The sequence below is a fragment of the Cryptomeria japonica genome, chromosome 3 (genome assembly GCF_030272615.1).
Source record: "Cryptomeria japonica chromosome 3, Sugi_1.0, whole genome shotgun sequence".
In the NCBI taxonomy this organism is placed as follows: Eukaryota; Viridiplantae; Streptophyta; class Pinopsida; order Cupressales; family Cupressaceae; genus Cryptomeria; species Cryptomeria japonica.
Window position 1 is genome coordinate 120,851,110 of NC_081407.1, and position 72,089 is coordinate 120,923,198.

The following is a 72,089-nucleotide window of genomic DNA, read 5'->3' on the forward strand; positions in this document are numbered from 1 at the left end:
TCATCATGCCAACGATCTCCCCTTTGGCATTGATGGCAACACTAAGAAAAAATTTACAACTAAGTGTGCTTACAAAAATGTACAGACTCCCCCTTAACAAGACATACAAAATTTTCACACCACATACATATTTCTACTCCCCCTTTGACAACAATGCCAAATTGAAAAGTAAAATACATATATATTACATCAAAATTTGTATCAAAAACTACATATACATAAATATAAGAGTTTTTCAAGATGTGTACAATGCAATTCTTAAGAAAATATCACTGAAATGAATCTTCATCTGTGCAAGATCATTATCCCATGTTTCTAACAATGTTTGAGTGATCTCAACATTTGTCATAATTTGTGTAGCAAATTCTTCCATTGCATCCACTGTGCTCATCTCTAGGGTAGCCAAAACTGTTTCTGAATCCTTGTATGCCCTCTCTAGGATTTCAACTTTTGGAATCAACTGGTTTTTCAGTTCTTTCAAGGATCTGATTTGCTTAACCTGTTCAAAATCATAAACATCTAACAAATGTTGCAAAGCATCAACTGATTTGCCAAAATCTAAAGATGAATCATGTATTGGTATATAAGAATTATTTATCCTCTCTAGTTCATTTTATGTATCTTCTTGTCTTTTCTTCAAATCAGAATAGAAAAATGAAACTTTAGATGTATTAGCCAAAATTTTACCTCCAGTTTCAATAGCAGTTCTCAATAGATATTTATTTACAGATAAAGCAATCATACTTTTATCAATATCTGACATTAGTTTCTCTCCCCTTTTCTTCCTATAACCTTTTTTAGCTAAGGCATGTGCTGCCTGTTCAAGTGATTTCAGTTGGTCAGTAGTATCAACAACCAACTATCCAAGCTTGGAAATAGGGGTAGACAATTTACCAGTGTCAATCTCTGGTAGGAGACCTAATAGTATGTCAACAACAGTCTATATAGTCTCTACTTCCTTTTTTTGCTCTTTCAACCTTTTCTTTTGAGCCCTAGATTACATAACGGTAGCAATCTCCATTAGTTCAAATGCACTCAAACTATCTACATCGATAGGACCTTTTATTCTAATTGAGTCATCATCATCATCATCAGCTATTGTTTTCTCCTTCTTCTTTACTTTTTCCTCTTCATCCTTTTTCACTTCAGTCTTCTTATCTTCATCTTTTTTCTTTGGTTTCTCTTTCTCTGTCTCTGTTTGTTTCTCCTGTGTGCTTGTAGTGACCAATGGTAGTTGACTGTCAATATTATGATCTTTTTCCAGTGGTGGTTGAATATCCACACTTGGTTCAGCAACGGGTGCTTTCTCTATTAATTGTTTCTCAATAATATCCGGTTGTTGTTCAGTTTCCTTAACTGGTTCAATGACATTAGCAGTTGTGTCAATAGTATCTTGAATTTATTCAATATCATCCACAAAGAATATGACTGGTGTGGAATTTGTGTCATCCTTATTCTTGACAGGATAGACTACATCCGGTGTAATAAACTCTTCAACATCTAGCTCCAATGGAGCTCCAGTCTCAGTTTGATTAGGTTTATTTTCATAGCCTTTCAATAGTACATTCATCCTTTGAATATCTTGAGTTATACGATAAGTATCATCTTCAACATGTTGAATCTTTCCATCCAATAACCTCAGTCTCCTTGTTTTAGAATGAAACTGTCTTTTGTACATAGAAAACAATGCTAATAATTCATCCCGAGACAACTTAGGAAAATGTTGAACAAAAACTCTATCAATAATTTCTTGGTCTTGATCTAAAATCAATTTCCATTTATTTTCAAGAATTGAATATAAAGAATCAGAAACATCCTTTTGAATATCTTGTGGTAACTGATTATATTGACACAGGTGATTCATGATTACCTCTTGAACAATTTCTTGTTTCTGACCTTCATCAAATGAATCAAAATATTATTTTACATTATCAAAATGTTTCCTCCCTAATATTTTTAAAGTCCTCTCAAAATCACTCATTGCTTTGAATGTTGAAACATTAATACGAGTACTTTGTTTAGAAATGTCTCCTACTGGTTTGGATTTCTTACCAGTCAATTTCATCTTCTTTGATTCTTCTTTAGTATCAATTTCCTCAGATTTTGCTTGAAGAATGAGATGTTTTCCTGTCTTCTTTGTTGCAGTCTGCTTCTTTGCATATACCTTGGGTATCGGTTCCTTTTTTATTTGAATACTTCTAGTTACCCTTTTACCGGTGGTCACAGAATCTGGTTGACCAATTTTCTTCTTTTTCTCCTTGGCACTATTGGGTTGAGCAGGTGCAATCCTTTCCCGATAAGTTCCCTGTCTTTTCTTCTTTGAATCCTTAGGATATGCCAAAAGGTTATTGGCATAACCAATTAGTAAGTCATAATTGACTTCATATCTCATTTCCTCCATTTCTTCTTCTCTTGGTTCAACGGTCTCCATAAGGCAAAAGTCAGTGGTTATAGTGAAATAGATGTATTTTTCAAAGTGTTTCACCACTTCATCAGATAACCTTAATCTCATGTTCATCTTCTTTTGAAACTCATTAAAATAACTGTTCATGGCAACAGGAAATGTGTTCTTCACAGCCTTAATGATATTCTTGATTTGGGTTGTCATTGGTATGTCCAATGACCATTGTATGTCACCAATTCCTAGAATAAAATTCTGAAAGTAGAAAAATAGACCAATCAACAATTGACCATATTTAAACTTTTGATTGTTGTCCTTCTTAATTGATTCTAAATTCAGCATCGGTTGGCTTCTCATTACCTTGCACAAATCATAATCTGCATCCTCTATCATCATCCTATAGGTGGCATGCACAACAGTCGATGGTACACTGTTCATTCTACTTGAATGGAATATTTGGTAGCCAATAACCATTGTTGCAAACCTGACTCCTAGATCTACAATGTTATCAAGACCGATATAGAATGACTGTCAGCAGTGGTCTTTGTCAATACAATAATAGTCTCCTTTGAGATTGTCCTCAATTTTGGTACTTCACTGGTTTGGCAGATTCCAGTTACTACATGAATAACCTCCTTTGTGATGGTGTGAGATCTATCAAGATACATGTTCCCACCATGTATAGGACTAAGGATAATCCTGACATGTTCTTCCTCAAAATCTTCAAGAAAATAGGTTGCATTATGAAAACCCTTTTCATAAACCCTAATATATTCGGGTTTGATTTTCCCGCTCTTATCACATAGAGATTTAAGTTGAGAATAGATTGACAATAATCCTAGATCCTCAATTTTACAATCTATGTAACTTGTCAAATCACCTTTGATAAAAACACCTTGGGGAACTTGAGACAATGCATTATAAGATTCTATCTTATCTATTCCCATTGACTCCATAGCTTCAACAGTAATAAAAATATTCTCTGCTGGTGTAGACAATGATGCCATTCTAGATAATCTTGATTCAAGAGAGAGATTAATAAAAATACCTTATTCCCTTTGCACTGGTAGGGTTTCCGGTTGCTCTCTCGTATGCACACCCAATTCGCCTTTCCTTATCTTCAAATTCGATTCAACGTTTGATCTATAGCACAAATCTGTTCTTAATTAGCTAACAATTCTCTATTTCGCTCTACAAGTGCTCACATTCTTCTTTGAATACAATTAGGGTAAAAATAACAGTAAAACTTCCTTTTATAAACTTACCCACTGCATTTATTACACTACCGATAGGGTAACAAACCCTAATTACCACTTAACAAACTCGCCTGTACCGGTAGGTATATAACCGGTTGGTAATCCTTAGAAAACCAATAGATAACAATATCAAAAAAAATCATATTACAACTCGAAATGCAAAACTCTCTTACCATACACTCTTCAAGGGGTCTGGAAATAGATTTACCGATATGCTCCCCTTAGGCTTGTTAAAAAGCTCAGTTTACCAGTGTAGCATTATCCACACTCGGTGAAGGGTTTGATTCTTCTTTTGGTTTGTCCTCACTTTTCTTCTTCCAAATTCTATTCATTTCCAATCTAGTTTCTTCAACATCAACCTTCTGCTTTCCTTTCTGATCTTTAGAGTGATTTATCGATTGATTCTTCTTAGTTCTACAAAAATTAGCCATGTGTCCCAGTTTATGGAAATTATAGTAGGCCATCCTAGATGCTCTCCAAGGTCCTGCATTAGCTCTTCCAGTTCTTCTTTTGCAGTTCATAGCCACATGTCCATAGTTATTGCAAGTTGTGCAAATCACATTTGTTACCTTCTCCATCTCATAGGGACAGAACCGGTTGACATAGGGTTTTCGCCAATTCATGTTTCTTCGGTTGTCATAAGTCCTTCTCCAGTCACCGATAGGTCTTGGATTCATGTGAGGTACTAGGTTGTTCACTCCATATCTGTATTCAACCAATCTATGTCCATACATGTTGCATGTGTAACAATGACCTTCAAATCTTCTAGACGTGTATCTATTATTATCGTTATAGCTTGTGCTCTCATTAGATATGCTTCTACACACATTAGTAGTATGTCCAGGTTTGTGATAGATAAAGCAAACAGGTTTGAAAGCTTTCTTACTGGTAGGCTTCTTAGCCTCAGGAGCAGTTTTACCTTCATGCATGTTGCTCTTGGTACCAGAGGATTCTCCTTTCTTAAATGTATTGAATCCTAATCCAAATGTGTCACCTTTCATCCTCTGAGATTGGATCTATTCATCCAGCATAGAGGAACTCTTGTTGAATTTGTCAAGTTTCCCATTAGCCTCAGTAAGCTTTTTGGTAAGATCTTCATTGTGATTTGTAAGAGTCTCTCTAAGAGACATTGCCATTTCAAGATCTAACTATAATGATTCTTTTTCTTCCTTCTCCTCATGCCAGTGTTCATGCAAAGCTGCATTCTCCTGCTTGATCTTAGAAATCTCATGATCTTTCTCTTTGATTAGGCCTTCAGCTGCCCTCCGTGCTTCAAGTTATTGACTCATACAGATTGTAAGAGCTTCAAGTTCTCTCCTTAGGTTAAGTTTCTGACCATTCAGTTTCTCCACTTCTTCAGCCTATGCATTAATGTTGGCCTCATCTGAATATTTGTTGTCAGAGATCTCCAATAATTGCTCAATCAGTTCTCTCCTCTTTACTTGTGAATCTTTGAATCTACTTCTCAGGGTTTCAAGCTCTTCCCTAGTTGCATCAAGTACTCTAGCCATCTCTCTATAACTCACATCCCCCATAATGGCTTTAGGGTTTCCTTCCCAGCGATTAAGCCTTAAGGAAGTTAGGCTCTGATACCAATTGATAGACTTATAAAGCACTAGGAGGGGGGTGAATAAGTGATAGTAAAAATAATAACACTATAAACCCAGATCGGTAAAAACAATTAACCAGTTTACTTAAGACTTTGCATGCAATCCAAAGTGTTATAAAAGCATTCACAACAAGTAAAACATTCACCATAACACAAGTGTTTATACATGGAAAACCGAACTGGGAAAAACCACGATGAGATGGGACTCACAAGTTAATTATCTGCAGAAATAGGTAACTGACCAATTAAGGTCTACAAAGTGCTCTGTTAGGAGTGAATCCTGTTAAAGATCCCAAAGCCTTGTTAGGAGCTATACCCGGTTAAAGGTAACCTCAGTGGAGGATTTAGATCCAAGTTAATGAATCACCTTGTTAGAGGATTTCTATGATGAATCTTGTTAGAGCTTACCCGGTTAGGGGATTTAACTGTTGTAGTGATTAGAAAATAGTAGGTGGTATGATCTAGGAATAGTACATTCTGCTTGTATAGATCCTTTTCTGCTCACTCAATACTGCATCACCGACATACTCTGTAACTCCTTCAATAAATCGCATAAACTCTAACTCATAACATTACTTGTATCTTTCATATCAAAATAACTCATCACAGTGTCTTTTTATAGACATTAGATTTCATGTCGGCTCAAGAACCTCAACACAATTTCCTAGGTTCAGTGAATCTGGACACTCTTCCATAACACATAACAAATCACTGCCAAAAATGTCAGTTAGAGATAACTCATCATGACCGGTGATGACTCATCACATAATTTGTCAAAGCAGTTGGAACACCGATACCAGTTGAGTATTAACCACTTCCAACTTACAGACTGGTTATCTCCATTCGCCTCCTTTCTTCTCTCTATTGTATCTCGAAACTAGTGTCAGTGGAATTGACCAAAACCAATTGTCTTACCTATATATACCGGTTGTCTACATATATCGGTTAGACACCTTCATACAGGTTGAACTTCTCTATACATATGATACCAGTTCGCAATACAAAGACTTAGGAGTAGTACCAGTTTGACTTAACTAAGATAACCATGACAATATGAACATATGCGTGTGTGTGTATGTGCCATCAATGACAACACATAAAGTCATCCAATACAAATCATCATGCCAATAGTCCCAGCAAGGCACAATGTGAGTATATGATGTTTATTGCATGGCGGAGGCACAAATAGGTCTCATTCAAGCATTAGGATGAGAAAACTAAGGGGAGGGCCCTAAATGTGGTCAAAATTGCAAAGGGTACAGTTTTAGGATGTTGCATCTATCTAGTGAAGCCCCTATGCTCCGACCAGTCCTAATAAACAACCTCACTATCAATAAGCTGCAACAACCAATCTTTACCATCTGAGCAACTGAGGACCTGACAACATGATAGTACAACATCCACAAATCATAGACATTATGTCCAAAACCACAAGACATAATCTTCAAAAACTGCAGGAATGTAGAGCATTCTTCCATAAGGACTTTAAATACACTTTCCTGCATATTGCAACTTCCATTACCGTTACCTTCCAAAATCACCTCATACTTACTTGACATCACTACTAGACAACATAACAACATTTGAACACTCATTTCTAGATCATATATTACATCTACACAACTTAATAACTCCAACTTCCTCTTCACTTATTCTTCATTAACACACACTATGACATTAATGACAACACAAGACAAGTTTAACATCAATGACAACACAACTCAAGTTTTCAACACAACATCTCACTAGTTCTTTAGTGACTATAATATTTAGGTTATAACCTACAATTCTCTTTGTTGCATGAAGTTTTTTCTTGCACATCATATTGTTGAGGTGACATAGTAAATTGACATCCTTTCTTTGTTGATGCATCCTCTCATCCATGCTTTCCAAAAATAATTGAGTTAACTCTTTAAATTCCAGATGTACTTGAGTCATATATTATTGTTTATTTTATAGGTCTTTTAAGAGAAATAAAATAATGAATAAGGTAGTCCCTCTCAAACCTCACGTGAATAATAAGTTAGTTTTGGATTCCCAATGTTCTTGTAAGAAGTTACACCTACTTCAAATTGTAGACTTCCAAGTTCTTAGGGGAAATATGTAAATGCCTAAAAATAGACAAAGATACATGACAAGTCCAATGATGGCTTAATGGACCAACACACAACACTATGTGTGTGAAACAAAAAAATAAAACTTGTTCTCAACTAATCCTGACCTAATGGTAGTGTCTATATGACCCATAGGACACTCCCCTTGCTTTTTTTGTGCTTTTTAGTCATTTTCTATGCTTTTATGCCCTTTTTAAATATAATTACCTTTTTCCTTTTAATTGATGCATTTGCCCATATTGATATTAGTTTGCACCAATAGTTACATGAATGCACTAGTAAACATACATACATAATGGTGATTGAAATACTACTAAAAGGGGTGCATATGCTTATATTTTGTATTCATTTTCTTTTCTTTTATACCCCTTTTGTGAAAAAAATACCTTTTTTCCTTTTATTTGATGCATTTTCCCATACTTTTATTAGTGTGCATCAATAATTACATGAATGCCCTAGAAAATACATTTATATCATGGTGATTGAATTACTAATAAAAGGGGTGAATATGATTTTATTTTTGTTCACATGACTTCTTGGATGCATATATTCTTGCACCAATTTTCTCTGCCCATCTCATGTTCTAGTCATATGTGTGTGTGCTTAGCATAGTTAATTTTAGTTATATACTCTAATTGTAGATCTTTTGGTATAAATTTTTAGAATCTTTTTCACGAGTCATTTGGTTTTTTCCTTTTAAGAAAATCTTTCTCTTTCCACTCCGCATTCTTGAACATGAATAGATCTAAGATTTTGTTTTGAATGACAACAACAAGATTTCAAGAGTTTCACATGTTTCATACAATATCTACTACAATTTAGTGAATACATACAACCTTTAGGATTTGCAACACACTTGTTCCAATCAGCTTCATTAGTTTAAATAGCTTCCAAGCTTCAATTTTAGTATGTTTACTAGCAACATTCCCTCATTTTTGAAAGGAAGTTGATAGTAGAAAAAACATTCCACACTAACCAATAATGAGATAAATGCATATAAAATATGACCTAATTGTAGACACCTAAATTTCACCACCTTCTATCATCAAATCTAAACTTTAATTCATTTTAGCCAATTCCCTTTGTCATTACAATATTTATTAATTAATATTGTCACATTCCATTAGCTATAACTAACTTATTGATTAATTAATTGTCCTCTCCTGCATTACTTAAATAAATTAATTATCCCCATATGTCATTCTCAAAAGTTGTTTCTTCTAATCATGCAAATTTTTATCTTCCTTGATTTATGCATGCACATTTTAAATGGAATAGATTAAATAAATTAAAACTCATGCAAATCTATTACTCAAGCTTTCTAAATCAAGTGAATGATCTCAACCTTTCATCTTCTCATCTGGAAATCTACAAATGTACTTTTTCTTTCTTATTCCATCATATGAAGAAATTTACAAGAATATATTACAAAAATATTGCATGAGTGTTGAGCATTCACACTCTATCACAACATGAGAAAATCTACTTCAGATGCTCTATTTGAGGATTTCTTGGTTTTAGAATAAGTAGATTTTAATGATTTTTATTTTTAATTTCAAGTTTAATTTTATTCTAATTCAATGAATTACACCGATAATTTTCAAATAAAATATACACAAAAATATCACAATGACATAGTGTTTATCCTATTAAAATTATTTTAGAAGAAAAATTAACCTCCAAATCCCAAACCAATGTATTCACTATACTAATATGATTACAATACATCAATAAGCTCAGTTTTTAATAGGCAAATAACAAAAAAATCTATAGAGTTCAACTCTCATAGAATAACCCTCTTAATCAATTACATCATTACTACAAGTCCATCCTAGACACTAATATATAGAAGATACAAAGTAAGAAACCATGATTAGTAAACCATAACCTATGAGAGAATTTCAATCACCAAATCTCCATGAGTGCATTCAATGTACAACTCCCATTATTTTCAAATATTAAAAGCATTGTCTTTTTTAATTGAAAAGAAAGAAGAAAAGTCTGATTTGTTCAAATATTGAGGTTGAAAGTACATTTTTCTTCTAGATTTATTTGATTACATTTAATAAAAAGAGAAAAATAAATATTTCACTTGAATCTAATTGATTGCTATGACAATAACATCACTCAATAATACATATGTTTCTTAAGAATAGATGCATAGCCTACACAATTTGAAGGAGGATTACAACTAGTTGTCAATTCTTTTCTTTTCTTTAAGATCAATGTCTCTATGCAATTGTGTTGATTCAATCTCTATGAGGGATGGAAACATGACATGGCTAAAAGACATTGGAATGGATAACTAGTTTTCAAAGTAAATTGCACATTTAATATATGAGCTTATTAAACATTAATTAATTATTTATATGAGGAAATGTATTCAAAAGTTTGTTCGAATAGTCTCTTGTGATCTTGTTCTAAGAAATTAGATTCAATTAGATTTAATAAATGGGCATATTAAACGTTAATTAGTTATTTGTACGTGGATACTTATTAATTAATTAATTGTCCTTTCATGCATTACTTAAATAAATTTCATACACATAAATGAATAATTATGAAAATAAGTAATTAACTATCCTTGTATGCATTACCATCTAATTGAATCTAAGAAATATTAGGTATTTGATTACATTTTATTTGTTCAAATTTGTGACTATTAAAAACTACACTTAAAAATATTGCAGCTGCCTATTTTACCATTTTACATACTTTCCAAACAAATTTCACTTTTGACTTTTTGTGCAACTTTGGTCAACTTGTAATTCTATATGTTAATTTAATTTATATTATATGCTATTAAAAATACACTTTAAAATATTGAAGTCACCTATTTTAACTATTTTACTTGCTTTCTAAGCAAACTTCACTTTTGTCTTTTTATGCAACTTTGGTCAACTTGTAATTTTTTTTTATATTAATTATAAGTTAAGTACATCATATGAAAATTGTCACAGTAGCACATCCATGTGTTGTATAGAACATAGATCTCACAAGGTAGTTCGACCAGTTATATCATCAAATAATACGGAGTTACATACAAAATATTTCAAAATGACTACCCTCCAAAAAGCATCACCTAGTAGATTCTACCCTTGCAATCCATCCCTATGGACTGTCAACCCATTTTAGTACTTTCTTATCAAACTCAAAAGTGGCGGTTGGCTCATGCAAAGTAGTAGAAGGCGGTATCGGAGGAGGTAGTGACTCCATCTCCAAATTAACTTCATCATCGTCCACCAAATCTATCACAGTGCATATTGGGGTAACAGCTAGAGGGAGTGCACAATCAAAATGCTTTCTCTCTATTGGCTAGTCAGTGTATGAAGTACGTTCACTTGGCTCTACCCTTGTACCTGCACCAAAGGAGGGTTCTCCCATCTTCTCTTTCCCTTTCCCTTGCATCTTCAAAGTCTGGACCATTAGTTGCTTCAAAGTAGTGTTGAATTCATCTTCATCATCTAGTGGCCTGTTGATTGTAAACCCATGGGATATTTCTTTTTCCAACATCCTGGTTGATCCTTCATTAAGGAGCTCCTGGAAATTTTCTTCATCAATCTTGAGGATAAGGTTGACCTGCATAGAGATGTTATGATAAATCAGTCTCTGAAGAGACTTAGTAAGACTCCTACCTCTACTATTAAAGATATCATTGTTATGAGCTTTCCAAATGTACCACAAGATGTAAGCAAATAAAAAAGACCAAAAGAATCTAGAGTACTTATTATACCCACCAATCTTTCCAGTGAGCATATTAACATGATATGTATTACAGTTTGCTGCCAGCCCAAAAATCCTCCAAACTTCTCTAGCAAAGAAAAAATCAAAAAGGATATGGGAAATCATTTCACTACACTTGCAGAGCTTGCAAAGATTAAGTTCTCCATTAGGTTTCTTGATAGGCAACCTATATAGAAGGGAGTGCCACAAGAAGCAATTGATCTTGGGTTCAATGGGGCTATGATAGAGGGATTTAAAGAGCTTAGACTAGGTGAAGGATTCCAAGGACAAGTTCCAAGAATGGTTGAGGTGTTGTAGGATATCATGATTATCTGTAAGTCGTCTGTAGATAAACTTCGATTTGACAGAAGGAAGAGGGAAGGAATCAAACCATCTCAAGAGGGCAACTTTGGTGTCAATCTTGGAGCAAGGTTTAGGAAGGTTAAGAGTAGAACATGCTTCTCTTACTAAGGTGTAGGTCCTGTAATGTGACTGGGGGAGATCAAATCTAGATGCCAGGTTATCCTAGTTAATAAGGCAGCCCTTCACAATGATATCATCAAAGGTTCTAATCCCTTTGCTAGTCCATAATTTTGCTCAACACCCCTGCAAGAGAGATAGTGGTTTCTCCTTGTGGTAGAGGTTCCATCATATGATTCTTTATCCATAAATCTTATTTCTTTTATCTATAATATTGTCACCCTCAATGAGATGAGAGACATAACTCCAAGCCTTCCAAATGGATTTAAAGACATTAGATCCTACAACTTTTAACTCAAGCCTTCCTGCCAAAAGGTCATTAAAATGCAATCCTTTCCAATAGGGAGATTTCCTAGGAGTAGCTCTAGCAATGTTATTTCTAATTGAGACCTTCCATGGTTCATTTCTTTCCATAGCTTTGGCAACCCACTTAATAGCAAGGGAGATACCTTGCAGCCTCAAATCTTTAAGCCCAAGTCCACCAAGGTCTTTGTTCATGTTGCACCATTTCCAGTTAACCCCATGTCTCCTCCTAAATCCCTTTCTATCAGATAAAAGGAAGTCTCTAATCTATTTATGAACTTTATTAAACTAAGTCTGAGTGAATAACCAGGAGGAAGCATAGTAGATGGTGTAGGAGGATAGAATTTTCTGACACGCCTGGAACCTTCCTGCTAAGGAGAGGTATTGCCTATTCCATTTGTCCAATTTCTTGGTGATTCTGCCTTTAATCCATTCCCACATTTCTTTAAGATTAGGGTTCATCAAGAAGGGAATACCCAAATATCTCAATATAAGACTAGGGCCACCCCATGCCAAGGAAAACATAGAGCACCACGGAAATGGTTTATCCTCCCATCCCTGAATAATAGATTTGGGTAAGGAAAATTTGTTAAAATGTGGCGACTCATCAACAAAGTACTGTACACTCAGCATGTATCCTCGCCGAGGTCCGGGGCCAGGCCAAGCCATGGGCAGGGATTCGGGGGCGGCAACCCCTGAGAAAAGTGGGGGTTCGGGGGCGGGAGCCCCCGAGAAATTTTTTTTTACCGTTTTTCATTGATGAAAACCGACATTGTAATAAAACCCTAAAAAGGCCGACTTTGTTTGTTGCCCTAAAAATGCATGTTATAAGCGGCTGGGATGCTTAAGGCATTGTAAGGTTGATGTACTATTTTTGCTGGATAATAAGAAAGATTGGACGACTGTGTATGGTGGATGTAACCCATTCTGGGTGAACCACGTTAAATCTCTGTGTTATCAGTGTCCTATTTTATTTCTTTATCTTTTGTCTTTAAATCTGCATATAATTGTTAGTTCATATTTGCTTCGGATCTGCTTGAAACCCTAACAAAATTTACTCCCACAAGCCAAGCAAAAGAGGTCCAACTTATTCTTCAGATTACAAACATTTTTCTCACTCATTTCTATAATGATGGTTGTATCATCCGCAAATTGCACATTAGAGAGTTGCTCACCATTAGGCAGGGTTACCCCTAAGACTTTTGGAGACAAGGAGTCATCCCTAAGCAGGTAAAACAGGGCATCAGTTGCAATAACAAAGAGAGCAGGGGACAAGGGGAACCCTTGTCTAATCGACCTAGACAACTGGAAGAGAGCACACCTAACACCATTAACTTCCACAGCTACATAAGCCCCATTCATCAAGGTAGCAATCATTTGGCAGAAGAAGGGCGGGAAACCCAGGGCTTGCAACATCATTAGAATGAATTTCCATTCCACCTTGTCATAAGCTTTCTCATAATCTAACAAAAGCATACATGTTAGTTGATTGGACTCTTTTGCCCAATCCATTGTCTCCCAGCAAGTAATCAAGTTCTCGAGGATATATATCCCTTTCACAAAGCGTGTCTGGGTAGAGTTAATGACACTAGGTAGAACTTCTGCCACTCTTAATGTTAGAATCTTGGCAAATATCTTGTATGATACATTCTGCAAGGTGATGGGCCTCCATGTTTTTATCTGAGTTATATCACCTTCCTTAGGAATTAGTTTGATCAGACCCGGGTTAATTTCATTGCCCAAGGATTTTCTCTCAATAGCTTCTTCAAACACTTGCAACAAGTCTTCTCCTAACCAGTCTATGTTCTTATAAAATTCAATGGGTAACACATCAGGTCCAGGTGCTTTATCATTACTCATACTCTAAATGGCCTTCTTAATTTCATCCAAGGAAAGAGGAGAGTCTAGTAGGGTCCTATCTATCTCCAAGAGTCTGGTCGGGATAATGCTACTAATTTTGTTCCTTGTGAGTTCCATTCCAGATCCCCTCTCTTCAGAAGAGAATAGCTTAGCATAGTAGGAAGCAAAAGATTCAAGAATATCTTCTTGATTGGTGATAATGTTACCTTCTTCACATAAGGTCTCAATCCTTTCCTTGGCCTCTTTATATTTCAGAATTTGAAAAAAGTATTTTGATCCTTTATCCCCATGGCTTATCCACTACACTTTGTCTCTTGTCTTAGCCCCTTTGATTTTGAGATTATGAATCCTCCTTACCACATTTCTAGCTTGATAAACTGCTTCAAGTGCTTCAACATTAGCGGGGTCCCCATTGATATTTCTTTCTACCTCACAGAGTTTGCCTTGCATGTCAGCCTCTAAACTTCTCCTATCCTTAGCCCTCTTCATCCCAACAGTTTGGAACAAAGCTTTCTAGCTGGAAGTACATTGGACCCATCTGTCTATAGCACTACTATGAGGGAAAATTCCTTTGTTATACCATCTAATAATGTCTATAGCTATCATGATATCCTCATCTTCTAATAGATTGACATTCAGGAAAAATCCATTTGTCTTTTTCCTTGCATGGTCCTCCACTGATAATGGGAAAATTTTGGCAACAATGGGGTGGTGATTTGACAGAGTATAAGGGATGACTTCCACACTTATCCCCTCAAAATTGGGCTTGAAACCAAAAAACTCATTGTTCACATAGAATCTATCTAGTCTACTGTAAATTCTCCTTCCACCTTTCTAGTAATTAGACCAAGTATGCCATATACCATTATGTCCATATTTATTGTCTTTTAGAGGGTCAATCAACTTGTGCCTATTGGTCATCTTATACCAAAATAACTTTTCAGTGTCTTTCCACTCAAACTTATTACCACCTGCCTTATCTTGGGGTCCTTCTATCATATTAAAGTCACCTCCCATGATCCATAGGATATTCCTGAGTTGAAACATCCATTTCCATGGATCAATCCTCTCTCAATGATCATTAGATGCATACACAGTGCAGAGTCCAAACTCCAAGTCATTCCTCTTAACAGTAAACCACACTGCCCTATTGCAAGGGGAACATCCCCATCTAGTGATAAATTTGTTCCATTTGGGGCAAATCAATATAGTTGCCCCCCCCTTACCTTTCTGGTGATTCGTAGCAAAAGGTAAGGCTTCTTTCCAAATATATTTGAGATTGATATCTAGTGAGAATCCAACTGCTTTAACCTCTTGCAGGAATAAAATATCAATTTTCTTGTTCATAAGCATGAATCTCTTAATGATGTATTTTTTGTCTGGGGACTCAAGTACCCTGACATTCCAAATTGCACACTTTAGCTCCATGTCCAACTTTAAGGGTCATATTCCATAGGAGCTCTAAGGCTCTTGTAGCACTTAGGGGTGTGGATATTAGGTCTCTTTGCAGGCCTTTTGTAGTTGAAAGAGTCCCTAGCCTTCCCCTCCTCTTCTTAAGAGGGTCAACTATCTTCTGTGCATTGAAGACAAAGCTACAGTTACCATCAAGAGGAGTATTCTTTGTGGTGGCTTCCCCCTCCACCAATTCTCCATCTTCCAGATTAGCATCTGCACTATCACCATTAGAGCCATCTTCTCTTACCTTTCCATCAGTAGGGAGGACATCATGAGGGATAGAGGAATCCCTGTTGAGAATATCAGGGGGGGGGTAGAGGAGGTGGGGCCCGAATCACAACAAGTGAAAAATTGTTAAGCTTATCTTCATCATAGGCTTTTTTGAGAGTATCCAAACTATTTGACTCAAAGTCATTCTCAGTGGTCTCCATGCACACCTCAACCCCACTCTCAGGGTTCACCTTGGTATTCCCATAGGGTTGGGATCTATCCCTCATGTCATCATCCTTGCCCATGGGAGGGGAAGGGATGATGGCCTCAGATTGGGTTTTGTGTACATCACTTTGTACATGTTTGTCTTTACTTTCTGAATTAGAGTCAAGAGAAGATTCTACCCACTTATGCTTGGGATCCTTTTGATCCTCTCTAATGCTAACTGTTGAGTATTCTTGGTTCTATGCCTAGGTTTGGGGCAAGGAGAATCCAAGCCAAAATCAATGGAGTTTGATTTGGGCAATTTATCTAGGTCTATCATCACATCTTTTTCTAGGAGTGAAGGAAACAATTCTTTCTTATTGAAGGCTTCTTTAAGGGAGTCGAGTGTGGCTGCCAACTCCTTGGAGGTAGGAGGGGGTTTGATATTGAGAACTGTCTGACCACCAGAGACTTGCTTAGAGGAATCACCCTGGCCAAAGCCAAAGGGGTCAGGAGCAACTGATTTAATTGGCTTCTTCGAAGGAGGGGTGACTTTTTCTTGAGGAGAGAGAAGGCTACTCTCAAGTGGCCTTCCCTTCTACATAGGAAGCAGACATTAATGCCTCCAAGAAATGAAATAGGGCACGAAACCTCCTGCCCATCAATATCAAATCTAATAGCATTGGGGATATCAAGACTAGGAGATATTGAAACCAAAACCCTAACATCAATGTGCGGCAGCAACGAGTTTGTGGATTCCAGTCTAATCACAAAACCAATAGCTTTGAGGGCTTGTGGTATTAGATTCCAAAGATAGGGAGGCACATTGCTAACCGTAAGCCAGTGAGGGGAGGATAGAGCAAGAATTTCATCTTGATTTGTATTAGGAAACCACGACAAAGCTCTGAAGTTACAAGAGCCTATTCTCCAAAATTGTCTTCGAATAACCTTAATTTTTGTCTCAAATATTATGTAGCCATTCGTTAAGGAAAGCCCTAGATGGAAGTTTGGAGGGGTCTTGGGCGGCAAGAAATACTGCAGATTCTTTTAATCTATTCTTTTATGCTTCTATAACAACAAACATTTGGAAATTAGGCTTAACAATGATAGAATTTCTCGAGGGAGTCTTACCTCCATCTTCGTCCTTCGAGGAGGTCGTTGCTGGGTCGAGCAAAATCCTGAGAAATTTGGCTCCTTTCAGCGCCCTAAATCCATGCTCGATCACTTGCTTAAAAGACCTCTCTTGTTTCTCACGCCCTCCTACACGATCACTTGCAGGTTGTGCCCTAGAAGACTCTACCTGTTCTTCGCCAGGGCTAGGCGAGCCCATAATAACTGCAATAAGGCGAAAGAGACGACTCTGCCTGGGAAAGAAATAGAGGCAGACCTCCCACACCAGGGGGCGGCCTCCTCTCTAATGATGGAATTGGTAGCAGAGCATTGGTCGATTCTTGTTCTCATCAACTTGTAATTCTATGTGTTAATTTAATTTATATTATATACTATTAAAAATACACTTAAAAATATTGCAGCCACCTATTTTTATTATTTTTACTTGCTTTCCAAGCATACTTCACTTTTGGCTTTTTAAGCAACTTTAGTCAACTTATAATTCTATATGTTAATTTAATTTATATTATATACTATTAAAAATACACTTAAAAATATTGCAGTCACTTATTTTTATTATTTTTACTTGTTTTGCAAGCAAACTTCACTTTTGACTTTTTATGCAACTTTGGTCAACTTATAATTCTATATGTTAATTTAATTTATATCATATACTATTAAAAAATACACTTAAAAATATTGTAACCACCTATTTTTATTCTTTTTACTTAAGCAAACTTCACTTTTGGCTTTTTATACAGCTTTGGTCAACTTGTAATTCTATATATTAATTTTATTTATATTATGTACAATTAAAAAATACATTTAAAAATATTGCAACCACCTATTTTTAATATTTTTACATTCTTTCCAAACAAATTTCACTTTTAACTTTTTGTGCAACGTTGGTCAACTTGTAGTTCTATATGTTAGTTTAATTTATATTATATTGCTAGCAAATAAATTTGGAATATACCTTTGCTTAATCTTTAAATTTTTCTTTTTTTATCAAAAGCAATATGATATTTCATAAGTTCATTATTTATCATACTTAATTTTCTTTATGAGTTTCATAATTAGAATAAAATCTTGATTTTATATATTTTACGTGTTTAATAGAAAATTAATAAGTATATTGTAAAGTTGTAATTAATAATAATGTTGAGATTTTTTAAATTAATATATTTATTTAATATTTATTTATTTTAGTTATATTGTTTATTACAATTTTATTTGGACCAATATATTTAATTTTTATAAATATTTAAGAATTATTTTTTAAAAAATACAAATTAATATATTCATTTAAGAGTTTTTATTTGAGTTACATTGTTAAGTCGAGGGGCTTCTTACAATCACAAAAATTTATGTGTTATCATTTGGAAATTTTCAATTAATTTGATGTATTTACTGTATGGATAACTAATACCAATTTGCTAATTAATTAATAATTAAATATCTGGAACGGTTCATGAAAGTTTTTATTCTCAAAAAATTTTAGGAGGAGGGACTTCTTGGTTGGACTTGGAAAATTGGAGGAAATTGTAGGAGATTGGAGCAAGGATTGGGTAGAGGAGGATTGATCTGGGTTGGGATTGCAGAGGAAGTCTTTAGGCATTTGTTTATTTGTATGTTTTTCCAGGTTGGAATTTAATATAATTTCTTAGAAATAAGTTTGTTTGAAGTTTATTCTTCCTGTGATTGTCAGTGACTGGTATATGAATTGTAGATTTGTGCATGACTATTGTAATCATCCTTTTCAAAAGATTTCTCTAATTGATCAATATACTCCGTAAAATATTGTTATTAAACTTTTAACCAGATTGTCTGGTTTCCTCGCTATTCGTTTAAAATATTGGTCTTCCAAGATCCTCTCCTCCTCTATTTTGTTATTCTTAGTCTGAAGGTATTGTTTTTGCTTTTATTTTTAGTTATTTATTGTTTTTCTTTATTCTTTGATGCCCTGTTAGCGGGTTGTGAGTTTTATTCATGCCCTATGACTGGGAAGCGTTGGAGGTGTGTGTGTGTGTGTGTTTTTTTTTTTTTTTGGGGGGGGGGGGGGGGGCGGAGTCGTTGTGTTGTGTGGGACCCCCTCACGTGGCATCACGTGGTTGAGTACCTCACCACCATGGCATGGGGTTCCCACGCATGGTGGGAGGATCTCCAACCCACATGGGGGAGGATACCACCAGTGTGGCTCCTCCCACATGGGATGGGGGCCATCCCACCTGCGTGGGATGGTCACCCACACCTTCTATCTACTTTGCACGCCCAGCCAATGGACTGCACTTCCAGCCAATCAAATTTGTAGTTGGTAGTCAAATTTTTGGGTTATTGTAATGTTGGTGGTGTGAGCGTAAGATTTTAGGGTTTTCTTTTCAATTATAGGTAAATATTTTGCAATGGATTTTCCTCCAGCCAACCAGATCATGGTATTTGGTTTAGATTTTGGTTTTTATATAATGTTTGGTTTGGTTGTATTTAATTTAGGGTTTTGCATTTTATATTTTTGTATATGGTGCAGTGAGTTAACCCTAAATCCTAAGCCTAATCACAATCTTAATGCTAACTATAACACTAACCATGATGTAAATCCAAACCCTAACCATTAACCTAACTCTAACAATCATGTAAACCCTAACTATAATCCTAAACCCAAGCCTTAACCCTAACCCTAATAGAAAACCAAAATAAACCCTATTCCTTATATAATTAGGCCTACTATTTTAAACCAAATCAAATCCTAACCCTAATAGTAAACCAAAATGAGCCCTAATCCTTATTGAATTAGGCCTACTATTTTGATTCCAATCCTAACTATAATTCTAAATCTAGAATTGAACCGAATGGAATCCTAAATCTAACATTGTACCAATCCAAAATATATAACTATACAACAATAAATAATTTGAAATTAATTTATATCATGTCTTCCAATTCATGTTGCGACTACTACTAGCTTATATATATTTAATAATATATAGAATAAGTCGAGAGATATCCTTCTCAAGGCGCCTATTTCAGATTAATGTTGATAAATTAATAAAAAAAATAGGCACCTCTAGAAGGATATCTCTCGTCTTATTCTATATATATTATTAATTATATATAAGCTAGTTTCTATTTTCTTTTAAAAATAAATTAACTTTTAAGACAAGAAAGCAATTAATCTATTATGTAAAAATATTAATACGTTTAGAAAACAAAAAACTATTAAAAATATATATTTAAAATATTTTTAATTTTTTCAAAGAACTATTTTAAAGTAAGCTTTTGTTTAACTCGTTTAAAAAAGGTAAATACATTTTTTTAAGTTAGTAAAATATATATCTGACTAACTATTATTTTTAATTAAATTGCATGAATTTTAAATTAATATATATTAAAATAAAAATTAATTAATATTAATAAATTCATATTTTATACCATTAAATTTATTTAATTTAATTCTATGATGATATATATATGTTTAAAAATCTAATTATAAATATTATTATATATATTAATTAATAATAGGCTCACAAGGGTGACCCATATAATGCAATGGTCAAAACACTTGCTTAGTGAAACTGTCACCAAGGTTCAAATCCCATTGGACAACTATGCTCACAAGCTTTTGCAAATAAATTTCTTTGCAAATAGAAACCAACAATTTATAATTACCATATGATAATTTTCTACAAAGTACAATGAGTGTAGTCTACTATATTTAGTGGGAGGATAGTAACACTAACAAAAATTGATTGTAGAATCTTCTCTCTCTCTCTCTCTCTCTCTCTCTCTCTCTCTCTCTCTCTCTCTCTCTCTCTCTCTCTCTCTCTCTCTTCCTTTCCTTCTCTAAGTTTAGTCGTGTCCCTACAACAAGGATCACCCTATCAATCATGCCCATCAATCATTCGATTTGGGCATGATTGATCGGGTGATCCTCAAACTTTCGTAACCATTTCTTCAAACCAACAAGCAAATATGATTTGGGCCACTACAACAAGGTGTCTAGTAATTATTCGATGGATACCAATTTACAATGAATTTGTGAAGCAAGCCACTTAAAACTCTAACTAAGCTTATCGGTGCAAAGAGAGCCTTCACATTGCCAAATTCACTCAGCACTCTAACTGTGTAACGAATGCATTTGTATAGCGGCTCAAAAAATACAACTCGAGACTCACTAGGAAAGACGATATCCCCAACGTGCCTCAATTTTGAAACACTCCCATGAGGTGATGAGACCCCCAAAAGGTGTTTCTCTACTCAAAATAAAAATCGCGTGTTGTTATTCACCTTTCTCTTTCATCCAAGGTCCACAAAGGCAGGGGGTGAGGATACTTAGTGTAATGGTAGGTCCACCCTATGAATGTGCAAGCGCACCAAACACATAAAACACTCATTTTTTTTAAGCAACAAATCCAAAATGTGATATAATCTAAGAGAAAAGCAATTAGTTTTTGAAAATTAACAAAATGTCCAACACTCATCATACAACAAAATGTTAGTAGTTTTTTATTTGAGTCTTTGACAAGCGAGAAAGCTGGCAAAAAAAAGAAGGATTAGTAAAATCTGAAAAATGACAATACTTATAGTGGAGATGTCAAAGTGTAGGTGTAGACGATGAAACATCTACGCAAATGTCAATATAGTAGCCTCTACACAAAAACAATTAGCTCAAAAAACCAAGATTTTGATAGAAATAAGAAAAATTGAAAAATGTCAAAAATTGGGAAAACAAAGATGTTGATTTATAGGCACAAACATCACAACGTCTGCACAAACATCGATATACGTCTTGTAGTAAAATAATTAGTTATAAAATCCAAAATCCACAATGATTTAAAGAAAGCAATGCATGTTGATTTACAAAAATAAAATTGCAAACAGGAAATGTCTTTTTTTTTTGTTTTATAACAATATATGAATTTTGTATTTGTTTTTAAGGTATATTTCTGCTAAAAACGAAAAACTGCACAAAAAATTAGTTAAAACGGAGACGTCGATTAGGTCTAGTGGAGACGACAAAACCATGGCACAAACGTCGATATTCAAACGTAGACAACAATTTGCAGTCCTTGAAAAAACACAATCAATCAAAAAATGATAAGAGCGGGAAAACGGTTAAAGGTTAATTTCATGTATTAAAATATAAAACACAATAAAGCATTAAACATACAAAACAAAGAACCTTGTTATACCTTTCTTCTCTTCTTCCTCTGATTGAGCTTGAAATGGTGTGCACCCAACACTCCACTTGGTTTGCTCCTATGATGATGGATTGTGGATTGATCTCCACTACACAACAAAAGGGATTTGGATTGGATGATTAAGTGTGATAAAATTTGGGCATTATGAGGGTATGATGGATGGTTTTTTATCTCAAATGAACAGCATAAGAATACGATAAAAGTGGATCATGGGATTCAAAAGAGCAACATGAGAGTGCAATGAGAATGGATTATTTGTAAAAGGGGGAGACTCCAATTTATAGATTGGAAGGGCCCAAAATGGATGACCAGGATCAAAGATGAATGGAGGGATAGAATTGAAAGAAAGTGGGAGAGGATTTGAGAGGACAAGTGGGAGATCCAAGAGATTTTTCATAAAGGCATTTCTTGTCTCCACACTTCTCAAGTACATGGGGAAGAGTTCCCCAAGTACCTTGTGAAGAGAGGAGATGAATATAAAATTCCTTGGGAGAGGACAAGAGGAATTAAAAATTCTCAAATAAAAGGATGTGTGGGAAGAATAAAGGAAAAAAAAAATTTTAATTCCTTGGGAAGAGGGGCATGGGGAGATTCAAAGGATTTGACATTCCTTGAATGGACCAAAGTTGGTGACATATAAGGTTTGGAGGATGGGATGGGAAAGCCATTTATGGCAAGGAGTTGACCCATTGATTAGGGATGTGCAAATGATTAGGAGGACTGATTAAGTGGGATAATGAGAGATTAGGATGCAAGTGGGCAAGTTAGGTGGATGGGACATGAGGAGAGAGAATGAGTGGAAGAATATAAAATCATGATTAGGCTAGATGATAGGATCAAGAGGGGTGATTTGTAAGAATTGGGGAATTAGTTAATTAATTGGAATTAATTAGCTAATTAGGATTTAGAAGAAAATATTGGAGATTGAAATGATTTTAGAAGAATAGGGAATATAATTAATTTCGATAAATTAATTTTAAGGATAGGGTGATAATTAAAATAGAATTTAATTAATTGTAAGAAGGAGGACTAACATAATTAATATAATTAATTATATGGAAAGGCTAAATTAATTTAATTAATTTTAGGCGTCTACATCTATATCTCTCTCTCTCCCTCTCCCTCCCCCTCTTCCACTATCTCTCTATCTCTTCCTCTCTATCTACTTATCTCTCTCTATCTCTAGACATGTCTCCCCCTTCTCTCTCTCCCACTCTCCCTACCTAGACCTCTATATCTATATCTTTTTTCCCCTCTACCTCTTCATATTTCTTCTTCCTTATTTTCTTTTCTCTATTCCAAACTAACCACATTATTTAGAGGAACTTGACACATTGTCTCTTGTTTTAGAATGTTTATTATAAAAATATAAATTAATTTAGAATATTTTGAAATGGAAGGATATAATTGTTTATAATATTTTAATATGATTTTTTTAGAATAGTATCTATTTTCTTATATGAATTTAAAAACTTAGTCAATTTATTTTTTTAATTATTTTTAGTAAGATTGTCTTAATATCAATTTAGAAACATGTCATAATTAAATTGATAGGATTTAATTGTTTCTAAATTTTAAAATATTTTAATATGAATTTTTAGAATAGTTTCTATTTTAATAATAAACAAGATTTTTTGGCATGAATTTCAAAACTTACTTAGTAAATTTAAGATTTTTGCATATATTACTAATTTTTCATTGTTTTCTAAATTTTTACATTTTTTTTTATATATAAGATATCCATATGTGATACAAAAGGACAAGAATTTTCATTTCTTTTCATGAAACAACATCTGCATTTTATGGTAGCTTCAATCTTTTGTTTGCGTAGGTGAAGCTTAAGGTATATACTTTGTAGTGCATACATTTATGTTCTAATTCTTTTTATTTATCAATAAAATTTATGCTTGCAATTGCACTTTAATTATGGAGGTCAACAACTCACTTAAAAATTAGCATCTCCTATGCAAACTAAATTGTAGAAAACCACAATTAAAAACAAAAAAAATACCATTGTTTGTTAAGTTCTTTGTAAGAGAAAATGATATATTTAATATTCTATCTAAAACATCAAAATCTAATTTCTTTCATATGCCAATAATTGTGCTTTCATTTGTTTACACAACATACACTTTTCTAATCTAACTTTCTTCTCATCTCTTTGACAATTAATATTTTTCTTAAAACGTCAAATGAAAGGCATTGCAATGACCAAACCATCATAAAAAATTCATATGGCAAGCAGGGGTGGTCATCAAATTCCAAGCCTGGTAGCTCCCTTAAAATTCCTCATCACTCTACCTACTATTTTGATATGAGAAGAAGTAAACTACCAGTTGTCTAATCAATATGAGCAAAGTATTTTTGCTCCATTCATCAGTCACACAAAATTGTGGTGAGTTACATTTGGTTAGTATAGTTCATAATCTTTCTTGGACATAGTCTTTTACCTATTACTTATTCATATGCTTATGTACATTGTTGTTCACCAAAAGTGATTAACCCAAGTACACCTGCAATCCTTCTATGAAAGGGCCAATTTCAGTCTATGAAACACATTAGGGCTGGGACAACATTACATAGGACCCTAATTGATCCTCCTGCACTTCAGGTTCTGCTAGACCTAGGGGGGGACACCTTTTTGATGCATGAAATTAACTCATTTATTCACCATGACAACATCAATGAAGTAGATAAACCATTCCACAAGCTCAACAAATTAGATAACACATACAGATTGGCTGGATCTTGTACAAATAATGGGTGAAACAGAGCTTTGGAAGGATAGAACACAAACCCCTAAATATAAAGGGAAATAGATTTGTCTTTAATTTGAATTAATCTGATACTATCCCCAAATCTGCAAGACTAGTGCCTTGTTCATTGGACAACAAAGTCACACATAGAACTGCAAATGTGCATCCATAGTTACAAATTGGTTTTCCTTAAACAATATTCTTGCATCAACACCTTATACTAATGCATTACTTAATTCCATTCACAAAATTTATCAGATCTAGAACACATTCCATTGTTTATGACTGATTATAGAATTTAAACTCTTCACTGAAGAATGCCTACAAACAATCATACGATCTCCTTGAGATGACAAATTATAGCCTCCTTGAAGATTCAATTCATAACAATGAAATATATAAACAGAGACAATATTGTGGGAAATTTACTCATGCCTGACACAAGTAAGACCTACAACTAAGAAACCACATCTACAACACTACACTACAACCTCTATACCCTGAAAAGATCCATATTATTTTACACATTTGGGTCAAGTAATTCAGAAATGGAAGCCATGAAAACTGGAGCACTTCCTCCAAAATTTTGGAACCCTTACAATTGAGAAGAATTTAGAATAAGAAGAGGAGGGAAAAATCGGATCTGCATAACACACTGCCAAGTGTCCTTTTTTCTAATTGAATTTCAATCCCTTTCTTTTTCCCGTAGAAACTGCTCTCGAAATATCCCATATTTGTTAAAATTAACTACCTGATTGGATTCCTTATCCCGAGAGCTTTCTGGCAATATATAATACTTGCCATTTTGACCAAAAATAGACCTATGGGCGAATTAATCATTCATGTGTGCACAATCATTTAAATTTTTGAATTTTTAATATAGTTGAAACTATATATATAACTTGATTTTAACTTTGATTTTTGGCCTGATTATGCCCTAATGCCCTGCCACGTGGCAACCTTTGATTGGTCGATGGGGTCCACCGGGCGCCACCTCAGATGACACTTCATCACTTCGCCACGTGTCCGCCACCAAGCTACTTGCTCATCGCCCCGTCATCACCACGTGTCAGCCACCTGTGCGCCACGTCACCGGAGGATCCAGATTGCCTTCTGTCTTTCGCCATTTCGCAATGGCTAACTGGCGTGCATCTTTCCTTCGCGAAGTCGCACTAACCGTCAGATCATCTCGAACATGCAGGGTCTTTAACACTCTGTTTTCGACCTGAGCTTTTCGCCATTTCGTAAAGGGTAACAAGTGTGCATCTTCGGCTTGCAAAATCACACCGACCGTTGATCTACTCGGAACCTGCTCACCGGTTAAGTCGCTCCTTCTCTGCAAAATTTTGCATGCCTTGGGATCTATGCCCGCGTGGGGTCCAACTGGTCGTCGCTAAGTCAGCCTCCTCGATCGCTTTGGGATCCGTGCCTGCACGCATGGGGTCTACCTTGGGCGCCCATAGCACCATTCGTCAAAAGCTTTTTGTGGCTTTGACATTATACATTGGTGGAGATTTACTTATAAATACCCCAAAATGTTCTCCCCTAGCCAATGTGGGATAAATAGTTTTAGCCTAGAACTGCATTTTAAAGCTTTTGCCTAAGCTTTAATGGCACCTGGTGTTTGCTTGAAACCTTCAATGTCTCTTATCACCGCCACAGAGAGGATGCTAGCAAAGAACGATGGGGAGTGGGCTTTACAACAGCCAAGTGCATTTGCTTGAAATTTTTGTTGCTCCTGTTTCTTAAAACCTTATAGTGCCTCCCTCTCACACGGCCCCAGGAAGAAGTGCCTTCACATCTGCAGATTACATTTGCTGAGAAGTTCAATGAATGCCCCTCCCACTCCTTTACCACGCTGGGAGGAGAGAAGAAATACTAAGCATAGTTGGAAAAAGTTTGCTGCACGTAGGGGATAGCAATACACTTGCCATATTGCATTTTGCTATGTTTCAGATGCCTTTCAGCACCTTGACCACGCAAGGGGAGAATGGACCTACCAATTTCTGCTCCACACCATACTCCACCTTCTACGCCTTTTATCTCTGCAACTTACCCACCACGTGAACTTTATGTTTCATGTTCCATGTGAGAGAGGGGGGGTACCGATTGCATTTTAATGGAAGTTTCTATAGCCTTAAACTATGCCACGCTGCCTTCACATTTGCCATTCTCATTTGCTCTATGTTTTAAACACTTTGAAGGTTTCCATATTCCTTCTCCTCCACCATCCACGCAGGGGGGAACTGGTGTTTGCATCTGTTTTAATTACTTCATAAACTTCACGTGGGAGGAGAATTACTCCTACTGATACACTTGTCTTTTAACAAAAACTAAAACCCCCTTTCAACACCATGGCAGGGAGGACGATGAAGGAAAAATTCGATGCATTTGCTGTTGAAGATTTGCTTAGTGTTTCATCGCTGCCCTCCAAACTGCACGCAGGGAAAGGAACTTGCTAAGTTTTTGAAAGTTAACGAGCTTTACCCATGCCATGCACTTCACACACAGCAGGGAGGATTTAGCAAAGGTATTGGAATTAAACATTACATCTATCAAATGTATTTGCATGTAGACCTTTAAAAACCTTTAACCATACTCAACATTGGGAGCTTAATGGCTTTCTCCATACCAATGCATTTGGTTTCAGACTTTTAATGCTTTCTCAACACCAAAATGGGGAGTTTATGCATTACCAATTTGCAATCTGCTTAAGCTTCTTTGGCTTTCTCACTGTCCAACTGACAAATTGCAATCAAGCCAGAATTGATATGCCTCGTCATGAAAAAAGAACATTTAACCATAAAATTTAATGCGCGGGCACTAGCCAGGTCGGGACCCACCCCAAAGTGGGTCCAACTTAAAAAAAAATCGTTTTCATGCAACTGACTTCTGAAAAACTTCAAGAACCTTAAAATTACCTCTGGAATTGATCAGCACCATTTTCAGATCATCAAACTGAGTTTTGCAACTTTCAGGTGCTTGCGCCACATTTTTGCATTTAATTGCGAAGACGTAATTTTCAAAGTGGTCAAAACACCTTTCTGGACTTCGCCATCTGACAGGCGTGTACTCTGATATACAAGCATGAACTCTACCAAACGGTTTCTCAAGATGAGTCCTGCGCGAAGAGATATTAATTGTCAAAAATGACCAACTGGCTTTGTTGACACTGCGGACCTGATGAAGTCAATGTTCTAGCAACTCATGATGCCTTTCTCAAAAATATCAAAGACCTCCGTAGACCCTCAAATTTGAAACACAAGTACCTTGAAGTACATATTAAATCTTTGGATTCTCAATTCGACCAAAAGTCTAACTGGGTGCAAATGGCACGCTCATGAAAATGGCTACTTTAACTAATGCGGCAACAAAAGTACGGATAACTGAAAAAGATGGCTCAATAGACCCTTTTGAAAACTGATCAAACGGATTGGCAGAGGCTTGAAATTTGAAACATGACTCATCACTTATACCAACAATAGCCCGAAACAAACATTCTGGCATAACACTCAGTGAAGCAACTTTTACACTTATGCGAAACGGGGCTTCGACTAGGCGCTGAAATAGGGACTTATCAAAACATACAAAGTGTAAACAATTCGAGCTTGGAAAACTGAGCAAATGGATGCATGAAGACTTGAAATTTTGCATGTTGACTCACATTTATGCATACAATTCAATCCACTTTGAAATTCTTCATGACGATCAACAGTACAAAAGATATAAACACTCAAATTAGGCTACTCAATAAAATCTGCATTTGTGCCTAAAATGCACTTTTAGCTCACCCCTCGAAATGGGTACCTGGTAAACTTATCCAAACTGAATTCTGAAAGTTGCACATCACTGAATAGGTCAAATGAAAGGTGTAGAACATGTTTCCCAAACCTTACCCTCTGAAAATCAACTGGCTCCTTTTTGCCCTCTCTCTAACTAGGCCATTCAAACCGACTCATTTGGAAATGCAAACCAAAAAATTGAATTGGGCCTCAAAACTTGACTCAAATTTAATGAGTCCCAACATACACATAATCTCAATCCAAGTATCTTACCTATTTGATCCTAATTACGAATCTAATCCAAATCCATAATCTAATATTATTGAGAATAGATTCAACTTGAGTATTTGACCTAGGTTGCGTCCATAGGTGTGAGGTCATCAGCATAGCCACAATATTGATCCTTTTAAATGCAAAATCAAAATCAAATATTTATTTGATTGGCCTAATCTTAAGCTTTTGTCCAAGGCTTACTTTACAATTTAGTGTTATGTTCATGTATAAAAGACATCAACTTCTATCATTTACATAGAGAATTGTTGACTATCACAAGAATAATCATTTACATCTATACTCAAATCAAAAAAAGGATCTATCATATATAATTACACTCATCCTAGCACATGTGAATAACTTAGCAATCATTCTAGATTTCATGTGTATGCTTGAATATTGTTCTTTGCTGAGATATTTTTAAATACTACCAACTTGACTGAGAACCTTGAGAATGTGATAAAAAAATTATCATCAATTAGTAATCTACTTTTTAGATAATTGTCTAGGGAAGTTAAAACATATCTCTTAACTAAATTGGGAAGATAAAGCTCCTAAAAGGCCTACTCCCTAAACGTCTACCATTAAGAGGTCAAAGGAGAAGGGATGAACCTCTTAAGAAGTCAAGAGCTCAACAACCTTAACACCACTTATTGCACAAACCCTTCAAAATTTGAAGAAAGCCATTGGTTGAGTTGACAACCATTAACTAGATCTAGAACCGTGAAGGTGAACCAACACATTAACATAGAAGAATTTTTTTACTCTCATCGAAACATGACTATCTAGCACATTTCCAAATTTTGTGTCACATCCACTTCACTATCTTCATCAATTAGCACTCAATCTTCGATTATAGAGTTAAATATTCTATCATTATTTGTTATTATTTATAAAGTGGTCATGATTATTGAATTTGATATTATCTAATTTAAACCATCCAATTCCACTCCATATATACTACACAATATATCCTTAAATTAAGTTTTGCTTGATTATCTTTATTTACTTAATTAGCCTAATGCCCTTATTTTTCTTTTCAAGTCTATATAATTTTATTTTACCTTGTAAACTTTAGCTTTTCAATAACAAGGAAATGTAAAGCGTGGATTTATTCTAGAGAGTTTGAAGAGTATGAACACCATTTTGTGCAATACTTATTTGAGATTCTTCAGATATTTCTCCCTTAAAATGATATATAGCATTGCTTTAGTAATTATGTTGGCAACCATACAAATTTTGCCCCTAATAATCATCCAATCTTTTTGTACAATAATTTCATGTATGTCTAGCTCATTGCTATCATAAATCCTAATGCCCGTCATCATTAAAATCAATGGCTTTGTTTAAATGTTATGATACACATAATGTAACTCAATAAACCTTCAAGTGATATAGCTTTCATGATGGCTTCTACCTTTGCTCTACTATCATATATACCTTATCCCAAATTCTTTCCTGATTTTCTTACGGAATCTGCACTATGCAAATAGCTTCACATAAGTTGGTAATTATAGAAAAATAGACTCTAATAAGATATTATATTTTAATTACTCTTTAACTTCTCCCCTTAAATAATTCTAAGATATTTCACTCCATGTAATCTATAATTTCAAATTTCAAAGATATGGTTTACACTCACCTATCATATCACTTGATTTATAATAAAAAAGTATTCTATTCTATGATAAATAAATAAATTTTACTTATCATTAAAAATATAAAAAAATAAATACTAAAAATAATAAACAATATTTTTTCTATTTTTAAAATTAAGGTGCTTCACATAAATTCTCTTACAATGTCTTCCACAACCATAGAAAAGTTCTCATTTTCCAACAACCCACCTCCTTATAAACAAAACTTCTACTCTAAAATTAGCTAAATCTAAATTAATTACTTAAAATAACTACAATTATCATAAACAAGAAATAAAACAAAAATTGTATTTTTAAATTCACGCTACAGTAAATGTATAATTTAATACATCAATCTATGAAAAATATATCTACATAAAATATAAAAATAGTTTCTTATGTAATTCAAAATTGTAGATTTTGTATTGTATATTACTTAAATAAATATTAGTACGAAAGTATTAGAAAATAGACATAAACAAGAGATGCATTGCTCTTGCCAATGATTTAGAGAATATAGTTAGAAGTAAATTCTAGCTAGCTATATTTTTAGGATAGTGTTATTGCAAATGATTTTTTTTTTAAGCATAAAACAAAATGTAAAGCATATGAAGTTATGGTTATTAGAAGGGACAATACAATTAAGAGTATCCAGGTCAAAGTTGTTACAAAAAATAGTTATTGATTAAAAATAAATATTAAAATTTATTTGTGCAAATCTTAATGTAAAGATTTAAAGGTGTTATAAATATCATTGAAAGAGATAAAATAATTTTAAAATCAATAATGTAATTCTACTAAAGCCAATATTCATTTTCATATTAATTTACTCTACAACTTCACAATAGAAAATGACTATTATAACATATATAATAATGGGCACATCTTTCAAGTCATTAATAGAATTGAATTTTGATTCAATGACAAAATTTAGACACACGTATCAAATATAAAACCATCAAGATTAGTAAATATTCACATTTCTAATACATCATTTTTTCTATCCTCAAAATCAAATATAAAACCAATAAAAACGCATAACCATCCACATCTTAACAAATAAGATTTTGTAACTATTAAAGATATCAGTTTTTCACAATCTGTAAGCTGTTGTTCCTGGATATGATTGTATGTTTTTTTTGCATCAACATTTCGGAACACACTCGGTGATCCATCATAGGATGATAGAGAGCATCATTTTTCTCTCCCTGTGATGCTTTCTATCATCCAATGATGGATCACTGAATGTGATCCGAAAAAAATACAGACAATCATTCTGTAACTATCCACATGTTTGATACATAAATTGTGCCCCACGTAATGCATATATTTTGTCAATCATTCTCATTCAAAGATAAAACCAATAAAATTACATTACTATCGACATTTTAACAAATAAAATTCCATAACCATTCACATCTTTGATTACGTAAATATCTACATTTCTAATGCATAATTTTTTACCGTTCTCCTCAGTCAAATATAAAACCAACATGATCACGTATGTTCCATAAATTGTCATTGATTACGTCTGCTACATAAATTTTGTCCATTTTCAAAGTCAATTAGTAATAGAAAATACAGAATCGTAATTGCTCTTGAAACCGGTCTCCACATTCGTATAGCAAACGATCATATATCTTATTCTACATCTATAAATGTACACCCACATGGTGCCTTCAAACACAGGTAATTCGATCTGAGCTAACAATTCAGTGCTGGTTTCAATTTGTTTTTCTTAGGACAAAAAATTATCTGCTGGTTTAGAATATGGGATTTCTTTTCTGGGCTGTAACTGTGGTTTCAGCTGGTTTAGCAATTATTCTACTGGAAGTTGCAAAGGTCATATGGTTTAAACCACTGCATTTTAAAAAGCTCTTTGAAGCTCAAGGGATTCAAGGCCCTTCTTACAAGATTATCTATGGGAATGCTCCTGATACTGTTAAAATGGCCAGACAGGAGAGTTCTAATACAAAGTCACTGTCAGGACACAACATAGTTCCTCGAGTTCTTCCAGCTTTTCATCAATGGAGCAAAACCTATGGTACATGTCTATTCTCTCCATCTGAAACATTTAAATGAGCTCAAAAGAATTAGTTAAGCAGTATTTCACAATGAAGTTTATATCTATGGATTTTGTCATGGTCACCATTCATCATACAGTGATGCAATCCTATAAGATGGATATTGAACTATGCTTAGTAGTAAGAAGAGGACGATCTATGTCACCCAATTAATGAAGTACATGTATTTATGTGTGATGCAGGGCAGGTGTATGTTTACTGGTTTGGGAATAAGCCCAGGCTTTATGTTCCTGATCCTCAGCTTGTGAGAGAGATACTATCCAACAAGTTTGGGAACTACAAAAGAGTTCCAAGTAACCCTAAGCCATTGAAACATCGGGGACTTGTAGAGTTAGAGGGTGAAAAATGGGTGCAGCATAAGAAAATCATTAATCCTTCTTTTCATATGGATGTCTTAAAGGTAAAATCTTTGAAATTCCACAATTCTGAGAGCTTGAATACATACTTCATTGTAAATCTTGAGCACAGTAGAGTCACTTCTGGCAGGGTAGTTCGTATTTTCACAACATAACAACATTCTTTAAGGTTTATTTTCCCTTATGCCATAGAATTTGTGTAATATTATCTTCAAGTACACCAATGTTTCCACATTTATGCTTCTTTGACTCTTACAGAGATCAGGCAGTTTTGTATTTATTAATGACCCATTATTTTCATGATATATCTTCTATGTCAGGGCATGATTCCTCAAATTGCAGAGTGTGGGACCAATATGATCAAAGAATGGAGGAAATTGGTATCTTCAGGTGCCAATGAAATTAATGTTTTGAAAGAGTTTTCTTGTCTTACATCAGATGTTATTTCACACACAGCATTTGGAAGCAGTTATGCAGAGGGAAAATACATGTTCCATTTACTATCCCAGAGAATGCTGCTCATATTTGAAAGTTCTCGTAGTTTCAATATTCCGGGTTCCAGGTCACTAATTTTTGCCTTACAAGTAAATTGTTAGTAGGAGTTGTCTAGAAATGTTTTATAATTATTGGGATGCTAAAACATGTGAGCATCTTCCTTCGCATTTTTCCATCATACATGGTTTCTCAAAAAAGTTCACATTTGCTATCTTAAATGTATGGCTCTAAGAAGTGTTACTCTGTTTGTAAAAATAGTTTTAAGTAGTTTCTTCTTTTTATGAATTCACTCTTATATTGTAAACCAAAGCACACAAGGAATTGATAACAATCGGATAGGAGAACCACGTATGAGATTGAAGATTTCTGGAACAAATAAGAGGATTTTTGTCAATTTAAAATTTAAACGCGTTCAAGGAAACACAAACCTCATTCTCATTTTGATTCATTTCAACATCTATCGATTTATGAACTGTTACAAGCTGTCTAGTAGCTACAATGCACTTACACACAATTAGAGTTAGCGCCTCTAGCTAAACAACTTCCACATCCAGTAGATATTGTGATAACACCCTTGTTACTACAGATTTTTTTTTTTGGTTTCTGTTTGCATAAGAATCTTTTCCAATCATAGCAACAGCCATAAAGAAGAACCTGCAGTGGTGTTAGTGACACACACAAAGTTCCTATTATTGACAAAACCATCAATTGTTGTATTAGAATGCATTGTAGTAGCAATTCCTACAATAGCATGGTTTTTAAGAACATCTCATGAATCAGAAATATATCAGCCTTAATTCAGCTATCTATGCATCGAATGGATAGAATGATTAACCTTTCTTTGAGTTAGCAAAATACATAGTACAATGAGTAAGTACAATCCGTTATGTAATGATCATAAATAAGGAGTGCCTATGGTGTACAAACTTAAGTTAGCACAAATCTGCAATGGTGCTTTCTTTGAGATAGTGTGGCTACCCTCACACTTAGGCATATAGTCATGTGTGCAAGATGGCAGCTAGAAAGAGGACTGCAGTGCATCCCATACTACACCATGACTCCATTCTCATTCCTAAATCACTAGCAGGTGTAATGGGAAGCAAGCTTCTCTCCACCATTGAAAAAAGGAATGGTAAGCATACCCACAAGATACCATTGGCTGCAAATAAGATTCCCACAAAAGCATTGAACCAGTTGAGCCGACTGATTCAGACATCTATTGCCTCTATGCCACTGGTGAAGAGTTGGTCATTCCCGGTTTTCGGTAGCTCCTAGCATTTACCACCTATATGGCGGTAGTGAAAGCCAACTAAACCCTTCCTACCATGGGTAGCCCCTAGCATCCGTCACCTTCATGATACTGGTGATAATTGGCTAAACCCTTAATACAACTATTATCTCTTGGCATTTATTACCCACATAGTACTAGTAAGTTAGTAACAACTTGATGCAGCTCAAAACCAAGAAACAGGAGATTAAATATGAAGAGAACAAATAACAGCATTTACCCAGAAAATAACAAGAGCTGATTCAAGTTAAATAATTCTCAAATTTGTTTTTTTCTCATTTTCTCATTCCTTATTCGATAAAACAGTTAATCTCTGCAAATCCCCCACAATATTGTCCCAGAAAATAAACTCCCATCCCCTACACCATTCCTCTGTTCTCATCCGTTCCTTCCCCACAACCCAGCTCAACCAAACTTATACAAAAAAAACAAACTAAAAGAAACTCCCAGCCAGCAGCGTGGCTGCAGCTGACCAGTCCACAGACCACTCACAGCCCCAAAACAGACAAAACCCAAAACTACCACAACAAAACAGAAAAAGCAGGAATATACTACAGGAAAACCAAAAATAGAAACTCCCTTAATTCCACGGTCAGAATGTGGGCAGGAGAATCTAGGGGAGATGCTCCGCATCATTCTCCCCTCTGAGAAAATCTGAACCTCCTGGTTCTGGGAGACTATGCTTCATCAAATTAGCTTCAGTGATCCATGAATTGTAAGAATCTGGCAAATTTTCCCACTTAACGAAATAAAGCTTATATGACCTAGATCGTGTTGCCACCAATTTGGTATCTAGTACCTGTTCAACTCGCTCCCTTTTCTTCTTTCGGAACTACTTACTCCAAAGGTTTTCATCCTTCTCATGGTGCCCATCTTCCATCTGGTCTTCCATAGTTCCAGCTGAATATGAATAAAGGTCAGCAACATTAAAAATGGGACTGATGTCCAAACCCTCAGGCAAATCAATTTAGTAGGTGTTGTCATTTATCCTTTTTTAAATTTTGCAAGGCCCAATCTTCTTGGGCTTCAATTTGTTGTAGGTGCCTTGGGGATATCTTTCCTTGCTTGATGCAATGGGCTGCAACACACCTCAACAAACACCTGAAAACACACTTGAACACTACAAAAATCTGATTTTAATCAGAAAAATGAGTTCATTTAGACACCAAATTTATGCACCAAAACTTGTGAAATTGCTATTGAAATTGAAACCAAGTTTACAAAACAAAGAGCCAAGGCTATTGGCTTCTCAAAACAATATTCAAATCTAATTTGGATCTGATCATAGACCTGCAACAAAAGGTTTTATCAGCATCAACAATGTCTTCCTAAGCATCCTTCGAGCTCCCCAAACTTCAAATCAAACCTGCACCGGCAAAAACATGGATTATTCTAACCCTCAAAAACAAAAAATGCTTCCAGCTTTCCCTATTTGCCCAAAATCTGTAGTTTCTTCTTTTCTTTTCCACAGAAAACCCTGCAACCCCAAAAACAGGAAAAAAAAGACTCACTCCAAAAACTGATGCCCTCAAAATGCTATGCACAGCTTCCCAAAGAAGCACTCCTAAAAACCTTACATGCAACAATCCACTCCCATCCGTTATTTTCAGAACCATCTAAAAATTTGCCAAAATTAGTGTCTTTACGGGGACTCCACTCCTCAAGCCTAAACATTCAAAATCTAACTCTTATGTGAAGGAAAGTTTGAAAGTTTAAATTGAGGCTCCCTCCACGTGGAAGCCCCTGCATCATTGCTTAGATGAACCATGACCATTTTTCCCTCTTGAAAGACCTTTCTCTCTGATGCAAATCATCTCTCTTCTTATATTGTCCATTAATAGACTGCAATTTGAGCTGAACTTGCTTATGTATCTCTTGGATATGTTCTAAAAAATCAGTAGCTTCTTGACTGTTATCTGGGCTTATTGGCAAATCAACCAAGTCCATAACTCCCTTAGGATTTGCTCCATATACAATTTGAAATGCAGACTTACCTGTAGATCTGTTATGCTGGAATTATAGGCAACTCATCTTGAGGAATCATCAAATCCCATTGTCGAGGATTGTTCCCAACTAAACACCTTAATAGGTTGCCTGAGCTCATATTTAGCACCTCCATTTGACAATTGGTTTGGGGATGTGTTGACATGTATTTTGTACACAGCCTAACACAGAATAAAATACCCAAGGGTACCTTATCCTCTCTTGAATAAAGTTTCCGAATGCTGAAGATATCGCGAAAAGGATCAATCGGAGAAACTTCAAGGTTCTTGTATGTAGGATCTCTACGTGTGGATAAGCTCTCTGTGGTATGATGTGATTTGCTGGAATCACAAGGGGACTTACATTTGATGATTGAACTTCTGATTTGCCTTTGAATATTGCTGGAACACAGGATCTTACTGCCTTAGATTTGAAAAATGGAAAAAAGATGAGGGCGAAGAGAGGATCTAATCCTAATACTAAGAATGTAGGAGCAATGATTGATCTTTGATGAAACTCTAACTAGGTCTTGTTTTGACATCGCAAGACCATCTCCACAAGGCTAGTGCGATCTTCGAAGGGAAGCTTTATGATGTTCAAATCATCACTGCAGGCATAGACACCATCAGGTTGATGCATATCAATGAAGAAGCGACAATTGAAGTTAAGCTTAAGCTGAACGATTCCAGTTGACTACACAAGGCAAGTCTACAATCAACAAACTGCTAGTAGTATGGATATGCGAATTTCACCATCAATCAAGCATATTTCTTCCACTCATCTAATAACATGAAATCGAATATGAGAAGTATAAAGACCATGCAAATTGTCGAATCGACCCATAAATTTCACCATTTCTTCAATGAAGTTACAAGTCTTTTACAACAACATCTTGGCAACAATCTTTGCCTTCTCTCTCTACTCTACTCTAATTACTATTCTATCAACTAGCTAACTACTCTCTATTTGTCTTCTAACCACTTTCCAACTCCTTCCTAACTGCCCTTACAAAATGAAATGCCAGGGCTTATATAGTGCCCTCAATACAATTCGATGGCTTAGATCAATTCGAGATCAATGGCCAAGATTCAACAATGAAAACCCTAATTAGGGTTTGTTACAACCATTACATAACATTTAATGCTTGACCAATGATAAAATTGTATTGCTTGGACACATGTCCTCTCTAGAAAAATCGACCAATGGATAGTCGGGGTAGGTACATCGGAGTTTGTGCCACCTTCCATGAGTTAGGTACATTGAATCTGGACATGCTGAGGTGGACCACACTGACTGGAGAAGTGATGACTAGGATGCCGCCTCGTCTGACACTTGTAACTTGGTAAATATTCAACTTGATGTTGTTGAGAAGCTAGCTTTAATTAATTCTTCTGGAACTATCTGCTTCTTCAACGAACCCTTGCTCTGACTTCTTGTGTCCTTGATTTGCAGGATGATGATGTACCTCGCCTTGGAATGCTAGACTGGAGGAGGCCGCCCTTGTCCTTGTTTGATCGTCCTTGAGGAGACCGTCCTTGATCTGGCTTGATTTTCCTTGAGGAGAACCTTCCGACTTGTAGATCCTTCGAGCTTGGGAGTCGCCATCTTGATAACTACACAACATTTCAAAATTAGTAATATATCTTGAAATCTAAAAATTAAACTTTAAAAGGAAGATTCAAGATTTTAATTAGGAAACTTCATGATAAATCTTGAGTTATCATTTCCTAATTAACCATGCAATACTTAGACTTTTCTAAAAAATGTCTAAAAAAATCAAACCTTGAATAAGGGTGTCAAGATGGTTTTGCCATACCTCTTCTTGAGAATTAACTCTAAGAAATGATGTAAAAATAGATGAATTTTGCTAGGCAAAATGTAGATCAAAGCTCTCCCTTGGATACAATGCACCTCCTTTAGCTTGGAAAAGAACTCCACCTTCCTCTTCAAAAATCTGGAAATTCGCCTTCAAATACCTTCAAAACATCTGGAATTTATCCTCCAATCTAGCAAGAAATACGCCTCTCCAATAGCCTTCAAGGTGAATTTCGCCTTCCTCAAATTGCTCTTCAAGTTCGCATGAGAGATAATGCAAGAATGATTTGAATTGTGAAAAAAAACACCTCCAATATATAGAGCGCTCACCTTCCACTTACCCATGAGGCCGACCTTGCAAGTAAAGGCAAAAAATAAATAAAATTAAAAAAGGAAGAGGCCGACTTGATAAAATGAATAAAAATAATACCTCAAGCACTTCATCTTTTAATTTTAATTTAATAAAAATTAATTTTAAATGCCTTTATAATTAAAATTTCGATTTTTCTAAGGCTCAAAAATTAATTTATTAAATGCCATGCGCCTTTATTAAATGCCAATTTAATTGAAATTTTTTAAAATATTTTGAAGTTTTTAACGAATTTGGCATCTAATGCAATTTGCTAAAATAAGGCAAAAAATAACGAATGTTGATAACTTCGCTCTGGTCCCTTGGAGAGGGACAAGAGCGCTTTTGCCAATTGTCATCGAAATTTGTGGTCCTTGCAACTCCATTCCACCCCGAAGCACCTTAAGTATCATTCCAAACTTGTGCTTTGGCCTAGATTCGTCCAAACTTGGCGAGAAGGACTGGATATTAGGTTTTTCGCCCTGGTCCCTTGGAGAGGGACAGGAGCTATTTTGCAAATCCAAGCTTATCCGTCCTTTGTTAGCCTTCCAAATTATATTCAATGGATAAATCATGTTTTCCTTGGTCTCTTCAAATCATAAAATTGTCTTGATCCTGCAAGAACAGTGCAAATTTGAAATTCAAGCTCCGGTCCTTCAGTGAGGGACGGGAGCACTTTTGCAATTACAAGCCAATTCGTCCTTTGCTAGCTTCGAAAATTATCTTCAACGGATCGATTGTGTCTTCCTCCACCCACCTCAAACGCGAAACTTGCTTTCCTTTTGCCAAAAACTTGCCTTGAGGGAAAATCGCTCTGGTCCCTTGGAGAGGGACAGGAGCGCCCTTTGAAAATAGCCTTGGTCCCTGGGTGAGGGACAGGAGCGAACTTGTCATTTAGGTTGGTTTTCTCCTTTGTGGCCCACTTAAATTATATTCAACGGACAGAGCACACTCCCCTTGGCCTCTTCCAATCGCAAAATTGTTTAAGTCTTGTGAGGATAATGCAAATTTGGGATTCAAGCTCCGGTCCTTCAGTGAGGGACAGGAGCGAATTTTGCTCTCTAGGCCAAATCGTTACAATTTTCATCAAAAAATGTCTTGGCTAAGGAAGATATCATCTTACTTCATGCTATGAATAAAAGTTAATGTCCAAAAAAGGTCTAAAATTGTGCATATAAAGAAAAGCGCTCTGGTCCTTCAGTGAGGGACAGGAGCGAATTTGACCTTCTAGGCAAAAACTTTATCATTTCATTGTTTTTGATCAAGTCTGGATGCTCTATCATGCTCATTTTGTCCTTCACCATGCTTTTGATGTCTCAATTTAACCAAACAAGGCCAGGAATGGCTCAAATAAGTATTTTCGCCCTGGTCCCTTGGTGAGGGACAGAAGCGCTTTGCCTTGGTCCCTTGGAGAGGGACAGGAGCGAAATTCACTCTGGATCCTCAGTGAAGGACAGGAGCGAAATTTGACTTTTTGAACTCTCTATCAGGATAATTTTTATGGAATATAACATTTAAGTATAATAATACTTTCAGGATGTTTGAGAGTGGTTTCAGACCTCCAGGAGTTATATTGCAAAATCTAGTTTTTTGAGGTTTTTCAGTTTCCAGACTTAGTCAAATTTCAGGATCAGGACATTCCAAACTTAGCCAAATTTCAGGATCAGGACCTCACTCAAGCCGGACTTGCTTATCCATGTGATCCCCCGGGCGACACTCAAAATGCAAAGGCTAACTAACAAAACCCTAAAAAACCTAAAAAGACAAACCCTAAAAAGCAAAAAAAAGCAGGGGTCCCCATTTGCAATGGGGCGATGTGTGAAAACGTCACAACAGGATGATACGCTGAACTAAATTGCAATCTGCTATTCAACTTTTTCCACAAAACTCTCCAAAAGTGGCATAAGAATTTGGTGTCCCTGTCACTAGTTATGGTTTTTGGATACCATGCAATAACACAATTTCTCTAAAGAACAAATGGGCCACTTGACTTGCATCATTAGTCTTCTTACAAGGAATGAAATGGGTCACTTTAGAAAAATGGTCCACCACTACAAACATTGAATCATTACCTCCTTGGGTTCGTGGAAGACCCAAGAAATGTATAGACCAGTATGGTTCCCTTGGCACTGGTAAAGGCATGTATAGACCAGTATTTTGATGTCTTCCTTTTTTCTAATTGACAATTTGACACACCTTACAAGCAGCAACAAATCTGTCCACATCTATCTTCATATTAGACCAGAAGAATTGTTCACTTACTATCCCAAACGTCTTATCTCTTCCAAAGTGACCTCCCAACCCATTTGAGTGCATCTCTCATGAGTTATTCCCTTCTAGATCCAAATGGAATGCGGAGTTGATTCTCTTTAAACAAAAATCCATCCAGCAGTTAGTAGTCTCCAAATGGATGCATAAATGAATGGTCTTGACTGCTGAGAATGGCATATATGTGACCAAAGTTTGGATTATTTGTATTCTTCATTTCTTCAAAGCCAACCAACTCATGATTCATTACCACCAATAAATGACGCCTTCTGCTCAAGGCATCAGCCACTACATTAGTTTTACCACTCTTGTGTTGCACAACTTCTCATTGAAAAAGGCCTCAAGCTTTCCCTCTTGGCTTAACACTCCCCCAATAGCTACTCTTGAAGCATCACACTTCACTGTTAAAAGTTTGTCAAAATCTGCCAAAGCAAGAATAGGTGCTTTAGTAACCTTCTTCTCAAGCCGTTCGAAGCTCACATCAGCTGCTCTTGTCCAAGTGAAATCCTTTCTTTTAGTGAAATCAGTTATTGGTGCACTAATGCCACTAAAATTCTTAATGAATCTCTTGTAGAATTCACCAACCCATGGAAGCTCTTAACCTTGGTGATGCTTTGAGAAGGCCACTCAAGGATAGCCTTGATTAATTTCTGGGTCCATGCTCAATCCATCTACTGAAATAATATTTCCCAAAAATACCAACTTATCCTTGCAAAAATCACTCTTTTCAAGGTTGATAAACAACCCTTCTGCTCTAAGTATGTCAAACACTGTTTCAAATGTTCTAAGTGCTCCTCCATATTTTTACTAAAAAATCAAGATACCATCAAAATAAATTATGATAAATTTTCTAATATGCTATTTGAATACCTGGTTCATTGTTCGCATGAAAGTAGCTGGAGCATTGGATAGTCCAAATGGCATCACCACCCACTCATATAATCCATCTTGTGTTTTGAAGGCAGTCTTCCACTTATCACCTTCACAGATCTGAATCTAATGGTAACCACTTTTGAGGTCGATTTGGAGAAAACTTTAGCCCCTGACAAACAATCTAATAAGTCATCCATCCTAGGTATGGGATATCAGTACTTCACAGTGATTTTGGTAATGGCTCTAGAATCCATACATAGCCTCCATTTACCCCCCTTCTTAGGAGAGACTAGAGTAGGTGTGGCACATGGACTCATGCTTTCTCTTACAAATCCTTTTTTCAATAATTCAGTAATTTGTCTCCTCATTTTTTAGTGGAGGCAACCTATAAGCAACTTCATTCAGAAGTTTGGCACCTGGGATAAGATCAATTTGATGGGTAATGCCTCTGAACAAAGGCAAACCAGCTGGTAGGTCAGACAGTGTCAAATCAGAATATTGTTGTAAGTTGTAACAGTTCTTGTACCTTCAACGGAATTATCTGCTGATTTGAATTCTTATTTTCTAGAGGGTACAATAGATGGCAAGTCCCTCCCTTAGATTCTCTAAAAGACTCTTTACAGCCCACTGTGGTCAAAGACAAATCTTTTATTTCAGTTTTCTCTCCTCCTTTAAATGGTTTCAATACATGAAGCTTACCCTCTTGCCGAATCTCATAGGCATTTTCTCTGCCATGGTGAGTTACACTTCTGTCATATAACCAAGGCCTACCCAATAACAGGTGACAAGCATCCATTGGTACTACATCACATAACATTCTATCCTCATAAGGGCCAATTTTGAAGTCATCTAGACAAGATTGATTCACAAGCACACTTTCCTTTTTTAACCAAGAAATTTTATAACTCGTTTTGGAATACATACCTACCAGCTGTAATTTTGCACCATTTTGTACTTACCAGGTTATCAGTGGATCCTCCAATCCACAATTACTTTGCACACCTTATCTTTTCACTTGCATTGCATTCAAAACACACTATTCCTTCTCCAATCAGCTGTGGGGGTTTCCTTGTCACCAGCAATCAAAGGTCTATTCAACATCAAACTCTCACCTATTTCTGCTGCAACGTCTTCTCTCAAGGGCTCTTCTCCTTTTTCTTGGATTACCATTGCTCTCCTGGGATTTGGAGGAGAGTCTACAGCTTTATGGGCTTCACAACAAATGAAGCCTTTCAAGGGTTTCCATCCTTCAGATAATCGTTGTTCTCGTGCCCTACCTCTAAGACCACCCCTCCCTTGGAAGTTTGGCTTTACATCATCTTCTGGCTCTTCTCCATTAGCTGTTTTGGAACTATACTTGAAATGCCGCCACATCTTTTGTTTGCCACTTTACCAATCCTATTCAATTTTTTCTTCTACTTTCAAGGCTAATTGATATACCTCATCCACGGTACTCACTTTGAGTAAGGCTAATTCATTCTGGAGTTGGAATCGAAGTCCACTAATGTATCTAGCTGCTGCATGCTCATCATCTTCTCCTAAATTAGTCCTGATTTGCAACCTCAAAAATTCTTCAGTATAAGCTGATATGATCAGCTCTCTTTGCTTCAGATTTTGAAACTCTTTAAAGAGTTTTTGCTGATAATCCGAGGGTATGAACTTAGCTCTCAAGAGTTTTAACATCTTTGGCCAAAGTCTGATTTTCTCTTTTCCCTGTCTTTTCCTAGTTGTTTGGAGATTCTCCCACCATAGAGCAGCATAAGACTTCAGTTTGGATGTAGCAACTTTGACCCGGTGTAGATCAGTCTCTTCAATCCCTTTCACATCAAAAAAAATTTATAATTCTTCAATCCAATCTAAGAACAGCTCTGGATTTAACTCCCCTATAAAATCAGGGACTTCAACCTTAACTTTAGTTACCTGTTTGGTAAAGGCCTCAATAAGTCTTTCTATGGGATCAATGGCTCCCCCTTGACCTCCTTGGTCTTCTGGTTCTTCCTCAGAATCCTCATGCAATAATTTGGCCTAAAGGGTCTGCAACCTCCTGAGCACTTCATCTACAGCATTGTCTTGCCCTTTGGCATTTCTTCGACCTCTTCTACCCCAGGTTCCCCTCTGGGCCATGAAAGGTGCTCTGATACCAAAATGATGCAGCTCAAAACCAAAAAAAAGGACATTATATTTGCAGAGAACAAATAACAGCACTAACCCAGAAAATATCAAGAGCTGATTCAAGTTAAATAATTCTCAAAAACAAATTGTTTTTTATTAGTTTCTCATTCCTTATTAGATAAACCAGTTACATCTCTGCAAATCCCCCACAATATTATCCCAGAAAATAAACTATCATTCCCTACACCACTCCTCTGTTCTCATCCGTTCGTTCCCCACAACTCAGCTCACCCAAACTTGAAACAAAAAAATACTAAAAAACTCCCAGCCAGCGTACCAGTCCACAGGCCACACACAGCCCCAAAAGAGACAAAACCCAAAACTGCCACAACAAAACAGAAACAGCAGGAAGAAAATAAAGGTAGACCAAAATAGAAACTAACTTAATTCCACGGTCAGAACGTGGGCAGGAGGATCTAGGGGAGATGCTCCGCATCACAACTGGATAAACCGAACCTAAATCATAAAGATACAATGAATAGCTCCTGGCATCCATCACCTACACAATACTGGTGACAGCCAACTAAACCACTCTTGCATTATATTTGGTTTAGGCTTGTAGTCATCTACTAGCCAGGTACCTTAATAAAGTTTCAAATTTCCTCCACCTAGGGCTCATGACTGCATCTTAAAACTTTCTTATCTACCCTGAATTCATAAATTAATCCTCTAAGTGGGTTACATACAAATCCTTAGGTCAATTAGAGGACTTCTCAACCTTATTCTTAGTAGGGATAACCCCCGAATAGCTTTAAGGAACGCTATCCAAGATCATAGTTACTAAATTTACTTTAATTTCAACATTACTGGAAAGGGTGTAAGGGAAACCAACTTATAACTAATGGCATCCTATTTTATGGGAATATTATGTGAGTTTATTTCCAGGTTCTAGCGGGATTTCAGGAGCTGGTCCTACTTAATTATTCAGCCATTTATTAATTATCAGCACTACATATTGCATTTACATCCCATAATCAAGATTAAGGTTCTATTTTTAAGAGAATTCTAAACTGACTTATGACAGACGAGATGTATTTGGAGTAATTTAGTCACACAAAAACAGGCAATTTTACAATATCAAACACCTAACCTCAGTTTATCCCCTCTTTTATTCCCATTTTTTATTAAATGTTGGGCACTATGTGGGAAGGCTGCAACTTCAGGGAAAAACATCCATAGATTTCAAGAGACTAGGTATCATGAAACATTTTTTAAATTTTTTATACAGTTCATGTCCCTAAACTAATTTTTCCATTTACATCCAGCTTTCTTACCATTGTACATTTTTTTCTTCCTTACCGTCTTTTACTGATTGTTTTATATACCTGATTATGACGAGTTATGTCTAAAATTTATAGCTTTACTGATGAATTATGGTATGAAGAATTGTTAGTTTTAGAGAGATTCTCTAAAAGATCTTTTGCTATGAAGTTAACTTCATATTTGTGTGCTTAATTTTCTAGTAGTGCATGCCAATTATCTTTGGCTAACTCTACTTGTTAGGAAGTGATCTATTTTATTCCATGTACAAAAGACAATGAAAATTGTTTTAAAAAAAGGAATATAATTGTTAGTGTTGCCTATACTAGAACTGCAAGAGTATATCTTGTCGGTGCATCATGGTTATAAGTTATAACTGCAAATTAGACTATTCTCAATAATGGCTCAACTTCTTTGCCTCGGAACTTTTTGAATATCATATAACACAAACTGCTGACTTTACCCGTGTATGCTTACTGTTTGTTTTCATGCAACTACAACTTCGAATTCTTCTAGGAAGTAGGCAACCCAAAAGTACATTGTTTCTCCCAAAAGCTAGCCAGAAATCCTATTCTATGCACTCCATATTATAAACAAGTCAAAACATTATATTTCTATAAATTATATCCTTTATTTATCTTTTTATCTACTCGTGGTGCATCTAATTACAAAAATAGTTAATATTGATGCTTAATAGAAAATCTTACAAAACTAAAACTAACAGGTTGCATCCAACTCATAAACTTGATCTTGATGGTGATCTGATTTACCACTCTGTAGTCAATGCACAAGAAATAGGAATAAAATCGTTGGTTTAGCATAGGGAATTATTCTAAGTACAGTTATTCCAATTTCTAGAAACTATTTCACAAGCCTTTTTTCCTGTCTAATCCCCATTTGTAATGCTGTAAGCAATACAGAGATATTCCTAGGTGAAATTTCCAAGGAGAATATTTATCTAATTTCAACTCTCCTATATAAATTCAGTGAGGATTGATAAATTCTAGGAACAATTTATTGTAACAGGTTTCTTCCTACGAAAAAGAACATGCAACAATGGTGGTTGACAAAAGAGATCAGTAACTGTGCAAGACAGGTGATTGAAAGCAGGGAGAGGACTGTTCGGGTTGGAAAGTCAGCGGACTACGGTACTGATTTACTTGGACTAATGATGAATGCCAACAAGGAACAAGGAGAAAAAGGGCAGAAGAACATTGACATGACAACAGATGAAATAATTGCTGAATGCAGAACTTTCTATACAGCTGGAGAGGCAACTACAACAATCCTCTTGACATGGACCATGATCTTGTTGGGAATGCATCAGGACTGGCAAGAACAAGCACGTAAGGAGGTCTTCGAAGTGTGTGGAAAGAACGATTTTCCAAATGCAGACACTGTGAATGGCCTAAAGATTGTAAGAATAAATACCATTAATCCTACTCAGATTTCATTTGTTTTCCTGATGGTCTATAACATGTTTAGTTTCCATAATATTCTATTTACCTATTTGAAATGCTGGGATGGATAGCAGAGGAGGATTTAAAGTTAGTCTATGTTTCCCACAAATTTGTTGTATTCCTCAAAAAACTATTAAGATAAACTTTGATTTGTGGATTAATCTATGGCGTACCCTTACTATTGCAGATGGGGATGATTTTCAATGAATCCTTGAGACTTTATCCACCTGTGATAGCGCTGGTCCGACAAACGGATAAGCCAGTAAAGCTTGGCAGATTCTCAATTCCTGCAGGTACTGAACTTCATATTCCAATCCTTGCAATGCACCATGACCCATCTTTATGGGGAGACAACGCGGACGAATTCAACCCAGAGCGGTTCAGAGAAGGAATTTCAAAAGCTGCCAAGCATCCAAATGCATTCATGCCATTTTCATTAGGCCCCAAGATGTGCATTGGTCAAAACTTTGCACTACTAGAGGCCAAAGTGGTACTGGCCATGATTCTGCAACGGTTTTCCTTCGTAATTTCACCTAATTATATCCACGCACCAGTACATTCGGCCATGCTTAAACCCCAATATGGAGCTCAGGTCATTCTCCACATGATTTGAATTGAAAATAATGAAGAGGTGTGAGTAAATTTTTGACATTCCGAAATCTTGAACTTGCGACAATTTAGATCGTGTGTTGTGAAAATGTAGTACGTAAACAAAGATCTGTTTGGTATACAGCGTGATACATTTCTTTTAAATTATAGGGTATGAATTTTGATTTTATTAAAACGTGAATTGGATCCATATCCACTGTTAATATTGTATTACCTATCAGATTTCAATAAATTGATCATCACAAGGCAAATGGCAACCTTGTCATTTGGTCATTTTCACCATACAATCTTAATCTCAATGTTTAATATTCAGATTGAAAGAGTTTGGGAATTCATAAATTAGATTGTCTTTTAATTGAAGCAAAGATGAACTTAGAAATTTTTGGGTGATTCATTGGGTTCTAATTTGGTTTTGCCATACATTGTAAAGCATGTAAAAGTTTTAGCCATGCCTAAACTCTATGATACCTAGATTACTCCTTGCCCTATCAATTCAAGGGGTATAAGGACTTTGTGAGCTAAAAATCATGGATGGTAGTTGTTGCTGGATTGGTTGGGATTGAGAAGTGAAATATGTGGTGGTAAGCAATAGATTTAAATCTTTGTTTGGCATTAAATCTTTAATTATGAAGTCACTCCTTTCAAATTCATTAGAATGTTATCATTATGAACAAGTATTTATGATTGTTCCCAGCTTAAATTTCATATGATTCTTCTACGAAATTATTACAAGACGACAAAAAGGGCAAACAACAAATTACAAAGGTCTATTGTTTGTCCTTCTAACGTTGATAATTTTACCATGGCTCATAGGAAAGGTAAAGCTCAACCTCTTCCTCCAAAAGGAACCAAAGCCAATATGTCACTATACTTTAGACAGTCAAGATGAAACTGTGGAAATGATGGTAGCAAATAAAAGAATGATGAAATAGTGCAAGATAAAAAACAGCATAGTAAATTGTAGGGTGTTAACCTTTGCAATGAGAAGCAAGATCATATAGCACAAGGTTTTTTTCTTTTGGGAGAGTTAATGGATGTACTTACTTCCATTACTAATATCCACCATATTCCTTTGGTGTCAAGTAAGTCTACTATTTCTACTTAGTTTCCTCTTATATTGAGAGTTCAAGAGACTCTTCTTGCCTTTGATAAGTTTGAATATGTGCCTAAAACCCTTCTCATAGATGTGGCAAGCAGAAAAATCTTTATTTTTTTCATCTAAAAGACAACTTGAAATTAGAATCTTTCAGAGAAAGTAAGATTTGTGGAACCAAACTGAAAGGGAAGGAAGTTAAGCTATTGATTTTTGGATAACCAACTTCTAATTGGAATGACATCAAGGTTGATACTAGAAATAACTAGGATTGCCCTATATAGGACATGAGTAGAAACTAGTGATTTTGTGAATGTTGACTATAATGCCTCACTTATTCTTGATTCTTGATTCCCACTAGTAGTGTTTTTTTGCTTTTGTAACATAACAGAAAATATTACTTTTGAAACTCAACACATGTACAATCTTCAAGGGAACAAGTGTGTATGGCATATATATAAGGTTTGGAGGGTTTCTCCTCTCTTATTGATTGACTATTGTCATTCCATCTAAATTTTCTTGAGTCTTGAGAGTTGGTGTGCCCCTAGAGATGGTGTACCATGAATCCTTTTAATACCGACAAACTTGCTTCATAATTAGTTGTGTTGATATTTTTTCTTCCTTTATATTAAAAATTATTTACTCCAACCTAGATAGATGGCATTTCTCTTGCATTTAAATCAATTAAATTCTAATGCTCAATCTCCAATACATGACTTCATATTTTTATGTATTAGCTATCACTAGAACAAGCATGTATTAAAGAAGATAAAGAAATCAAATTTTCAACCAAGTCCATGGTTAAGCAACATTAAGCATAATAAGAGCATGCTTTTGAATTGAATGTTGACCTTCATAGCAAAGACTGTACTAACCTTGTAAATTATTAATATTGTAAAAAATAAAAGTGTATACCTTGTCATTTTATTTTTTGTTTTATATTTTTTGATCTAGTCATAAATATATATTTTTATATATCTTGTCGTGTTTTATGTATTGGATGACCCTAACTTTAAACTTGATATGTGCAATTAACCATTATAGAATAGGATTGTTCCATCTCAATATGTTTTGTTACCCTAGACTAGATTGCAAGCATGGATCTATCAACTCGACAAGATCACCTACATGGCCTAATCCTCCTAATTTAAAATATTGATTTTCTTTCCAAAGTCAAACCTTTCAAAGAATATAATCCTTACTTGTTGGCTTGTACACCCAACACTTTGAATTAAATAACATGGATCTTGTATTTCAAAACAAGACCTAGATCATTAATAATCGTCAAGGGGATTAAAGAGTCATCAAATACATAGTAATTAGAATCATTTTTGCATTGCATCAACGCTTATACAAGTATATTTACACAATTGCTTCATCATCTAGCCATCTTGCATTTCTACATGGTATGAATCATAACCTATTCTTCGATAATGAGGATTGATTAGTTATAAACGAAGTTTAATAATTTTTCTTTGTACACTTGTAGTCTTTGTAAGGTACTTCTCAACACTGCTCACCTATAGATTCACAAATACTAAAGAGTACAGGACTAAAACACACAATAAATATCAAATTTGGTTAAAGCCTCATCTAATAATAGAACACACATTATTGTAAAGATTTATAATTGTTCAAACAATGTGAATCCACTTTCAAAACCTAGATTCCAAATATTAATCATGGTCTACATAAAAAACAACCACTGACTGCCTCGAAGAAACAAACATAATTTATCACATCCTAACAAACTCTTTATCATTGAAATTTATCAATCTCAACTCAATAATGTAATTAACTTGAGGTAACACTTTTATCCAATGGTTATACTTATTATTTTTGTTCATAATTGAAAAAAAATGGTTACATTTATTATTTCTTCCACTAATTTGTAAAAGGCTAAATAAGTAAGAATGTCAACTTCCAAATTTCATAATAATCACCTTTCTAGATTTTTAGTATGACTTGTTGATGTGTGTTAGCATTTTATGTCATTTATTATTAACAATCAAAAATGATTTTGTATTTTATGGTTTAAGGTATTATTATTATTGGAAGTGTCGTGTTCATTTTTTTTTCTAAATAATGTTGTGTATCAATCAATTTTGATTCATCAAAATATATAATTAGCTACTATACAAGATAAATGAACAATTACAAAAATAATAAAGAGAGAATGTGGATCCCTATCCTTGTATATATATTATTATTTTCATTTGGTCTTGATCTATCTAAGTATTTGTAATGGATACAAAATATGGTGAATTTCATATGCAAACTCAAAGTAATTTTAAAATATTGATATTGTTAAAGGAAATTTGCAATCATAATAAACTATTTTCACATAACCCCTAGAGAGAGAAATATGCAAACAAGTATTTAGAATAAATAGTGCAAAAGAATAGACAAACATATCATTAATATAACTCCAAACATACTTTGAAAAAACTCTCATGAAGGAAAAACCTAGCCTCCAAAAGAACTCACAAACTTAATATATTATCTCGCAAAGAATGATTACAATAACTTCATATTGGTACTTTCATTTTTAAACTCACCTTATTTTAAACTTTTCTATGATTATCTTCATTATTCAAGTGTCTTTGGATGAAGCAAGTCATTATAGGTCAACATGGCGATCCAAGAAATAATTGAAGTGTTGGTAGGATCATTATTGGTCCTCAATTTCATAATTGGTTGATACATGTATTCCTAATCAATGATCTTAAAAGTTTCCAAAACCACTTCATTAGTCAATATTGCAGTTCTCTAACTATTTAAAGTGCCTTGATTATGTTTTCATCAATGAATTTTGAGGTTTACTAACTCAATGATTGTTAAACTTGCAAATTCACAAACTAGTGGCTTTGCTAAAAAAAAAAAAAGTAATTTCAAACTACATCATTGGGCTAAAATATGGTTCAAAAACTTGCATTTTTGTTGATAAGCAAAGAAATAGGAGGAGAAAATGTTTCTTTTGGTCAATTCTTAAGTTTGCAAACTCCTAAAGTGGTCAACAGTAAGTCTTTTTGGCAATTCATATGATTCGCTAACTACACATTAATGGTTGAAGGTGACCTTGTCGATACATCTCCAATTTTTGAAACTCTACTTTTAGATGAAAGAAAATTGAGTTAAGAGTTTCAAAGAAAAGATTTATAACTGTGTTAGTTTTTGAAAGAGCCTTTGGTTCATCGAGTGAAATGCTAGTTCATGAACTCATGTTTTGACCAACAAAGTAAGGCAAAGGTTTGAAGTACATTAAATTTGAAAATTATTCAAAGTGTTGATTATGTTGTCATTGGTGACTTTTGAGGCTCACTAACTCAATGATTGTCAAACTTGAAAATTCACAAATTAGCAAATTTAAAGAATTTAGAACTACTTCATTGAGCTAAAAGATGGTTCAACAACTTGTATTTTTGATGATAAAGCAAAAAAAAGCTAGGTTAAAAGGTTTTTTTTTCGGTTTGTTATTAAGTTTGCAAACTCTCAAATTGGCCAAAAATAAGTCTTTTCAACATTTCATATGATTCGCTAACCATCTTAATTGTTGAAGGTGAGTTTGTTGACACATCAAGTCAAGTTTTGAAATTTTACTTTTTGACTAAACAACATTGAGTCAAAAGTTTCAAAGAAAAGATGTATGACTAGATTTAACTTTTGAAAGCACCTTTTGTCAACAGCTAAATTAAAATTCTTGAACCACTTTGTTAGATGAAATGCTATTTAACAAACTCATGTTCTCATCAACAAAGTAAGGAAAAGGTTTGAAGTATATTGAGTTTGGTGAGCTCCTAAGTTTTCAAACTATATAGATTATCAATCAACACTTTGTAAATAATAATTGTGGCTAATAGAGTTTGCTAACTATCTAAATAGCCAAGTGACTTTTTGTCCCAAAAACAAAAACATAAAATGAAATTTTAAAGGCTTCAAATCTTATGTTTCCACTCATGAATTGAACAAAGGGAGATGGTCTCATGGCTTACTATAAATAGAAACCAATACATAGAGAGTATTTATTGAAGAAACTTAAAGTAAATGTAGATTGTAGGAGACAAATCACATCCATAGACATATGAAACAAATGCAAAGATAGAGAAATGGACTTGGAAAATGAAGGCGATAAGGTGTTTATACATTCAAAACATCTACCTAATATTGTGAAAGATCTAAGGAAGAATAATTATTTATTTGCCACCATAGTTAAAAGTTAGCAATTATATTTGGTTTGTTAAACATGGCCTAATTGTTTTATTATAAAGTTCATAGTCATAGTATTTTAAGTCATTTAATGAGTTAAATAATATGTGTATGAGAAGGTGAAGAGATTTATTCATTTTATTTTAACCAATTTTCAAGAATCAATAGGAGCGGGAAAGACGATAAATTCAATACCTTCAATTGTAAGGAGATCATCTTCTAGATACTCTTGAGATCTTTTAGGGAGGGAAAATGTGGTACTCTTTTATTTGTAATAGTGAGATTGTCTATCTTGTCAACATATCTTTATGTGATTGCAAGTTTTTCTTATGTTTAATCTTGTAATATTCCTTCAATACATTTTTGTTAGATTTAGTTGGATGTGCACTTAACAAAAACTTTGTGTTCTAAGCTCGTCATGTGTTTCTCATATGTTAAATATATAACCTATTTGTATGTTGGTAAATGACAACCCCTTATTTTACCAATGTTATCTTGAGTCTGAATTATTGAGCTTTGAGTTATTATTTGTTCCTAATTAAATTTCACTCTAAGTTTATCCTTGATGATCATGGGTGGTTTTCTTACTTCTTCTATCTGGAATTTCTCTCTTTTCTTTTTTGTAATTGTTTTTCCTACTTTCCAATAAAAATTGTACCAAGTGAAAAACTCTAAATTATATCTTACAAGGGAGTTGCCCCTCTCAAATGTAGAGAAAGATCACCATTCCATTGGTGATCTCTCCAACTTTTGTGTGTAGTTTGTCATCTTTTCTCATTGGGTGAGTCATTATTGAGCTATTTTATAAGGTGACACATTGTTAACCAGCACATAGAGTCTCTATGCAAGTCTTATGAATCATCAAGCTCTCAAAATGTACTCCATGTGAACAAGAAAATGAAAATCATGTAACTACACATTCTCTCCTCACATACACACCTACAAGAGATGCCTAATCAACCTTAGAATAAGTCATGACAACCAACCTCAACAACTACTCATGCTTTAATATAGAAATAAGCTTGCACAAAACTACCAAGTGGTATTGCATAAACCATATGTCCCTAATACTATGAACTTACAAAACTATGTCCCCCTCATTTACTTTTTGATCCTAAGTTTTACCTTTTGGTATTAAGTTTTTTTATTTGGTACTAGTTTTTTCTCAATATTAAATATTTTTAATGTGCAACCCACATTAAATATTTATTTTAGTATTACATATAACATACAAAGGACCCCAAGAATACTTAACCTATGTGATGCACACATCCCTATAGTTTTCAAACGCTTCATGATTAAATATTGTACATTATAAGAATCATGCAAGGTGTACAAATCACCTTTTTGAACATTCTTCCACCTGTATACATTTCATAATGGGTCAAAAGTAAACTCAATCATCAAGAGAAGAATTCCTATAGCTAACATGTTCCATCAAGACATCCAAGTTCCACACCCTCCAAAAAAATACCTACAACACTAACCAAGTTACCACCATCTCAAACAAAAATCCTCTCATCATCCACCAAACCAATGCACAAAATATAAGATCCAATCTAAGGAGATTTCACTTTAGCAGTCAAATCGAAGCATGAATTTACCTAAACCTTGGTATCCAAACACAAAAACCAATCAAACGGTAACAAATAGGCTTCAGTAGTTGATAGGAACTATTCACCATAACTATAATAGCAACCACAACTAGTTAAGCTAGCACATCCAACTAACCATATCTCAAATTCAAAGTATACTTTTCATAATAGGTAGACCTTAAGCCATCAACATATCCAACCTAATATAAATCTTGATCACAAGTTCATATATATGCACTATCCTACATAAATAAGTCCTCAAAAGTAACAACACAATCATATGATAAAAAATCTTAAGACCCTCACTACTACAATATAATAAAAATATCTACTAAAGGAAAGATAAACAAACTAGAACTCTCGCTACGTAGCTAATCCCAAATCTAGAATGAATAAAGGCATCCAAAATTCCACTAGTATAACTCATATAAAATTGTATGGATAATGTCATCAATATCATCTAAATTACTAGTGAACATTCATAATCATATGCAAACCTAAAAACTAAATTTCTATAGCATAACTCTCTCGCCACTAGTCTCCATACATCTCACAAAACCCCAAATAGAAAAACCTTATCAACATCTAATTTTTCAACTCAAAGGTAAAACATGTAATTTGAATCAATAGACCAACTATGATGTAATCCTCTCAAATCAAAGGAAGATAAACCAAGTATTCATTCCCACAATAAAGGAATAAACCTAAAACCATCCTCTACAATCCTCAAATCAGCCCCCTAGAAATAACATCCATTAATAAAGACTCCTTCCCATGAGAAGACAAAGGAAAATAATCCATTCCAAAAATTCATCAAATAATCCCTCTAAAACTAACATCCATAGCACAATACTAGTTTCCATGAGAAAACAAAGAATGAAACAAAGTACATTTGAGAACAAGGTGGGAAATACTTATTGAATGATTCATTGTTGATCGAAAATGAGAATTCTCCTCTTAGATTCACAAAACCACAATTAATAATTTAAGAATAATATCCTTAATATATCCATGTTAAAATCGTGTACAACTCTTTGTGTAGGCTCCTCGATCTTCCTTCTGAAACATTATAAAATTGCAATAATCTCAACACATGATCTCTGAGAATAAGAAATTTTAAGACTTGCCTAAATCTTAAATAGGTGTATAATTGATCATTTGTTTCCAACCAAACACCAATAAAACATTGTTATAACTAGAAGATCATAAGTAAAATGATTACACCACTCATCAATTAGATTACCACAAATTACCACTAAAGGTTCAACTCTATAACTAAGAACTGTCTATAATGTCATGATTTACATATCCTCAAAATAATATCATATGTCTCAAATGAAAAAAATTATCCCAAGAGCTCATGTGTCATGTTAAAACTATAATTCACAATTAAGATTCCACCATAGCATAGTAAAATCCATCTTATAAACAAGGATCATTTTTCTCAAAATAAAAAATTATAACTATCACCTCAACCAAAGACTCCAAGAGTCCTCCATGGTATCAAGATGTCAACATATCTAAATATCATTAAGAGAAGCATCTATTTATAATAAAACTCGAGATTTAAAATAACCCTAATTACATACTGATGCTTTGCAAAAAGGATTAGAAAATCTATTTGATGGCAACACACACAAGAGCACAAGAAACAAACATTAGTGTTAGCAACAAAAGATTATCCTAAACAGGCATATCAAGAGAGATATTAAGCATGACATAGAAAGCATACAAACATAGAATAGATAAACTATATTCCTCCAAATGCTAATCAAGATGCTCATAGTTGCTCCTCCCTTGTTCCTCTCCTCTCCAAGTTCCACATGAGTGTAGCTCTCAGTTGTTAGCACTAGCCATGGATGCCATATGGAGATTCAAGATGGTTGAAAATGATAAATAAATGCTATGCAAGTGTAGATAGTGATGCTATGAAAAAAGCTCTATGCTAATACCAGTATAACAACAATACTCTAATGCTTCTTTCTTTGCTTGAGGAGAAGGGTTCTATTTATAGAAGAAATGGGGAGATGAAGGGTTAAGATTGAACAATCTTAACAAGGGTTAGGATTGAAAGATATTCAATCCATGTGAGACTTTCAACCCAATCCCATGTTGACAAGTGTCACCATGAGGAGGCTTGAGAGGAGAGATAAGGAGCATTAAATGCTTGAGGGGACATGATGGTTACCCTAGGGGGTTGGGTTAGGGTTAGGTTAATGGATATTCCTTTTATCCAAGGGATAAATGAATGTGCAAGGGTTAAATGGTTACCTTAGTCAAAGAAATAAATGCTTTGAAGAGACCTATGAGTCAAAAGGATGGTTAAGTTAGAGGAAAGTCTCTAACCAAAGGTAAAAGGTGAGTTAACCATAAATGGTTATTTAAAAGCCTTTAATGGTTTGGAAGACTTTAGAGGTTAACAATTTGAAGACATAAAGCCTTACATGCCTTTCAAAGACTTTGAGGGCTTTGAGAAGTGACTCCAAGTTGCTTAGGAATGTGACAATATTTAGGGGATGGATTAGGCTAATTAGAAGGAGTTAGAAGAATCTAGAAGAGATTTGGGCATGCAAGTGGATTTTGTAGGAGAATGCAAGTGGGGGGAATTTTGGGATTTTCAATTAAAATAAAATCATTTATTTCAATTAAATGGTGTAATTTGCATTTCAAATAAATATTAATTTATTTCAATGAGAAAAAGGAAGATAAAACATTAAATGCTTGAAGACTTTAAGGGAAACCTTTAAAGGCTTAAGAAGACTCTAGAAGGAAGCCATTAAGTTTGAAGACTTTAAGGGAAACCATTAAAGTCTTAAGAAGACTTTAAGGGAAGCCATTAAGTTTGAAGACTTTAAGGGAAACCATTAAAGGTTTCAAGCGGGCGAGGATAAATAAGATTTTAAATAAATAATTTATTTAAAATAGTTGCACAACTTGCATTTGTAGGAAAATGCAAGTGGGTGGAGGATAAAGGTGATTTAAATAAATATTAATTTATTTAAATGTGAGAGATGGGATTTTGGGGGTTTTAAATAAATATTAATTTATTTAAATGTGAGAGAAGATTTAATTAAACAAATATGATTTATTTATTTAATTAATGGTCTAAATTTGGTTAAGTGAATTAAATCAAATAAAATGAATAATATATTTAATTAATAGGAGAAGAGGGTTAAGATGAATTAATTAAATATTAATTTAATTAATTATTGATTGATGGTTAAATAATCAAATAAATACTAAATATTTATTTAATTAAGTGGACAGATTTGTGTGACTACACATACAATAAATAGGATCAAGAGATCCTCTATGACACCAACAACTATAATATAAGGCAACCCACTAGTAACACATGAATCTAGATCACTGCCAAAGCTCCCAATGAACTATGATATTAGGATACATATGGGATAATGATAATCATATCCTAAATAAATATCACCCATGACTCATTCACAATCACTCAACTAAAACACCAAGAGCTTAAAAAGAGAGAGTAGAACCAATATCTCCAAACTAAGAAGAAAAATTGCCACTAGTAATAAGAAATCAACCCAACACCACAATCAATGCATCTACATAAATAACCATGTTATACTCCAAACATAGAAGGAACCTTTATGAAACTATGATCACCACTCAATGTACCTACAAAAAAACTATATCATGCCAAAGCTCCAAGTGTACAAGGAAACACCATGATCACCATACAATATACTTGTATCAAACTTCTACTAAGTCTCACATGTCTTGCACCATGTAGTCAACAAGTATAGGTCCCATAACATAACTATATCAAGCAAAACCATCTTTATACCTCATAATGTCATCCAAACCAATGGATCAAGTGACAAAACTAGAGTAACCAAATAAAATCTACATCATCCATGTGCTAAAACATCTAGGGCATTGATGCGACAAGTTTATAGTCTTGTTTTCTAAGGATTTATTATGTTGTTCATAATGATACTTTAGACTTTGATATTGTGATGTCACTATTTACTATGCTATTTCCTTATAAACTATTACCTTTTGGGCTTAAGTGTAACCTTGGAACAATCCATGATACCAATGCATATGCTATGTAATTATCTATTAAATGTGCATGTGTTCAAAAGAATGTTGTTTCAAGATGATTTGGGAAATGTGGTTTTTTGTATGTACTAACGTGTTTTGCAGGTCTGTTCTAAAAAAGTGGTGCTATGATGAAGGTTGCAACAAGGATCGGGACTCTTACCAGTTGGTCGGTTGTTGAAGGAGTCAAGGAATAACCAACATAGAGGAGCTTTCTCTATTTAATGTTGCAACTACCTTCTTAATTAATCATGTACAATCAATTGAGTCTATTTAGGGGCATGTTGCGCCATATCTCCGTTGAGAAAGTCTTGTTATTCCCTCCATATCTAGTCCCATCATTTCCCTACTCATGAAAATACAGATCCCCCTTTTTTGTCTTTTTCTATTAGTTTTCCCTTTGTTTTTGTTTTAATCACCTTGGGAGTTCGGGTTTCCGAGTTCCTGGGGTGGGCTTTTGCTTGTTTCCTTTTCTTTGTTCGGGAGTCTGGGTCCTTGAGTTCCTGAGTTCGTTTATGTTCTCATTTGTTTGTTTGTCTAGCCCCCGAGGTTCAAGTTTCTGAAGTTCTGGGTCATTTTTTTGTTTCCTTGTTCGGAAGTTCAGATTCCCAAACTCCCGAGTTGTTCTTCTGGTATGATATTCAGAAACCCAAGTTCTCGGGGTTCCGAGCTCGTTGCCTATGTTGCATTTTGGAAACCCGGGTTCCCGAGTCCCCGAAGTGCATTTATTGCGGTGTTGGATTGGGGTATAAATATGATTGGAGTTCATTTTGGAGCTCATTTGTGCACTCACTCTTGTGAATCCAGAGCTCTGACCTCTCAATATCAAACTCCCGCGCACCCAATCCAACATCGTCTTCCCTTTTTGTGCCAGGTAGGTGCACTTCCCACCTCCTTCATACAGATTTTTGTGCATCTTAGGTTAGATTTTATTTGGTTTAGTTTAGAACTTTTTTTTGTTTTTGCTTGTCTTAGGTTTTTTTTTGTTTTTCTTTTTTTCCCTAACCTTGGAAACTCGGATTACCAAGATTCTGAGTTAGGGGTTTTTTTCTGTTGTCTTATCATTTTGGAAACTCGGGTTCCTGAGTTCCCAAAATAATAATACTTTTCCTTAGTCGTTTGCTTTTTGCCCTACTTCAGAAACTCGGGTTCTCGAGTTACCGAAATAGGGGTCGTTGATTTGTTTTTTTTTCATCACTTCGAAAACTCGGGTTCCCGAGTTCCTAAAATGATGGTTTTATTGGTTTTGGGTCTTTATTTAAACTAATTTGGAAACCTAAGTTCCTGAGTTCCCGAATTAGTTTCTCTTTGCATGTTTGTTCAATTCGGAACCTCGTAGTCCGAAGCCTTTTTTTTGCTTCATCTTTGTAGTGTGTCAAGACTTCGATTCTCCGAAGTTCCGCGTTGCATGTTAGGTCCCACCCCGGAACTTTGAAACCCTAGAGTCCTAGGTTTTTTTCCATAGTTAGTAGTTTCATCACTTCAGAAACTTGGGTTCCCGAGTTCCGGAAGTGGTTCCCTTTTGTGTTGTTGGTGAGTTTGGTATCTCGAGTTCCTAGGGTTCTGAATTTGCTGGTTTTGTTGGTTGTTTGACCACTTCGGAAATCCGAGTCCCCGAGTTCCCGAAGTGGTCCCTTTTTGTGTTGTAGTGAAAACTCAGGACCTTGGGTTTCCGAATTCCCTAGTTTTCTATGTAGTTTTTTTGTTTTCTCACCTCGGGACCTCAGGAGTCTGAAGTTTCGAAGTGAGTTTTTTTTGTAGTGATGTTTCTTTGAGTAGTGTTTGATGCTTGTTTGGCTGGTTTTGTAGGTTTAGTTGTGTTAATGGAATCTTCCCTAAAGGTGAAAGATCTCGAGAAGCTCCCAATCACAATGAAATACCAATATCAAGGGTGAACATACACCTCCAAACTGGAAGATGCAATTGAATGGGTGATAGACACCGAGATCGGGCATATTGAGCTCGAAGATATTGAAAAGCAATTGGAGAAACCCAGACTAAGTGCAGAATATAGATGGATTAAAAGATCTAGTCTGGTAGAGGTAACTGTGTTCCCACAATCAGTGTCGGCCCTAGAGTTTATAATGCAAATTGTACAATTCTACAGTCCCGACTCTAGGCAATGTGTCGACACTGACAGAAAGGTGGTGATTGATTTGTCCCCTTATATGTTGGCCCTAGTCTTCTAGATTCCCACCAGGAAGGAGGTACTGATAACTCAATGATGAATAGTGAGTACCAAACTGGTACTAAGAGGGGGGGTGAATCAGTACAGGCACAAAAACTTTTCCTGAACCGGTTTGATTGAAGACTATAAACTACTGGCAATCCCTAACACTGGTCCAAACTAGATTACTACCGGTTAAACATAGTGCAACTGTGAAAGACATGAACCAATCAATCTTCTTAGCTTTCCACACAACCTACTCCCTTATTTCCACTTTGTCCTTATGCATAAATAGATAATCTATCATCAGAGATATAATAGCTTGCTAGATCAACATGATTCACCGCTTGACAGAAAACAACAAAGCATCACATGAAAAGAACATCACACATGACACACATATTTTTCACATGGAAACCCATATGGGAAAAACCACGGTGAGGATGAATACCCACAAGCTATTTTGAACTCTTTAGAAGTCCGCTCTGTTAGGAGCCTAGTCCGGTTAAAGACTGTTACAACAGGTTCTGTTAGGAACTAATCCTGTTAGGGATCACCTAGTTAAGGGTTAAACCCTGTTAGAGGTTACCTTGTTAAAGGATTTTATGAACTCGATGGCTTTGAGTCACCCTGTTAAAGGATTTACAACAAGTTGGTTAAAGCTACTCTGTTAAGGGATTTTCCAACTATTGAAGTGATTAAAGATCAATAGTTATTACAATGATCTGGTAATAGCACTCAATGCCAGTGTAGATCCGCTTTAGTTCCTTCCTTTTGCACACACACTATGTAGGTATCAATCCTCTCAACTGGTCTGGCAAGAATCATGTATCTCTGCACATAGATACACACACAACATTTGCCAACAACTTCAGCATGAAACACCACATCGACCTTATAGGAAACAGATAGGTCGGTAGCATAAACCCTAAACCCTAAACACTTAGGTTGTGAAATTTAGTCGATTCAATCCTGACCATTGAACACTTTGCATTTGAATACAATGGTCTTGAACAGATCTCAAGACATTCTCCATCATTCGTTCTTCGTCGCTTCTCGGAGGTGATAACCCATCACGCGTTCTCCATCATTTGCAAAGACTTTGCACATTCCTGAGGTAGATAGGATCAATCTCCTTCATGCAAGATCCTTCACATGCATGAGGGTGACGTGGAAACACGATCTGATCTCCATTACAATGCTAACTCATCACATAATGCCATCAGTTGAAACACACAGGCTCGAAACACTTCAATCAGAAACCCTGAAGCTGAGACTACCAACCGGTAGTTATGCCATATGAACCCTAGATACAAAATATTCCATATACTGGTTCTCATTTTGACATACTGATTCCGGTTCACAACATCATACCGGTTCACATGGACAAGCATACCGCTTCACTTTTTCACATATGCCGGTTCTCTTTCAGCATATTGACATCAATGACAACACAATATCATCATGTCAACATATTCTGCACATATGCCAACAATCTCCCCCTTTGGCATTGATGGAAATATACAAAGATATCTCTCTTTTTGCATCACATCTTCTCCTTAATACTGCATATATCTTTTCCACTTCACATCTTCTCCCCCTTTGACAACAATGCCAAAGTGGAGGCACAAGCTTCCCTGTTCCACTTTGCTGCTCCCCCTGAGGAGTATCATCCTTCAACACATCAATCCTGAAAAGATATAGCAAAGTAAGATATGACTGATGTGGAGCACACACCTTTAGATTACCTCTTGAAGGGGTAGCACCCCTAACTCACCTCTCAGATAGGTAAAAGTAGCCTTCGGTAGAGGCTTAGTGAATATGTCTACTAATTGCTCCTTACTGGAAACATGTTCCAATACCACCTCTTTGTTCTGAACCTTTTCCCTCAAGAAATGATACTTGAGTTCAAAGTGCTTGGTTCTAGCATGTAAAACCGAATTCTTGGATACATTAATTGCACTTGTATTGTCATAAACTATACTTACTGGTTCAAATACAAGAACTTTGAAGCCATTCAATACATGCTTCATCCAAATAGTCTGGGTACAATTCATAAAAGGTGCAACATACTCTGCTTCTGTTGTAGACTGAGAGATACAACTCTGCTTTTTACTCATCCATGAGACTAGTCTACCACCGAGAAAGAATGCACCACCGGTTGTGCTCTTCTAGTCATCTATATTACCAGCCCAATCAGCATCTATGAACACTTTTAGGTTGAATTCATTATTGTATGGATACCATAACCCATAGTCAATAGTTCCCTTCAGATATCTAAGAATCCGCTTGACTGCTACCAAGTGAGATTCTCTTGGGCTTTTTTGAAACCTAGCGGTAATACCCACTACATGTGCAATGTCTGGTCTGCTATGTACTACATAATGCAACTTACCAATCATTGATTGGTATTCCTTCTCATTTACCAATGCTGATTCATCCTCTTTTGATAGTTTACAACCGGTCACCATTGGTGTACCAACCGATTTACTATCTTCCATGCCAAAGGTCTTCAACACCTCTTTGACATACTTGGACTGAGTAATACAGATTCCATTTTTCATTTGTTGAATCTGCAGTCCAATGAAGAACTTAATCTCCCCTATGATTGACATTTCAAACTCCTTTTTCATCTCATCTGCAAAGTCATGACTCATCTTGTCATCTCCACCAAAGATTATGTCATCAACAAATACTTTGCAAATCAAAATCTGATCTCCTTCTAATTTCAAGTAGATATTGCTATCTTCACTTGTTCTTTCAAATCCAATCTTCACAAGATGGGAATGCAAGCGTTCATACCATGCTCTTGGTGCCTGCTTCCATCCATATAAGGCTCTATGTAGCCTACACACCATTTCACTATCTTCTGATAGGGCAAACCCATCTAGTTGCTCTATATACACCTCCTCTTCAAGTATTCCATTTAAAAATGCAGATTTTACATCCATTTGGTATACCTTGAATCCTTTAAAAGTTGCATATGCAAGAAGCATACAATCTCCTTCCAATCTTGCTACTGGAGCAAAGGCTTCACCATAGTCTTCTCCTTCTTCTTGGGCATATCCTTTACATACTAGTTTGGCTTTGTTCCTTACCACTATGCCATCCTCATTTAGCTTATTTCTGAAAACCCATTTGGTTCCAATGACATTTTTATGCTCTGGTCTGGGTACCAAAGACCATGTACAATGGTTAAGTTCCTCCTCCATTACTTTGATCCAATCTTCATCTTTATGTGCCTCTTTGAATGATTTAGGCTCAAATTCAGAGATCATACATGAGCTTTCTCTGACCTTTCTTCTTGTAAGAATTCCTACATCTTTGTCTCCTATGATTTGCTTTGGATCATGATTGAGTTTGACATACTTAGGTATGTTCTTAACAGCTTCCTCTTGCTTTTCTTCATCATCATCATCTTCATCAACATCTACCGGTGTAGGAGCATAATTGCTGGTACTGGGCTGATTTGTAACCGGTTCCCAGAAAGTTACTACTGGTTCATCTCCTACATGCTCTCTGCCAGTTTCTTCTGATTTCTTAGAGTTTTCATCAACCCTAACATTGATGCTTTCAACAATTCTCTAAGTCCTATTGTTAAAACATTTGATAACTTTTCTCTTAGTGGAATACCCTAGGAATATTCCCTCATCACATTTAGCGTCAAACTTGCTCTGATGTTCACTCCTCTTGATATAACATTTACTACCAAACACTCTGAAGTAGCTTACCACTGGTGTCTTACCGGTACAATACTCATAAGAAGTCTTATCCTTTCCTTTCTTGATGAGTAGCCAGTTCATTGTGTAGACTGCAGTGCTCACCGCTTCTCTCCAAAAGGTGTGAGTGACCTTTCCTTGGATCAACATAGTTCTAGCCACTTCAACCATAGTCTGGTTGTTTCTCTCTGCTAGGCCATTCTATTGTGGAGTCTAGGGGGCAGACAGTTGCCTCTTGATGCCATTTTCCTCACAACATTTGTTGAATTCATTGGAAGTGAATTCCCCTCCTTAATCAGTTCTAAGGCATTTGATTCTTCTACCACTTTCCTTTTCTACCAATGCTTTGAAAGCTTTGAACTTTCCAAAGGCTTCAGACTTGTCCTTCAAGAATGTGACCCACATCATTCTTGAGCAATCATCTGTCAGAATCATAAAATACCTATCTCCCTACACACTACTAGTTTTCATAGGACCACACAAATCAATATGCACAAGATCAAGTAAGTTGTCAGCAGTGAAAGATTTACCTTTGAAGGTTGAGGAAGACATTTTCCCCAGTTGACATTCTCTGCACAAAGGATTTTTTGGTTTTCTCAGCATCGACAGTCCTCCAACTGCCTTGATCTTACTGGCCTTTACTATGTTATCAAAATTTACATCATAGAGTCTCCTATGCCATATCCAACTATCATCAAACTTAGCCATAAGACATGTACTTATATTTGCATTCAACTGAAATAAGTTACCTTTGGTTTGCATATCGGTGCCCATCAGTTCACCATTCTTTCCTTTGATTTTGCAGACTCCATTTTTGAATTCCAGAGTGAGTCCATTGTCATTTAGCTGGGCAACTCTCAATAGATTGTGTCTAAGACCTTCCACCCAATACATATTGTCAGCACTGCTCTTTCCATTTAGAGAGATGGACCCTCTACCTTTGACCATACATGGTGCATCATTACCAAAATGAACCACACCACCATCATACTCTTCCATAAACTTACTCTGGTCACCAATCATATGGTGAGAGCAACCACTGTCAATAATCCACTCATTGGAATTATCAAAGCGAGAGACAAGAGCCTTCTTGTTTGACACATCCTCCTTGACTGCAATAAACACAATATCTTCATTTTCTTCATCTTCTGATTCCTCATCTGTGACACCTTCATCAACTGCTATAAAACAGTTTCTCCAGTTCCCTCCTTTGAATTTATTGAACCTTTCTGGTTTGTCCTTGCTATCACCATTAGGATAGTTTATAGCAACGTGTCCTATCCGGTTACAAGAGAAGCATTTCAAAGGAAGCTTACCTCTGTATTTGTTGGTTCCCTTAGGAAGTCTCTTAGAAAGAAGAGCTTCAAATTCCATCAGAATCTCCTCATCATCCATTTCTTCACTCTGTCTTGGTTCATAGCTGGTGCTTGCTTCTTTTCCTTTTCTAGATGGTGCAACAGATGCTCTAAAAGCTGATTCAGTCTTTTGAACACTGCCATAAAAACTATTTAGCTCATACGCTGTCAACTTTGCAATGATGGAGTCTAGGGATACCTTAGTCTTGTCTATTGATCTCAACTCCTGAATAGCAGCAACCCTTATTGCATAGACCGGTAATAAGGATCTCAAAACTTTGCTAATAACAGTGGAATCGTCCATTTTACCACCTGCACTCTTGATATCTCCAACAATAGTTTTGATTCTTATTCCATATTGTTGAATGGTCCTTCAACCATCCGCATGTCTTCAAACTTCCCTCTAAGGCTTTCTTCCTTAGCTTGTTTTACATGCTCATCACTGCCATAGATATTCTCAAGAGTATCCCATACTTCTTTGGGATTTTCTTTATCCTGGACATCAATAAACTCAATGTCAAATAAACTACTGATTAGGGCTTCCATAACTTGCCCATTCTCCTGAATCTCTCTCTTTTGGTCATCAGTGAGAGTACCGGTAGGGATAACATAAACATTCTAAACATAGCTCCAATATTGAGCACCCATGCTTCTGATGTATATCTTCATTCTGTCCTTCCATATTTTAAAGTTATCTTTGTTGAATTTTGGACCTTCCCTTTTCATCATTACAATAGGATATTTCCCTCAAGCGGTTAAGCTTACAACACAAAGGACCTGGAGGACGCTCTGATACCAATTGATAACTCAATGATGAATAGTGAGTACCAAACTAGTACTCAGAGGGGGGGGGGTGAATCAGTATAGGCACAAAAAAATTTCCTTAACCGGTTTGATTGCAGACTGTAAACTACTAGCAATCCCTAACACCGGTCCAAACCAGATTACTATCGGTTAAACACAGTGCAACTATGAAAGACATGAACTAGTCAATCTTCTTAGCTTTCCACATAGCCTACTCCCTCATTTCCACTTTTTCCTTATGCATAAACAGATAATATATTATCAGAGATATAATAGCTTGCTAGATCAACATGATTCACCGCTTGATAGAAAACAACAAAGCATCACATGAAAAGAACATCACACATGACACATATTTTTCACGTGAAAACCCAACTGGGAAAAACCACAGTGGGGATGAATACCCACAAGCTATTTTGAACTCTTTAGAAGTCCGCTCTGTTAGGATCCTAGTCCGATTAAATACTGTTACAACAGGTTCTGTTAGGAACCGATCCTGTTAGGGATCACCCGATTAAGGGATGGCTAGAATACCCGGTTAAGGGTTAAACCCTGTTAGAGGTTACCTTGTTAAAGGATTTTATGAACTCAATGGCTTTGAGTCACCCTGTTAAAGGATTTGCAACAAGCTGGTTAAAGCTACCCTATTAAGGGATTTTCCAACTGTTGAAGTGATTAAAGATCAACGGGTATTACAATGATCTGGTAATAGCACTCAATGCCAGTGTAGATCCACTTTAGTTCCTTCCTTCTGCACACACACTATGAAGGTATCAATCCTCTCAACTAGTCTGGCAAGAATCACATATCTCTACACATAGATACACACACAACATTTGCCAACAACTTCAGCATGAAACACCACATCGACCTTATAGGAAACAGATAGGTCAGTAGCATAAACCCTAAACCCTAAACACTTAGGTTGCAAAATTTAGTCGGTTCAATCTTGACCATTGAACACTTTGCATTTGAATACAATGGTCTTAAACAGATCTCAAGACATTCTCCATTGTTCTTTCTTCGCTACTTCTCAGAGGTGATAACCCATCACGCATTCTCCATCATTTGTAGAGACTTCGCACATTCCTGAGGTAGATAGGATCAATCTCCTTCATGCAAGATCTTTCATGTGCACAAGGCTAATGTGGCAACACGATCTAATCTCCATTACAATGCTAACTCATCACATAATGCCATCGGTTGAAACACACAGGCTCAAAACACTTCAATCAGAAACCTTGACGCTGAGACTACCAACTGGTAGTTATTCCGTATGAACCCTAGATACAAAATATTCCATATACCGATTCTTGTTTCGACATACCAATTATAGTTCACAACATAATACTGGTTCACATGGGCAAGCATACCGCTTCACTTTTTCACATATGCTGGTTCACAAAATCATACTGGTTCTCTTTCAGCATATTGACATCAGTGACAACACAATATCATCATGTCAACATATTCTGCACATATGCCAACAAGTACTAGTTGAGGGAGAAGAAGAAGGAGAACGGGAATGGAACCAAAATATGAGCTAGTGTAAAAAGAGAATGAATGAGGAATGGATCAAGGAAGAAAGGAAAATGGGCCTGAAAGTGAATGAGATTTTGAGGCAAGATTTCAAAGAGCCACAAAGAGATCTAATCATAATGCTCAGCAAGGCCTTCAGCAAACTTGCCTACCGACACTTCCAACCATGAATGTTCTCATTCATGCTAACAATTTTGGGTGGATGATGACTGGGCCCAAATTTTGTCGAACAACATAAGAGACCAATTAAAGGAAGTACATAATACAAAGAATTTTTTCTTTACATCTTATATTTTTTGGGTGGCAGCCAGATCCGGTCAATTTCCAAGGCTGCAGATTGAGGGCACATTGGGGGAAGAAGAAGGACAAAATGTCGTGTGGGAATTCTACACCCAGTTGCCACTAAAAGAGTCTCAACTGCATTATAAGAGAATAAACAATGCATTTTTGTTTCCAATGATTATAAGTCTAACAGGTGACATTGGATTTAGAGTAAGCAAGGATGCAATGGAGTTGGTGAAGAAGTGGGGGTGTTGGTTCATACAGAACTCCCGATCTACTTATCTAAGAGTGAGTGGGTTCACTGGAGAACCATTTTTGTTACCTAGGTATTGTACAGATAGAATAGTTTTGTTGGAATATGCAAGACAGATGGTACATCTGCAAAATTTGTTGTCCTCAAGGCATAAGACTGGGGTTACAGGTGAATATTTCCCTTTAAATTTATCATTCTTTTCATGTCTAAAGATTCATGTGGCAAAGGCTTTCGAACAAGAATTGTAAGAACTACACTTGAAGCCTTTCAATTATGCTAGGCAATTTTATGACCCATACAATAAATTAAAATGATTGATGCCTAAAGTGTATGAAGGACATCGGCCTACCCTGGAGGATTTTTGGGCCAATCTCTAGGATAGCTTTGAGGCAAGGGAGATATTTTATCATCACCTCATTGTTCCTCAAATAAGGGATTTTGGTATTGAGACCAACCTACCCAAACAATTACATGATGATGGTATTTTGCTGGATCCCATGTATAAGGAAACATGAATAGATAAAAGGTCACTCCCCCAAATCAGATGGTCACAACAAGAAGCGGTAGAAATTGATACCATCTCTCGATTGGTAATAGATAGAACCAAGAAGTGGTTAAGTATAAGGATTAAACCAACTACCTCCAAAGGAAAACAAAAGAATATCCCAACTAACAATCCTCAATCGAGGATACATAAGGAATATACAAGGAGAACATGGTCAGAGTCGAGGAAAAACACCTCTACAAATCCAGAGGAGGAAGTTGAAACTCCTTTAACCATAGAAGAACTAAAGTAAAAGTTGAATGAAAAATGAAAGAGGTTGAATACTTGGCAAAATAGGTGAGTTTAGGGATTACTGTCGGCCTAGGGGCCACACCATAGGCAAAAATTCATCCTGCTAGGCCAGCTATTGAAGGTGTTGCAGCAATAGTAGAACAACTTGCTCCAGAGGCTCAACCATCTAGGGCTACCACCACTCCTACCACCACTTCTATTACCTCCGCTGCAACAACACCCACCACCACATCAACTGCATTTGTTGCACCAGTTGCATCAACAATGCCTCCACCTTTGGTTACAACAACGATCACTCCATCTTCTGTTGTTTCACATATGCATGCACCTACAATGACTCCCACAACCAAAACAGTAATTATTCATAATGTGGAGTCAAACTCAGACCAAGAGGAGGTTGATCCAGCACCAAAGAAGGTAGAGTCTAAGAAGAGGAAAATAATGACTCCTTCTGGTGCAAAGAAGCAAAGGGGACCTATCGTACAAAAGGTGTCAGAACTTACACAGGTAACCCCCATGGACACAAATGATCAGGGTCCGCAAGGGCAACAACAAAATGAAGAGGGGGAAATGGGGAAAGGGCAGGATGAAGAGAATGATGAAAGACTTATTCTCACTCCACGAGATGTAGAAAACTTGTTGAAATATATCATCAGTGGAGAAACAAAGCAAAAAGGTCAAGAGCCAACCAAAGACTTCAGCGAGCAAGTGAGCAAGAAATTGGAAGAATATCAACAACAACTTGATGTTGATATTGCTCTACAGGTGAATATGGCTCAACAAATGCTCTCACAACAACACAAACTTGTTGTACTAGTGCCTACTACCCAAGGAGAGACCCAAACTTCTCCCGTTACACAAGATGTAGAACAAGAGCAGCAACAGGAGGAGGAACCATCACAAGAAGCTAGAAGGATGACGACACAAATAACCACACAAGGAGGAAATACAAATGAAGGAACACCACAATGGTTAACCTTCACTTTCAATAAGAAACAAAAGGTGGTGTTTCCTAAACTCTCACTGCAGCAAGCTGTTACAGAGGAGCCAAAGAAAACAAAAAAGGCTAAAAAAATTCATTTGTCTAGAACTGGCTCCAGTGAAGTAATTGTTGATATCGCATCCCTTGTGGAGGCTAAAGGAGAGGTTCCTTCTAAATATCAAGTATCACAACTTAGGCTTGGGAAGTAGAAAAAGTGGGGAGAGCTTGATACTCTAGAATTTGCTACTGTACAGTCAGTAACAGAATGGAGAAGGAGCATAACTCCAAGTTGAAGGTAAAGGCACAATTAGAACAATATAAGCAATTTCTCATGGAGATGGGAAAGCCTTTGGATTCAAGGGTCAATGACACATTTCCATCCACATCATCGCTCCCAGAAGGTGATGTAAGAGCCTTGATTGAAATAAGGAAAGTAGCTACCACTACGAAATCATGGGCGAAGAATAACATTTCAAAGGTAACTTTTTCTACAACATACAACAGGAATTTATGAAAGGGTCCTTAAAACAGAAAAGGCAATAAGAGAATGCTCATAAAATTGGGAAATGAGAATCAGAGACTCCACCAAGCAGTGTAAAAACTTGAATAAAATATTGGCCTTGGGTGAAGAAGTGATAAAAAATGAAGATTTGCTAGGAGGAGATAATTTCAGTAGTTTGCAATCTTATATTTTTGTAATAGAATTTAAGATAGAAGTTCTTGAGTAGTGTAGGTCAAGGATTTTAGAGGCACATGCCCCTCTTTTGAAGTCAATAGGTAATTTTTAAGGAAGTTGCTAGGGGCATATGGTCATGACATTTTAAGAGATGGTCGCATGAAGGAAGGTGTAGTGTTAGATCAATGGGACCAGTATGTGACTCATCACTTTGCACCTACAGTGGAGTTTAATAAAGAGTTAATGGATAGGTACTCATTTTTTACTTCTCAGTGTATACATGCGAAGGGAGTGATTGACAAGTTGGTTGATAGGTGGGAGCAAGCAAAGCAAATTTTGAAGAAGTCTGAGTTCTGAATTCCCTATGTTGTTGATCCTCCTGAAGACACAGTTGCATGTTTTATCAGTAACTATAAGAGCTATAAAAGGAGTAGAGGATGAACATATAGTTGTTGCACATGAAATTTTGACTTCTTTTTGAAGATATTTTTTTTTACCACAAAGGCTGAGAGTTCAACTGTTGCACAACATCGACTTCTTTTTTTGGGCAAAATTTTGCATGGCTATAATGGCCAATTTTGGGAACTTATGTTTCATAGTAATAGTTAATTGGTATTTTCATTGGAGTTTAAGGCAGAGACTTGCATGCCAACTATAGCTCCTTGTTTTTGTAGGTCTTAGTTCAGATAGCTTTTAATTCCTAGAATTCAGAACTTGAAACTCTATAAATTAGAAATTTTGATTCATTGTAATGGTCCACGAAATGATGATTTGAGGTCCAATTTAGAGATTATTTTAGAGATTTGTATGCATATTTTTATGAGTTTAGAAGATTTTGTGATACTCTTTGAAGTTTAAATACAAAAAGAAGCTTGTGGATTGTCCGATCTACTTGTGTATTCTATATGGTTATGTTCTTCGTTATCTGGTAACTTCTATTACATGAATCAGCAACTAGTTCTTTTGGATACTTTGTTATTTTATGAATCATATTGCGCATGTAAATGGTATATTAAATTGATAGGGTGATTATTGCTTTGATGATATTCATTTCCATTGGTATGTGAAGTTGTCTAACTATATATATTTTCTTGAGTTCATCATTTGAACATTTGATTTAGTAATATTGATAATATTGGGTTATGAAATTATGACCGTGCGGATC

General features: G+C 35.6%; 1 protein-coding gene and 2 long non-coding RNA genes across 3 annotated transcripts; 1 reads left to right on the forward strand and 2 right to left on the reverse strand.

Moving 5' to 3' along the window:
• Positions 1 to 10,369: 10,369 nt before the first annotated feature.
• LOC131874576 (uncharacterized) lies at positions 10,370 to 17,104 on the reverse strand. The gene is made up of 2 exons (XR_009371924.1): positions 16,747 to 17,104; positions 10,370 to 10,959 (listed from the first exon to the last, which is right to left on the reverse strand). It is a non-coding gene; the product is annotated as an uncharacterized LOC131874576 (long non-coding RNA).
• A 14,794-nt stretch (positions 17,105 to 31,898) lies between these two features.
• On the forward strand, positions 31,899 to 47,700 carry LOC131038737 (cytochrome P450 CYP72A616). Its single transcript, XM_057971275.2, has 5 exons — positions 31,899 to 32,412; positions 32,635 to 32,852; positions 33,129 to 33,370; positions 46,338 to 46,728; positions 46,959 to 47,700. The coding sequence occupies exons 1-5, from the start codon at positions 32,139 to 32,141 to the stop codon at positions 47,382 to 47,384; spliced, it is 1,551 nt and encodes a 516-aa protein (XP_057827258.2). The 5' UTR covers positions 31,899 to 32,138; the 3' UTR covers positions 47,385 to 47,700.
• LOC131874577 (uncharacterized) lies at positions 33,366 to 47,073 on the reverse strand. Its single transcript, XR_009371925.1, has 5 exons — positions 46,945 to 47,073; positions 43,800 to 44,013; positions 41,877 to 43,696; positions 35,882 to 35,957; positions 33,366 to 35,711 (listed from the first exon to the last, which is right to left on the reverse strand). It is a non-coding gene; the product is annotated as an uncharacterized LOC131874577 (long non-coding RNA).
• Positions 47,701 to 72,089: the final 24,389 nt, after the last annotated feature.

Coding starts and splice junctions, on each gene's coding strand:
- LOC131038737 (XM_057971275.2), top strand. CDS start 32,139: ATGGGATTTCTTTTCTGGGCTGTAACTGTGGTTTCAGCTGGTTTAGCA. Junction 33,371..46,337: donor TTCAATATTCCGGGTTCCAG/GTCACTAATTTT, acceptor TTATTGTAACAG/GTTTCTTCCTACGAAAAAGA. Junction 46,729..46,958: donor CTGTGAATGGCCTAAAGATT/GTAAGAATAAAT, acceptor TTACTATTGCAG/ATGGGGATGATTTTCAATGA.